Source organism: Mauremys reevesii, linkage group 3 (assembly GCF_016161935.1).
Source record: "Mauremys reevesii isolate NIE-2019 linkage group 3, ASM1616193v1, whole genome shotgun sequence".
In the NCBI taxonomy this organism is placed as follows: Eukaryota; Metazoa; Chordata; order Testudines; family Geoemydidae; genus Mauremys; species Mauremys reevesii.
In genome coordinates this window covers 84,927,568-84,980,483 of record NC_052625.1, presented here as the reverse complement: position 1 = coordinate 84,980,483, position 52,916 = coordinate 84,927,568, and the positions used below count along the sequence as shown (strand labels likewise).

General features: G+C 43.2%; 2 protein-coding genes across 2 annotated transcripts; both read left to right on the top strand.

Annotated features, from left to right (window-relative positions):
• The first annotated feature begins 9,374 nt into the window (after window positions 1-9,374).
• On the top strand, window positions 9,375-22,926 carry LOC120401649 (sulfotransferase 6B1-like). Its single transcript, XM_039531801.1, has 7 exons — window positions 9,375-9,598; window positions 11,738-11,877; window positions 16,773-16,862; window positions 17,550-17,676; window positions 18,606-18,700; window positions 19,231-19,387; window positions 22,461-22,926. Exons 1-7 carry the CDS (start codon window positions 9,397-9,399, stop codon window positions 22,589-22,591), a joined length of 942 nt encoding a protein of 313 aa, XP_039387735.1. The 5' UTR covers window positions 9,375-9,396; the 3' UTR covers window positions 22,592-22,926.
• Window positions 22,927-34,531: 11,605 nt separating this feature from the next.
• LOC120401648 (sulfotransferase 6B1-like) lies at window positions 34,532-52,638 on the top strand. Its single transcript, XM_039531800.1, has 8 exons — window positions 34,532-34,768; window positions 35,424-35,647; window positions 37,780-37,919; window positions 45,527-45,616; window positions 46,286-46,412; window positions 47,349-47,443; window positions 47,974-48,130; window positions 51,175-52,638. The coding sequence occupies exons 2-8, from the start codon at window positions 35,446-35,448 to the stop codon at window positions 51,303-51,305; spliced, it is 942 nt and encodes a 313-aa protein (XP_039387734.1). The 5' UTR covers window positions 34,532-34,768; window positions 35,424-35,445; the 3' UTR covers window positions 51,306-52,638.
• Window positions 52,639-52,916: the final 278 nt, after the last annotated feature.

The following is a 52,916-nucleotide window of genomic DNA, read 5'->3' as shown; positions in this document are numbered from 1 at the left end:
GCATCTGATGAAGTGGGTTTTAGCCCATGGAAGCTTATGCCCAAATACATTTGTTAGTCCTTAAGGTGCCACAAGGATTCCTTATTGTTTTTGTGATACAGACTAACAGGGCTACCGCTCTGAAATCTATCAGACTTGAATTTGACAACAAGCATGTTTAACATACAGCTTACTGTCTTCCTTTAACCAATGAAATTGTAATGACCACATCCAATATAATACTACAAAACTGCTAAAGTGCATTATCTGTAATTAAAAAGCAAGTTTTATCATCTTACACCTTAGGTTTTAATAGTGCCACTAATTCCTGGTGTAGTAGAAAGAGAGAGAGCCTAGAACATGGTGCCTAGTAGAAGGCTAGAGGCCTGAACCAAAATTAGCAAAAATAATGCTATGAGCAAAAGTCAGGCTCTGTTACAAAGCAAATGCCTGCTTACAAGTTCACTGGTCGGTACATGAACATGGCTGGTGTTGCTAAACACAGGCACTCTTAAGAAGTACTCGGCACTAGGTTTTCATGTAAAAACATTCCAGAAGAGTGGTCCAAGAACATCCCGCTACAAAGTTATGGTATAAACACACTCCCTAAAGATGGTACAGGGCCAAAGTGACCCCTCCAAACGATAAGGTCAGGATGACAGGATGATGGATAGAGATGTTTTGATCGAACCAACAGGTACAAGGTGTAAGATGGTCACTAACCATGTCAGAAGGGTAATACGTAACTTGTTTGCATCAGTGCATAAAAGAGGGGTCATAGGAGGAGTGTCTTTGTCTGGCCTAAGGGGCAATGGAAAGTCCCACTGCTGACTGAGCCAAGTCCATTGTAATGGACATACATGTGCTAGTGTCCCTGTAGAGTCTGCCAGGCACTAGAACTGTGCTTCATTAACAATCCCTTTTAGACAATAACCTCTTTGAGGCAGTGAATGTCATTATTAGCTGGATTATAACTCCACAGTCCAGTCCGCGTGAGGGCAGTGCACTGCCCTGGAAGTGGTGAACCCATATCTACAGCACCTAAAATATACACACCTAGGTGGAGAATTACATCTAATTTTACTCTAATTCCCAGCTAAGAAAAGAGAGCACGGAAATAAAACCAGAAGGCTAATACTCCACCATTTGCAATCGGAGAAAGAGCTTAATTGTATGGCTTAAACAATCATTACATAATATGGCTACATGGCTGGATTCCAGGTGTTGTTTAGTTCAACTATTTGATTTGTCTACTGTAAAAAAGGTATTGAGGCTGAATTTTATTTCCTGGCCAAAGGCCTCGGACAGAGGTCATGGTTAAAAAAAAAAGATTAAACTTTTGTCTCACAGTGGATAGTCACTAACCACTGATTCCTGTGGCTACACTTACACTTTACATGAGACCTCTTTGTCTAAGTCAAATTTTTGTATTATTTGAATTATAACGTTTCAGGCAAAGCAAATTAACTTAAAATTCCAAAATATATTTATGGATAATTTGTTGCAGAATTTGCCCAGTGCTCTTTCTGACTTTCCCATTACAACACCTGGGTTACATTCCTGACTTGCTTGAAAATTCCATTACTATCTGGTGGACATTTGTAGATTCTTTTAATACTCCCACTGGTCTGGTCCCCCCATCCAACTCCCGGATGACTGCCAAGTTTAACCTGCCCAGCAAGGGTGGCCGCGGCCCTGGCCCCGATGGCCTGCTGACCACCCCTTGGCCGGGAAAGGGGAGGGAAACCTATGCTGCAGGACCCTCCGGAACCCCCACAGGAGCTCGAGACCCAGATTGCCCCTGCCGACATCAGCCCCTGCTTCACATGTGGCCAATTCAGGCAGCTCCAATGGCAATGCCCAGCCATGGACTGTTCATTTGGCCAGGTGTGTTCGGCGGAAACCCATGCCCGATGACACCCATCCACCAAGCTGACAGTGCCTGTAGACCTGGCCAAGCAATGACTACATGCTCTGGTGGACTCTGGATGTGGATAAATGCTGGTGCAATGATGGCTTGTCCCAGAGGCCAACGAACCCATCGGGCAGATATGCCTCCGGTGCATCCATGAGGATTTAAAAAAAAACCCACAACACCAATGTCACTAACTATTGATGGGGTAACCTGGGTTCTGCCTGCGGACCTGGTCCAGAAGCTGTCATACCCCATCATCTTGGGCCAGGACTGGCCTGAATTCCCCCAGCTGCTGCAAGCTGTGGGTCACCAAGATTCCCCGGTACAGATGGCCCTCGAGGGAGAGCACCTTGATGGCAAGGCCACTGAGCAGGGGGACCCTGACCTAGGTGACCTGCCAGCCCCGCCAGAGGACTAGGTCGCTGCCAAAGTCCGAACCCTGACCTGGCCTGGGAAAGATTACTCCACCTTGAACACAAGACTTGTGTTGAGACCAGAGGGAAGAGCCAACGCTGAGTTGGGCGTACAAGCAATTAGCCTACGTGGACAGGGTGGTGACAGACCCACAGTGGGCCAACCAATGGCTGCGGTTTGAGTTGACACAGGACTGACTGTACCATGTTGACCGCGAGCCCGGGACCCATAAGCCTCCCGCCGCCGGCCATCTAGGACTAGAGAAGACCCAGGCCCGGGTCTTGGCACGCTTCTTCTAGCCAGGGGTGCATCAAGAGGTTAAAGATTAGTGTGCATCCTGCCCGGAGTGCCAGCTGGCGGTGCCTCCCAGCATGCCGAAAGCCCCACTGGTGCCTCTGCCAGTGGTTGGAACACATTTGAAAGGGCCACCATGGACTTAGTGGGATCCATTGCGAGGAGAACTTCAGGGTTCAGATACATCCTGGTGGTGATGGACTATGCCACACGGTTCCCTGAGGCTGTCCCCTTGAGAAGCGCATCCACTTGTACCATCGCGGCGGAACTTATGAAAATCTTTGCCCGGGTGGGGTTACCCCAAGAGATCCTCTCAGACCAAGGAACCAATTTCATGTGCCGACTGCTCCCGGAAGTATGCTGTATCCTGGGAATCAAGAAGCTCCAGATGTCTGTGTACCATCCCCAGACAGACGAGTTGATTGAGTGGTTCAACTGAACCCTGAAGGGAATGCTCCAGAAGTTTCTCCCAGAGAAGCTTTGCCACTGGGACCAATTGACCCCCCCGTGTTACTCCCCAACCGCGAGGTGCCACAGGCCTCAACCAAATTCTCCCCCTTCGGACTGTTATACAGCCACCAGCTTTGAGGGGTACTGGACCTCATGTGAGAGACCTGGGAACAGACCCCATCCCGGACTCAGGGCCTCCTCCAGTACATCTTAGACCTACAAGACTGCCTGGCCCAGGCTGGGACTCTCGCAAGGGAAAACATCCAGGCTGCCCAAGGGACCCAAGCGAGAGCCTTTAACCAGGGAATGCACACCAGGACCTTCAAGCTGGGAGACTGGGTCCTCATGCTGCTACCCTCTGAGGAGTCCAAACTCCTAGACCGATGGCAGGGCCCGTATGAGGTAATCCACCAGGCAGGCCCAGTTACTTATGAAATCTGCCATCCGGATTGTCGAAAGAGGTGACAAGTCTATCATATTAACCTTTTAAAGCCATGGCAAGAGAGGGAAGGCTAATGATCACACCCTACCCCCTTGAACTGGAACTGGGGCCCCAGTTCCCCTTGGCGACTAAATGAACAGAATCCCAGATCAGGGACACCCTCACTGAGGAGCAACTGAGATAGACCAAGCACCTCCTTAAAGCCTTTGCGAGGACTTTGATGGACTTTGAACAGACCACCCTTGTGCAACACATTATCCAGACCAACCCTGGGGAAGTGATTCAAGTGACTGCCCAGCCCTTCCCACGCCACATGTGGGAGGTCATCGAACAGGCAATCCAGGCTATGTTGGACCTGGGGGTGATTGAGCAGTCCGCCAGTGAGTGGCGCAGTCTAATTGTGCTCATCCCCAAGCCGGACGGGGAGCGTAGGTTCTGTATAGACTTCTGAAGAATCAATGTAATCTTAAGTTCGACGCATACCCGATACCCTGAGTGGATCAAATGCTTGATCACCTTGGGGAAGCCAGATATATTACCACCCTTGATCTGGCAAAAGGGTATTGGCAGATCCCACTGGAACCAGCATCAAAGGAAAAGACCGCCTTTGCCACCCCCAGTGGACTCTATCATTTTACCTGGATGCCTTTTGGCCTCCATGGTGCCCCTGCAATCTTCCAGCAGCTGATGGACTGGCTCCTGCAACCCCATGTCGAGTACACCGTGGCATACCTGAATGATGTGGTCATCTACAGTCGCCGCTGGGAAGACCACCCAAACCGAGTGGCTGCCATCTTGAGAACCCTTGGGGAGGCAGACCTCACTGCCAACCCCAAGAAATGCCAAATTGGTTGGCAGTAGACAAACTACCTGGGCTACACCTGGGGACAAGGATATGTTGTAGACCCTAGTCAGGAAGGTCCAAGCTATCCAGGACCACCCAGTCCCCATCACTAAGAAACAGGTCTGATACTTTGTGGGGCTGGTGGGGTACTACCAGCACTTCATCCCCGACTTTGCCACCATTCCTGCCCCCTTGATGGGCCTGCTGACTAAAGATCAGCCACAGCACTTATGGTGGGATCCCGATTGTGAGAAGGCATTCTGAGGGCTGAAGAACCTCCTGTGCTGGGAGCCCATGTTATATAGTCCTGACTTGGGACGCAGTTTTATTGTCCAAACTGATGCCTTGACAGTAGGACCGGGCACTGCCCTCTCTCAGGACATCGACAGGAAGGAACACCCAGTCCTCTGTATTAGCCTAAAGCTGTTCCTGAGGGAGAGGAACTACTTGGTGATTGAAAAGGAGGCACTGGCCATTAAATGAGCAGTAGTGGCCCTTCGCTAGTACCTCCTAGGCAGCTCCTTTGTGGTGGTAATAGACCACACACCCCTCAGATGGCTCCAGCAAATGAAGGACACCAACACATGGTTGATGTGCTGGTATCTGGCCTTACAGCCATTCGCCTTCACTGTACAACATCAGTCGGGTAAGGAGCACACCAACACAGACACGTTGTCAAGACTTGGGGAAGGGGTCCTGACTGGCCCTGGAGAACGGGAGCTGGGCTTGAGGGGGTGTGTGTGTAGCAAAGAGGTGAGGCCTCCGTCAGAGATTGGCAGTGAGGGAGGGCCACAGACGCCCTGGTGGGTGGAACCAGGAAGTCCATGCCCGCCATGCCGGAAGCTGAGAGGTGGGACAGGAACGGGTAGCTCAGTTGAGCAGGAGCTTCTGAGGGAGGCAGATACTTCCAGCCTGCTGCTGTCTCAGGGACCAGGTTTGCCAGACATACCTGATGCTGAGGAGCTGCTGGGATTGCCACTGGCAGTATACCCTAGGGAGATGAAGGATGACCCTAGGATTCAGGTATACCTGAGGCGGAGTATAGGAAGCCGCACAGGGGTACCAGACTACTGTATGGCTGTGAGGCTGCCAGGTCAGTGAGTTGCGTGTGGATTCCCCACTGACCTAGTGGCAGACCACTCTGCCACTGTTAGGTCCCCGAGCTGGGATGTGGTGGAACTGGGCGGGCCCATGTCCCCCCTGCCATGCCCCCCTTGGGGTGGCAATACTCCCCCTCCTTATGCCAAGAGGCCTGCATTTGTCTGTCGCCCACCAGAGCCAAGACAACAGACTGGGGGGCATTCGCCTTTGCCGGCGCCTGAGACTGTTCGCTGGGTGTTTAACCCCTGCTGGTGCCCTAGACCGTTTGCTGGGTGCCTAATCTCTGCTGGCACCCCATAGACTGTGGGTGGTGATTGCCCCTGCTTGAGGGCCAGAGCACTAGGTTGCAGGACACCTCACCCTGTCCAAGGGCCTGGGCCCCTAACTGTCCCTAACTACTGTACCCTGCTTGAGGGCTGGAACTCTAGACTGTTTGGGGCCTCGCCTTGCCTATGTGTTTGGGCCCTGGAATCGTTCACTGTGCTCCACAGACTGAGGGTTGAGACTGCGAGACTGTTAACTTTCCCCCTTTGATATACTGCTACTCCAGGGGAGTGGCAGAAAAGAGGTTTGGCCTCCCTCGGAGATTGGCAGTGAGGGAGGGCCACACCCCCTACATGCCTACACTTCAGAAAGCAAAGTATATTTATTTTAGGACAAAAACATTACAGAAAAAATATACCATAAAGCAAGAAAAGGCCTAACTGCATAGTAAGCTTACCTGAGATCCCTCATCTTTCTTATGGAAATGCTGGCAAATTCCAGTTGTTCAAATCCTTCAGCAGGGTTTGCTGTCTTGGTTAAAAGTTTATGTCAATTTGTTGGATTAAAATGAATCCCTCAATCATCTCAGGCTGACATGTTATACAGTTTTGGGGGCTTTCTTTCCCAGGCCTTCTGAAACAGGAAAAACCAGTCAATGCCCCTTTCCTTAGGTTACAAAGCTTCAAAGGCTGGGTATCTGCATAAGAAGTATAGGGAGTTTGCATTAATCACCCCATAGTGATTCCAGGTCCCACAGAAAACCCACCTAGCAAGCCAGGAATACACACATATATAACATGTATTGATGCAAAGGTCTATGAATAGTCTATGTGCCCATATCGTCTGGTTCATCTCAATACAATAGGTTTCAGAGTAGCAGCCGTGTTAGTCTGTATCCGCAGAAAGACTTTGAAGCTTTCATACTTTCAGTGTCTGGCTAACAAAAATGCAGATCACATTTACAAAGCTGATACAATATCTCAGAGCTCTGCTGGTGTTCATCATCTCCCTCACAGTCAGGTCCATTGACATCAATGGATTTGCACCAGTTTGCACTGAAAAAGAATGTGATTGATATTGTTCAGCTATTTTAGGATGCCACAAATTCTGAAACCATTTTGAGATCTTAACACATCAATTAGTATCCCACCCTCCCCAGCACACCCCTTTTCAGGGCCCAATCTTTCTGTTGCTATTGCTATTGATTGTCCTGTTCTCTCGTGGGCCCCCAGAATCTTGACTTGCAATATACAGGATGAACTCCTGGCCTCAATGAATGGCAAAGCTCCCACTGACTTCAGTTACTCTAGGATTATACCCACAATCTTCATGATTTTAGCTTATGGAAGTTAATCCTTCCCAAATTGGGCCCATTATTAATTATGTATTAATTATTTATTATTATTATTACAATAGTGCCTAGATGGGGTCTTCACTGTGCTAGAATCTGTACAGACACACTGTAAAAGACAATCCCTGTCCCAAAGATCTTACACTTCTAGGGTATGTCTACACAGCAAGAATTGTGGATGGGTTAGTCTACACAAGATAGCTTGAATCAGCTAATATGGGTAATGATAGTAGTGAAGACAGCACACTACGGGCTTCAGAGAAGGCTAGTGGGCTGAACACGTATCCAGGGTCGATGCTGGACTTGTACTGCCTACACTGAAGCCTGCTATTCACTGTCTTCTTTGCTCTTGATACTCAGGCTGGCTGGATTCAAGCTAGCTTGGATAGGCTAGCCCATGAACAGCTTTCTCTGTGTAAATATACCTTTAGTTTAAGACCAGATGCAACAGATGGCTGAAAAAACCAGAGCAGGATTGTGTGGGGAGAAGACAGAACATAGTGACAATCATATGAACTTGTTTTCTTTCTTAGACTAGCTGTGTGCACAATTTGTAGGTATTGAGGGTACGGTTGAGAGGTTAGTTGTTGTTTGTTGTTAAGGGAGCCAAACAGAAGATCAGAAGCAGTAGTCAGCTCACCACTAACCTAGCTATTAACAGCTGCATGTGTTCCGTAGGCATCATGGCTGAAGCCCACTAACTTACCCTGCAAAGCTCTATGTTCAGTAAAGAGCAGTTCAGACACTGCATTGTTATCCTAGACCTTTGGGAGGTGGTGAGCTGGGCAGAATGATGGATTTCATTACACCGAATACTACCAAGTGCTCTAATCTTTTTAATTCTCCACTTTTTGTAAACATCTTCTTAGAAGCTTAAACAAAATTATATTCCTCTGCCAATCTCTCCTTTTCACATTTGGTGCATTCAGACCGCCTTGTGAATTTGCACATTTTATATAATCTGTATAAAGTATCGTGCTCTCTCCCAATCTCTTAGCAAATGTTTAATAGCAGAATGCTGTACTGAGAGCTCATATTACTAAGACTTTATCAAGCCTTTTGCCAAGATACATAATTCTCCTCCAAATCCCTCTTCAAAACTCATTTTTTCTAGCTGGCTTTCCACCACTAATCTCCATTCTGGCATGACCTAATCTTACTGTTGTGCCTGATCATAAAAATCCATCCATAGCAAAGAGTCCACGCACCCCGTCCTGAAGAAATACCTGCAGGAGGGAAATCCCTTAAGATTTCCCACACAGATCCCAAATTATTTCATTGGGGTAGGGTTTGAAAAAAAGTGGGCTGTGATTCTACCACCAAAACCCCACCCTAACCCTAATATGGTCTCAGTTCTCTCTTTGAAGAATTTAGCAAAGTCCTGTGCAGACAGAAGAATTTAAGGAGGGTCCCAAAGTCTTCAGATAAGTGATTGGAATTGTGAAAATGGGATTCAGTGAATGAGGAGAATGGGATTTATTGCTCATGGGAATACAGCATGAGAAAGGCTGAGACCATAGATGCTCCTCAAGGCAGAGATTTTGGCCTCACTGGAGTCAATGGGAGCTTTGCCTTTGAGTTCAATGGAGCCAGGATTTCATCCCTTGAAACAGCCACCAATTGATCTATATTAATATAAACATAATAATCATTAATAAAACATTATGTACTCATATGTACAGCCACCCCTCAACCACTAGATAGTAAAAACTCCATCGTTTCACTCCAAACTTGAGAAAATGTTTGGCTGAAAGGAGGAGCTAGCCATTGTACCCTGAAGGCCACCAAATGGAGCCTGTGGTGACCCACCCTAGCAGGCGACTTCTGCAGCTACAAGCCCTACATGGAGGCCACTCTTCAGGTCTCAGGACTCAAAAAATGATGTGATTGAGTAAAGAAAAATCCCAGTATAATGTTTATGTAAAAGGGCAGGGTTACCATGGGAAACCTACTTTGGGGCATGTACCATCCCAACAGGAGCCTGGCATCAGTGTAATTTTTGGCATGTCACTAATGTATTATGTACACGTGCACTATGTACTCATTCTACAGCAATCTTTTACACGTGATATTTTGAAATTATATAAGAGTTTTGGCTTAAGAAGCAATTTAATTCCCTTGTTTTCCTCTTTTGGTCTTCTCCAACTCCCACTGATGTCAATGACAGGACTGTAAATTACTCCAACGCGAGCTAGATCAGGCTCTTTGTCTGGGGCTGTATCTCTCTCTACAGATGAATAGGGAGGAGTCAAATGTTGTTCACTTGATCCATAAAAGGCCTACTAAAAGATAGTCTGCACCTGTCTCTATCTGCATACAGCTTTACATCAAGAGAGAGGAGAATGGCAAACCATAGGAAGAAATTCATTGATCTGGTGGATAAGGCAATTGCTGTTGGTGACACAATGGACCGTGATGATCTGCTTTTTTCTTACAAGGGGATTCTCTACCCCACAACTGTGTGCAGTCCTGAAATATTCAAGGCTCTTGAGTCCTTTGAAGCCAGGCAGGAGGATGTGATCCTAGCAGGGTATCCTAAATCTGGTGAATATAATTTGTTTGCTATGGAAATATAAGGTGTAATATAATTATAAATAACCAGGCTGTAGTTAAAACTGTGAACAAATTGTTTCAGTTTATGTTAAATAACCTTGGTTAGGAAGATATGGCAATGGGAATTATTCATATGAATGAGAGAAACAAAATGATTTATCTCATATTCCTTGCCAAAGAAATGCCATTGCTATTGTTATTGTCAATGTTATGGTTAAAAATTTAAATGCACAGGTTAGGAAAATCAAAGTAATAGTTTTCACAGCAAACATTACTCGCTTCTGTGGTGCATATACATTGTTTTGTAGTATGGTACATGTTACATTTGCAACATTTATGAATACGTATTTTTGCATAAAATTTAGCATTTGGTTTCTCATGCGCAACATTCTTTAGTTTCTTTTAGTTTCTTCCTATTAAAAACATTGCAGTCTTCTGAAACTTCTTGAAAAATTGAAATGTTAGGATTGTGAAATCATGGAAAGTGAATTAGTGAATAATTCTCCATTAATTCTTGTAATTTTTTCTTTCCATAGATTTCACTCAGTCCTAGTTGGGTGATGAAACTGAAAGTTATTCTGTATGAAACTTTAAAGGCTAGAATTTATTGCCACAGGAAGTCACTGAAGCAAAGAGTTTATGAAGATTCAAAAAGGGACAGGACATTTACATGGAAGACAAGAATATCTAGTTATCTTAATTATGATAAAACTTTTAGAAGAGTTATTAAATTTGATGATTAAGGGCTTAAGCCAATCTCTAACTATTAGAGATGAGAATTAGATTTAGCATGGGAGGCAGATTATCCCACATCTACTCTGCTGGCATTTCTCCCCAGTCTTACAAAAATTCCATGGGCGAGGGGGTAATTGTCATTAATGCAACAATAAAGATTGAGAAATCCAGCACCCAAATGTCAGGAAATGCGAGGCTAAGGGTGAGAACTCACTCTATGCTCTCTTACACTTGATGCATCAAAATATCACTTTCTAGTAGATAGTTTTACAAACTGGAGTTCTATGCACAACTTTCCCTACCAGTATAACAAGTTACTATACAGCACAGTCTTCAGACTTGGCTAGATTTTTAAAGTCCCAGTCAGGTCTTCAGAAAACTTTCACCAGAAAAAAGAAGAGGAAAAGGTCTCTTATAACTAATCTAGAACTACTTAAATAGATATAAAATGGGTCTCTATTCTCCATTCTGTTGGTTTCCAAGCCTAATTAAAATAGATGTCAGTGGTTTTAATAATTCCCATATACTGCTTCTAATGTATAAAATGTAACCAAGAACAGAAGTTAATGGAGCAAATTCAATCCTGATGTAGCATCACTGACTTGGAGTCACATTAGGGATGCATTTGGCTTAACAGGAGTTTTGACAAAGTAACAACAGGATCAGTTAGAGATTACAATTCACTGCGGAACCAGAATATTTCTTGTTGGTTTTGATTAATATTCCTGTATTATCTAACTGAACTTCATGTATGGTAAGTGTCACGCTGCTGAGGCTGTGTGCATCTCTGTCTCCTGTCTAGTCTCTCTCAGTGCACCTGTTGTTCAGGTGCTGGGCTTCGTGCCCTTACCTGTCTCAGGTGTTGAATTTCACAACTTCCCCACCCTTAGATGGGGATCAGGATTCAACACTACATCTATGCCAACCACTTATTACCATGCAGGTCCAACTGGAAACCTGAATTTCTTCCCTTTGGGAGCCTGAGACCAGTGATATAGTGACCAACTGCCTTTTAAAAATCAGTATGTTTATTTGCAGTAGAATAAGCATTAGGAAAAAATATTTCAAAACAAACAATTTATATGCAAATTTAGCCTCATGTTATTTTTCATGTCACTACAAGCTAAGTTAGATAGGCTTCTCTTCCATTACAGGAAAAGAGCAGACCTGAATTATGCTCTTTTAGGAAGCCCTGGAGCTCTTGCTATCAAGTCTGGGCCCAGTTTGTCTTCTAGGCCCAGACATAATTTATTTAACTCCTTGAAGCGCATTGATTTTTCATGTCCATTAGTTAATACACTGTGTACAAAGCTTTCCAATTGCTGTATATACATTGAAATCTGAGAAATTATTTTTTCCCCAAAGGTTTTTAAACCAATTCTGTATATTTTTAAGGTACCAATTGGGTTGGCCAGATCTTAACTGACTTGGTAACAACATCTGCAGAGAATAATGAAGATGAAACAAATAGCCTGAATGATGAGGAACTGGAAGAATTTCCCTACCTTGAAGTTGGAGATGCTGAGAAATATCAGGTGGGAACTGAGGACCAGATCCTCAAAGGTATTTAGGCACCTAACTCCCATGGAAATAAATGGGAGTTAGGTGCCAAAATTCCTTTGAGGATCTGGGCCTGAACACTTACTGAAACTGCTGAGACATACTGTTTCACATATAATTGATGACAACAAGGTGTGTGAAATACCCCTTGCAAAGAAAGGTCTCTGTCCAACTACAGCAATTGCTGTGACTAGAATAAATCCTGCATGTGCCACCCAATTCAGGGGGAAATGCTGGTAAATGGGCAGTCAGAAAGAGTTGAGGAGAACGCAAATTAATAGCAATTACATGAGACACTTACAAAAACTCAATAATATATTATTCCAAATAGGGTATAAGGAGCAGTTCCATACAAAGTAAAATACAAAAACCATGGAATAGAATGGAAAAGCAAGAGCTGGGGCCAGACCCACAAAGGTTCTTAGGTGCTGAAGTCCCAATTTTAGGCTCCACTGTGATCCACAAAACTCCTGATTGGTTTCCATCTAACCCTGTAGGTGCCCAAACTCACATGCCACTTAAGTTTTTGCAGTAAAACTTCTCAAGGAACCTATGTTTCTGCCTCTGGGCATGTGCACAGCGACCTCCCTAGGCATCCAGATGTCTAGCTTCCCCACTAATTCCTGTGCAATCCACACACTGGAGAAAATAGGTGTTCCTCTGCCTAACTGGTGTGCTGAGTCCAATCCAGTAGGCATGCTCAAGAGGCCACCTAGCTCTACCTGAAATGGGCAGTGGAGGAGTGAACCACTTCCCTTATACTCTTTAGCCCAGCAGAATGCAAGAGACCACTGGTTCAAGTCCACCCTGTACCCGATGAGTAGAAAGGATCTGAACAGAGATCTGCCACCTCTCAGGTGAGTGCCTTGACTACTGGACTATGGGATCTTCTGGTGTGGACCTCCTTCAGTCTCTCTTACAGAAGTTGTTCCACTTTACTTGACTAATTGAATATTAATTAGGTGAGAAAAAGAGTGTCACTCCATAGTCCATTGATTAAAGCACTCACATGACTGGTGAGAGTTTCTTGTTCAAATCCATTCACCTCATCAGGCACAAGGGGGAGTTGAACCGGGGTGGGGGGGGATCTCGCATGTTCTCAGTGAGTACCCTCACCACAGGACTAAAGATTAAAAGGGAGGTGTTCCTTCTCCTCGTTTCCATCCTGCACCCCTACCCCAGTTGTTTTATGTACATCTGGGTTCTCAGGACAATTTTTTTAGTGGCCTCAGGGTGCGGCCACCAACTCTTGCTAGTGGCCGCTCTCACACTTTTTCCTAAAATACTTAATTAGCTTTAGGAAAAAACAAATAAATTGCACATATACACACCCTAATCATTGTCATTTATTTATTGCTAGCTAGGAAGTCCATTGTGAAAAGTGATATTAACAAACATACAAGTATCAGTTTTCACAGCAGACTTACTCAGCCCTGCCAAGCCTGGGGACAAGTTAAGCCCCGGATGGGAGTCCAGGGGAGGCAGTGGGGGGATGGAGCCTGAAGCCCCACAGTGGGAGCCTGGGGCCTGTTGCTGCGCAGCTGGAGCCCGAAGCTCTGGGGCCAGAGCCTGCCACCATGCCACCCCAAAGCTAAAGCCCAAAGCCTGAACCTCACTGCCCCCAGGAAGGTGGGGAACTCACTGGGTGCCTGCTCCTCCAATATTGTGCCCCAGGTGTCTCCAGAGGGGGACAGGGCCCAACCCCTGTTGGTGGCCCAAGCAACCAACACCAAGGCGGGGCATCCAGGAGCAACAGGGAAGGGGATGGGCTGCTACTTTCCCACATCTCCCCCAGCCCAGGAGGCTGTGGCTGCAAGAAAAGCCCCTGGTGGCCGCCTGCTGCCATGGTGGCCACATTTGAGAAATGCTGACTCTGAGCACACCTACCAGATCAAGCTCACCATACTGTCAAGCTATCTGGAGTGTCTCAAGAGCATGAGTCCCACCCTCAGGGCACACTGTTAAGATTCAGGACACAAACCCAAAGCTCGTTGTGAACTCTATACTTAGATTTCACCAACCAGGTATCAAGTGTGAACTTCTCAAGCACTATAACAGCCTTAATATGGTGCCACACACAGTCCCCGTGGGCACTCCAGTCTATCTGGTCACGTAGGCAAGCTTGCTTTTGTGATACACAGCCCCTTACACCAAAAATCACAACAATATTCAGATTACTCCCAGTCCCAAAGGACCAGTCATTTACCCCAGGTCAGTTGCACCTTAGATCTCACACCAAAGAGAACTCTTGTAGCTAATCCTATAATAAACTATCTAAAGATTTATTAACTAAGAAAAAGAGATGAGAGAGTTATTTACAAGGTTAAAGCAGGTAAATGAATTACAGACTTAGGTTCCAAAAGGTGTAGACGCTTCTATAATAAGCAAGCTCTATATGTCCTTTGGGTCTAACCCAGGCCAAAAACTGGGGATCTTTTGCTTATGTTTAGTAATCCTTGCCCCTCAGAGTCCAAGCAGCATAAAGATACAGTGTCTTCTTGTCAGGGATGTTTATTCCCTTCCATCAGGCCTGGTCTACACTAAGAAGGGGGGGGTCGAACTAGGGTACGCAAATTCAGCTACGTGAATAGCGTAGCTGAATTCGAAGTACCCTAGTTCGACCTACTCACCCATCCAGACGCGGCGGGGTTGAACTCCGCGGCTCCCCCGTCGACTCTGCCACCGCCGTTTGCAGTGGTGGAGTACCGGAGTCGACCGCAGCGCTTCCGGAGTTCGAACTATCGCGTCTAGATCAGACGCGATAGTTCGAACTCCGAGAAGTCAAACTCACCGCGTCAACCCGGAAGGTAAGTGTAAACCTACCCTCAGAGTTCAAGCTAATGGGAAAAGTTCACATGCACATTTCCTGTTCATGGATGTAGGAGGGAGCGAGCAATCAACAAAGTCTTTGTCCTCTGATGTGCCACAATTGTTTGTCTGGTGTCTATGGGCCTTCTTTTGCTGTGCAGGACATAATGCCTCTTGTGGCAAACTAGTATTTCACACTCGTAATATTTCTCTCCTGACTGTGGGGGTTTACAGTTTCAGAGCAAACACTTTTACCATTATCGAACAAACAAATATTACCGTATAACGTGGGATACAGATATTATAAGTAAGATTAATATGGGCAGCAACTTACAAGCATTTCATAATGTCTAAACACTAAACTCTTTTATAAACCTAATATCAATTTTAACAACACGAACACACAGGTAATCCAGACTGGTTTCCAGCTGTGCATTTGTCAGTGTTCAGGTGAGGCATAGGGGCCTTGGCATGAGCTTGCACCTGGTCTGCCAGCATCATATGTGACTTAGGCAGAGGAGTGCCTAAGTTTGTGGATCACTAGCAGAGATAGGCACCTCCCTGTAGCCCAGACTTAAGCACTATATCTGAGGGCTTAGCATACACCTTCTTACCTGTGTCTCCCATTGGCTAATTTAGGTGGCTCCTTCCCAGCATGCTGGCTTTGCAGATCGTATTCTAAGGCACCTGTCTCTCCCCATCCATTGTATAGGGAGCCTCAGTTGTCTAATTCAGGCTTTGTGGATCACAGTGTGGTTCCTGTGGTTTTCTAGGGACCTAAAAACCAGGTGAGGGAATACTGAGCATTGCAATGACTAAGTCCCTTTGTGGATTAGGCCTGGGTGCTTAATCCTAGATGAAATACCTCTTGCACCAGTACCACGCTGATTCAATCCATCACTGCTCTGCTGCTCACTGCCTCCAGTCTGTGTATTTGTTAACATTTTCATTCGTGTACTTAGTATTTTTTCTGATGTGAGCTTAGTGCTTGGGAAAGATTAAGTTAATTTATCCAGAAAAGATATATAGCTTCTGCAGAGTTAGTGAGAGGCTCCCTGTGCTGTCTTGCCAACATGTCTTAGTGGCGACCTAGACGAGCTAACTCTAGAGGTGACAGAGTAGCTCCATCCCCAGTGCCTATGCAGTCCTTGGCCTTTTTGCTGAGACTGCAAACAGGGATGCTAGTTACTGATGGGGACTCTTCGAAAGATACAGCCAAGAGGAGTCAGAGCTCAGATGCTTGTCCTGAACTTTCTGGGCTATCCCTTTTTCCTAGGTGCCTCTCTTCTCCTTGTCCCATCTTTCTCTCCCCCTCTCAACCCAACTAGACCGCTTTCCTTCTTCTGGTTTCCAACTCCCTCTCTCATAGGCCTGGTCTACACTAAGAAGGCGGGTCGAACTAGGGTACGCAAATTCAGCTACGTGAATAGCGTAGCTGAATTCGAAGTACCCTAGTTCGACCTACTCACCCGTCCAGACGCGGCGGGGTCGAACTCCGCGGCTCCCCCGTCGACTCCGCCACCGCCGTTTGCAGTGGTGGAGTACCGGAGTCGACAACAGCGCTTCCGGAGTGCGAACTATCGCGTCTAGATCAGACGCGATAGTTCGAACTCCGGGAAGTCGAACTCACCGCGTCGACCCGGAAGGTAAGTGTAAATCTACCCTTAGTCCCAACTGATCCCCCCCCGCATCTTTGTAACTCCCCCTTTTGACCCCAAACAAGGTCTTTCAGTGCTCATCTCCCTTTTCCCTCATTCTCCAGTTAGATTCTGTTCCTTATTTTTAGATGTGTTCCATCATGTAGGGGGAAGTGTGAAATCATATTTCACTTTACCTGTTGGGTACTAGCCAGGTCTACACTCAGGGGTGTCTATAGATTAGAGACACTGGTCCCAGAAAAATCACAGAACTCCTAAGACATGAAAACTGCTATCAGCTCAGCAGAGCTTTCTAAAGCCGTTGATATACCAGCAATGGGGTATTTTGGCATAGGGTTACATAAAATGTAATGTTACATTAATTGATTTGTCTGCTTTTCCTCTTCTTTCAATTTGTATTAAAGCGGATGGAGAAATTACCTTCTAGAAGAGTTATATTCACTCATCTCCTGCCACACAATCTACCTGAGTCCATCTTCAAGAATAAAGCCAAGGTGAGTGCTCATTTAAATGTCAGTAGAATTTTCAGGCCCCTTTAGACTTCCACTGTCATTTAAAAAGTCTACATCATAGGTACCAAGTGCTCAGTATGGCCACTTTTAGGGCCTAGTCCTCTGGTACAGCATAGCTACTTCACATCACATTACAATGAAGTCCGAGAGTGTATCCAGCCCCATAAGGATCACTCAGTAGAAGAGGGATCCTCCAGTGATAGAGGAATTGCTACACAGTCTACTGTGGGTGGTCTCTCATTTTGGTGTCACTAGTGGAGGGGCTTTGGTGTGGGTGGAGCTTGAGTACCACCATTTATTTTTTCCAATGTGACCTCTGAATTTGCCCTTGTAACTTTTAATCCAGTTTATTTTAAGAACATTCACTAACCCAAAGGGGCGAAGGAGTCTTGTTTCACACAAAGCACATGCAGATAGTGTATAATTAATTTGGGGAGATCAGGACAAGCACATTTAAATGAATGTAGCCAATAATCTTTGAAATCTAATGAGGAATAATGAAAAAATTGCATCCTCTGCCTATAGGATTAAATTATTATTTCTGTGCCTAATATATGAGGTCCAAGAAATTAGCAATATTATAATTACATATTATTTTTCTGATACTGCCATTTTGCTATGTCTCACTCCAGAAATATATATATATATATATATGTATTAATTTTCTAGGTACTGGTGCTTGTTCGAAATCCCAAAGACGTAGCTACATCTTTTTACCATTTTACCAATGGCATGTCTCCACTTCCCTCTTATGAGACCTGGGATGAGTTCTTCACAGCTTTCATGACTGGAAAAAGTACTGTTCCTTTTTCTACCTATCCCAATTATTCAATGCATAGACTACATTTGAAAATATGGACTTTGTAACCCAGATTCATTACGCTTTTTCATTTTATTTTATCACAAAAATGACTAGGTTAATAGAAGGATCTTTAAAAATTCAGACAATCTTCTGTTAAAAGGGGCTAGTTGTAGGAACATGTATCATTTTTATAAAAATCATTGAGGATAAGGAGGAAACAGTCTCATGGGAGCAATCTAGAGTTTATAAGGAAGCCGAAGTTGCTGACCCAGGCTTTTGGGCCCAAGGCTAAAGTTCTATGAACAGAATGAACTGGAACTCCCCTCTCCCTTCACTGGTAGGTAAGGATTTTGAGGCAGATCTCTCCAAAGAATGTCGGGGGATACATTTTTATTGCTGTGGAAGGGGGCAATAGGGAACTCTTCAGCTAGGGAACCCTTTCTCCTTTGTTTGCAAAGTCCACAGATGTAACTTTTGTTTTAATCTGGCCTGCCACAAATCAGTTTATTAAAAGGTGGCTTTCTATTGTTGGCAAATGAATAAATAGCAAATATATTTTTAAAAATATCACAGTAAATAACCAAAACCATTCAAACCAGGCAAAACAATCTAGCTGCATCTCTTGACTTATTTTTATAGTTAAGGGATGACAATTAATTTCCAATACAGAGTGTTTGAGGAATAAAAGGAACCTAGATGTTTCTAAGTAAAACTCCTAAAATTCTGGTACCCAGAACTGGACTAAATCCTATTATGTCTTTAGTGGGCTAAGTAAACATCAAGTGCCATGAGACTGTGCTGCCTGGAAGAGGGGTCAGTCTGAAGTTCTAACTATCAGTCTAGGTTTTAAGAAATATACTCAGTCTTCAGCCATTATTTATGTTAATAATTATTAATTTATATGATTCTTTGGTGTCCTCCAGTGCCTTGGGGCTCCTATTTTGACTATATTTGTGAATGGAGCAAGCATGTTGACGATGAAAATGTTATGACCATAACCTATGAAGAACTGAAAGAGGTGAGGTTACTGAAGTGTTCAGGTAACAATTATACAGATTGTCTTTTGAGTGAACTCCAAAGCACCAGTGGTTTACCATATGAAATAGAGCTAGCCAAAATGTTCACCTATTTGATTTCTGATAATATTTTTTTTGCTGAAATTTCAATGAGAAAAAAAAAATGGAACCACTTTTTCATGATTTCCCCCTGCTTTCTGATCAGCTCTAGTATGAGCCAAAATCTTTTAAAAGCCTAATTCCCAAATAACTGATATGCATATCCCTATCTGAATAGGCATTCAATTGTATAGGTGTGTATAGCCAGTATATTGTGACCTCAGCTATGTAGAGACTAAGTCTAACAGCTTTCCTAACACTGGGTGCAATTCACCTCTATACAGAGGGCCAGCATAAGATCTATGCACCACTTCAGTCACACTGAAGCCCTCTAAACACACTACAGGAAAGTATCGAGCCAGCTACTGTAAGTGGAATTGCCACAGAACTAAAACAATGCATTTTATTTGAAAAACATCTGTCCTCTCTCCAGAACAGGGCTTTGGCAGTGAAAAAGATAGCTGAATTCTTCGTGTTGCCCTTGACTGAGGAACAGCTTCAAGCGGTTGCAGATAGGAGCAGCTTCCAGGCTATGAAAGAGAATGCCCACAAAACTCATGGTGCATTTGGCAACGTTCTTTTCCGCAAAGGTGAATTCCTAAAAAGTTCCAAAGATGCAACAACCAGTCTCCCAGCAGCTTTGGCAAATCATCTCCTACTTCTTTTTTGCAGACATAACACTAGCATTTATTAACAGCAAATGCATTTTATTTTCATTTGATAAAAATATTTGAAGACCCGTGTTGCATACAAATTAACATTTCATCAGAAATTCCTTTTTAAAGGAGAATGTCAGAAAAAATCCTTTAGCTAACTTTGGACACCTGCCTTTGGACATTTGTATTCCTTACCATCTACACCTTTTGCCCCTGCCAAAGCTGACCCTCTTGAGTTTGGGGTGAGGAGAGACACAGAGTGTGGGAATTTAGCAATAAGTTGTTTCCTCCCCTACAGTCAAACGGATATAGGGCCAGCTGCAGAGCTTGGATGGTACTGGGGACCCAAAGTGGGTATTTTTTTATTTTGGTCTTAAAGCTAATCCAGTTTGCATCAGGGTGTGTCTACACTGCAATCAGAGGTCTGACTGCAGCTCAGGTAGGCCTACTCATGCTCACTTTAATTTAGCTAGCATGGGTAAAAATAGTAGTGAAAATGCAGTGGCATGAATCTGGGCATGGGCTAGCAATAAGAGTATACACAGCATTGCAGCTTTGTATTTCCACAAATACATTAGCAGCAAGAGGAACACTAAGAACAGGGTAGGCCTGTTACTCAATGAGGGGGAAAAACAATAACCAAAAAATGTGGAAATGGTAGAAGTACTAACAACTTTTTTGTTTCAGTTTTCACCAAAAAGTTTAGTAGCAATTGGATGTCTAACATAGTGAATGCCAAGGAAAATGAGGTAAGATCTGAGGCTAAAATAGGGAAAGAACAAGTTAGAAATTACTTAGATAAGGTGGATGTCCTCAAGTCTCCAGGGCCTGATGAAATACACCGTAGAATACTCAAGGAGCTAACAGAGGAGATATCTGAGCCATTAGCAATTATCTTCAAAACATCATGGAAGATGGGAGAGATTCCAGAGGACTGGAAAAGGGCAAATATAGAGACAATCTATAAAAAGGGGACTAAGCACAACCCGGGGAATTATGGACCATTCAGCTTAACTTCAGTACCCGGAAAGATAATGGAGAAAATAATTAAGAAAACAATTTGCAAGCACCTAGAAGATAAGATGATAAGTAAAAAACAGCATGGATTTGTCAAAAACAAATAGGGTAACAAGCCTGGTGAGTGGCGGGAAGCAGTAGATGTAGTATATCTTTGACTTTAGTAAGACATTTGATACTGTCTCACATGATCTTCTCATAAACAAACTAGGGAAATACAACCTAGATGAAGCTACTATAAGGTAGGGTGACCAGACATCCCGATAAATTCAGGACCATCCCGATATTTAGGTGTTTATCCCACGTCCTGACTGATCTTTGGTCGGGACGCAATTTGTCCCGATATTTCGTTCTGCTGGCAGCACTCGCCTTTTTTATTTATTTATTTATTTATTTATTTTTGCTGCTCCGCTGGCAGCACCCGCCCCCCCGCTCCACCCATATGTCCCGATATTTTCTCCCACTCATCTGGTCACCTTACTATAAGGTGGGTACATAACTGGTTTGAAAAGCATTCCCAGAGAGTAGTTATCAGTGGTCCATAGTCAAGCTGGAAGAGCATATCAAGTGGGGTCCCCCAGGGATTGGTCCTGGTTCTGTTCAATATCTTCATCAATGATTTAGATAATGGCATAGAGAGTACACTTTTAACATTTGTGGATAACAACAAGCTGGGAAGGGTTGCAAGTGCTTTGGAGGACAGGATTAAAATTCAGAATGATATGGACGAACTGGAGAAAAGGTCCGAAGAAAACAGGATGAAATTAAATATGGACAAATGCAAAGTACTCTACTTAGGAAGGAACAATCAGTTGCACACATACAAAATGGGAAATGACTGCCTAGGAAACTGTACTGTGGAAAGGGATCAGGGGGTCATAATGGATCACAAGCTAACTATGAGTCAACAGTGTAATGCTGTTGCAGAAAAAGCAAAGATCATTCTGGGATGTAATAGCAGGAATGTTGTAAACAAGATACAAGAAGTAATTCTTCCACTCTACACTGAGCTGATACATCCTCAACTGGAGTTTTATGTCCCGTTCTGGGCATCACATTTCAGGAAGGATGTGGACACATTTCAGAAAATCCAGAGGAAAATAACAAAAATGATTAAAAGTCTAGAAAACATGATCTACGAGGGAAGATTGAAAAAACTGGGTTTGTTTAGTCTGGAGAAGGGAGGACATGATAGCAGTTTTCAAGTACATAAAAGGCTGTTAAAAGGAGGAGGGAGAAAAATTGTTCTCATTAACCTCTGAGGCTAGTACAAAAAGAAATGGGCTTAAATTGCAGCAATGGAGGTTTAGACATTAAACATTTTGATAAACTCCTTTCAGGTTGTTAAGCACTAGAATAAATAGCCTAGGGAGGTTGTGGAATCACTATCATTGGAGGTTTTTAAGAGCAGGTTAGACAAACACCTGTCAGGGATTGTCTAGATAATAGTTAGTCTTGCCATGAGTGCAGGGGACTGGACTAGATGACCTCTCGAGGTCCCTTCCAGTCCTATGGTTCTATGATTCCTGTCCCTTCTCTTGGGAGGCCATAGTACATTACTGCTGCTGCTGTGAATACCAGTCTCACAGTCATCTGTTAAGGGGAATTCAGACAAGTAATTCCTCTTTATTTGCTCAATGCTGCCTCACAAAACTGTACTGCGTAAAGTCCTAGTAATTACTTTATTTCCTTAAATGAGATTCATATTCCTTTTTATGTCTATACTGTATTAGTCAATGAAGCTTAATGAGATGGACTCTATTCTAGCAGTTTTACACTGGAGTAATTCTACTGACATCAGTAGTATTACACTGAAGTAACACTGAATCAGGCCTTGTGTTTAAAAATCATAGCAACACACTCCAGTTAGCTAAAGTGATCAAAATGACTGATCTTTAGAAAAAAACAGGAATGCTAAATTCCTCATTTTCAAAGTTTTTGTACATGTGTTATACATACTAATACATACATAAATGTTGCTTCTTTGTAGGTAGTGTTAGCGACTGGAAGAACCTTTTTAATGAAGATCAGAACCAAGAAATGGACAAAATGTTTGAAGAACGCCTAGCAAGAACTAAGCTGGGAGGAAAGATGAAGTATGAGGTGTACTGCAAAGCCTGAGGACTAAGAAAACATTGTTAAAGCAACAGTTCCCCACAATTCTATCAGATCAGTTGCATTACATGCACTAAAAAAATAGATCAAGTGATTCAAACTTCTCTGAATGTTTGTAAATGATCACAACACTCCAGCTCTCTTTACAGTGACAGCAGATTCTCAGCATGCTTAGACTGCATACCTTTATTCAATGCTATTGTAATCAGTCAGACCCAGACCAATACTACACCACTGCTCCAGTACATATCACCTGGAAGAACCTCTCTCCCTCACTACCCTCTTTCCCCCTTACAGTTGTCTCATCTCACCCAATTCCATCAGTAAAATATTTAATAGCATTTGGTATGTGGAGATATTTTCAAAAAATGTTTTAACTGAGGCATGTTCCTCACAAAGGGATTTCTACCAAACACAGGGCCTGGTTCAACCCCAGCTCAAGTCAGTACAAATCTTTCCATAAGAAGACCCATAATAAGCATAATTGCTGAAATGGAAGGAGAGAGAGAGAATTTATTAAAATAAAGGGAGCATAATATTTTCTTAAGGCTTTTCATCTTTCTGAAAATAGAGTCTTGTCTGGCTCTGAACGGATTTGGGAAATTTGTCTGCAGATTTATGGCCCAGTTCCCTGCTGGTGTAAATGGGGGAAACTCTATTGGAGTCAGATGCATTGTGCCCATTTATTCCCACAGAGTATTTCGCTGTTAGTATCCGAAAATTGTTTTATGGGTGTCAATCAGCAGCAGCTCCGTTGAAATCAGTGAAGTTACACCTGTACAAAATTGGTGTCAGGGAGAGCAGAGTCAGGCTCTGAACAAATTTTCTTTATGTGTCATTCTTAACTCTTGCTTTTGTTATTGCTGTAGCTATAATACAATTAAAACTATAGTCTAGCAATGGCTTATATGCTCTTTCACAGATTCTGTTGGTCTCTGAGGCATAGAATTTGGCTTGAGGTTTTGAGGTAGCCCATCGTGATGCTTAGGGTCACTAGTGGGATAGTGGCTTTCAGAAAAAGGTGTTTGAAGTGTGCCTAATATATAATACACTAACTGGATGTGGTAATAATTGCAATAATTGAGTGAACAGGGAAACTGAAATACCCGGCACCCTCAGCTTTCCATGCAGTAGGCAGGGAAAAGCTGATTGGCAGGGGAGGGTAAGGACACTGGTGCTTCCATGGCCCATGTGATACTTATTATATGGATAAAGAGAAGACTCTAATCTCCACGGCTGTAAATTCAGCATCTTTCCTAAGCACTAAAATTCAACAGAAAATTCGATAAGAATAATAATATTCCAGGCATGCTGACCTGATGTCAAGATAAGGCAGTCGTTCAAATACTGGAGCCAAGAACACCAACAAGTGCAAAGAGATGATACAGAAGGTCAGAGAGAAATGATAAAAATGGCCAGAGTATAGCGAAATAGCAATAAGTTGAATAAATGCCTATTGTTTCCCTAGGAAAAAATAATCTCAAACACATATATTCAGTGGGAGTATATAGGAAGCAGCAATGCTGAAAGGGATGAAAGTGGACAGCAAACTACATTTCAGTTTGTCATACTATATGGCTGCTATGAAATGGTCAGTACAAGTTTAGGGTGCAAAGGGAAAATCCTAATGAGACAAAGAGGTGATATTTCCTCTCTATGTGGCTCTACTTGACTGTGCCTGAAATATTGTGTTCAGTTCTGAGAACTTCACTGCCAGAAAGATATTGACAAACTAGGTGCAGTTCAGATAAGATCAACAAAGATTATCAGCAGGGTGGAGGGATTGATTTATAAAGCAGATTCATCGAGTGAGCCAGATTTTGCTCTCAGTTACACCAGTTTAAGTCAGGACTGATTTTGCCAAAATCTATGGAATTTCTGTGGATTTTCAATGGTGTAACCCAGTGGAGAACTTCACCCAGTATGTATAGATTGGCTAAACGGCAGTGTGGTCCTATCGGAAAACCAGGGAGGTGGGCGGGCGCAAGCCCACTCACTTCTAAAAGCCCCTCCCCCAGCCTAGTCACACCATTTGGTGTCTGGGTGGGACGCGAAGGTGAGGAAATGCAGTGTGTGGAGCATGAGTGTGTACAGTTGGTATCTAGGCGCGATTTGGAGCCAGAGGACGCTTCCCAGTGGAACTCTGCCCAGATGCGTGAAACTAGGGAGGAACGGAAATAGGCCCCACAGTTGCAGAGCAGCCCCTTGTCCAGCATCCTTCTCCTGGTAGTGTAGATGGAGAGTTTGGCCAGGGCCAGGAGGAGGTTGACAAGGAGGTCTCGCGACTTCATGGGGCCATGGATGGGGTGTGCAAAAAGGAACAGGTGCAGGGAAAAGTGCAGCCAGAACCTCAACAAGAGGTTCTGGAGGAGCTGGTATAGGGGCTGCAACCTGGCGCATTCGAGATAAGCGTGCGCCAGGTTCTCCCTCCTGCTGCAAAAGGGGCAGGCCTCGGGGACGGGTGTGAACTGCGCCAGGTACACGCCCATGCTCACGGCTCTGTGAAGGAGCTGCCAACTGATGTCCCTGGCAGGCCGTGGGACCAAGGTGGAATAAAGGCTGGACCACTGGGGCTCCTCACCCTCTTGAGGTGGAAGATAGTTCCACCATTTGGTGTCGGAGGACGCGAGGGTGAGGAAATGCACGAGTGTGTACAGTTGGTCTCTAGGCACGGTTTGGGACCGGACTGGCTGCAAGGTATGCAGCCGGCTTGGGGTGCGGGAACGGTGAGGCCGGGGGGCGGGGCTTGCGGAACAGGGGCCGAATAAATGGCAGTGTGGTGGGGCACGTGCCCCACCTCCCTGTTAGACTGGGCTAAGACAGGCCAGAGAGGCTGTGCAAAGTGGCAGCCAATCAGGAAGGGCAAAGGGTGAGGCAGCGAATAATCAAACCTAATGTATTTTGTTCAGTTCAGCAAAGCTAACGTGTGCCCTTTATCTCTGGGCAGTAATTTTTTAAATACTGAACTATGAATACAATTATTTCTGTAGCCAGAAACTCATTGTTAACGAAAAGCTAGCTATTGCTTCAGGTCTATTGGCTAAGATGTTAACCTGGGAGTCAGTTGACCTGTGTCTACTGCCAGCTCATCCACTGGCCTACTTTGTGAATTTTGGCAAGTTACTTCTCTCCAAGCCTCTGCTTTATCATCCATCCTTTGTTTGTTTTGTCCAGGGGTCTCAAACATGCGGCCCGCGAGGTAATTTTCTGTGGCCCATGAGCTCCTCGTGGCTCCCCCGCCCTCCCCCAGCATTTACCTTGAGCAGCTCCAGCCCGATGTGCACCGGGGGCAGGGCAGACTCCCTGCCCACCTGCCCTGCACCCGCGTCGCTCTGGGAAGCGGACAGAACCTGGGGGAAGAGAGGCACAGGGGTATCTGTTGATGTTGGCTCAGGCACCGCCCCCAGCAGCTCCCATTGGCTGCGGTTCCCCATTCCCGGCCAATGGGAGCTGCTGGGGGCGGTGCCTGAAGCAACAGCAACACACACCCCCCTGTGCCCCTGCTCCCGCACATTCCAGCCGCTTGCCGGAGTGGCACGGGGGCAGGGCAGGCAGGCAGGGAGCCTGCCCTGCCCCCGGGGCGTTGTGCCAGAGCCCGCCCCCGATTCCCTCCTGCAGTCGAACCCACTGCCCTGAGCCCCCTGCCACACCCCGACCCCCTGCCATACCCTGACCCCCTGCCCTGAGCCCCCTGCTGCACCCTGAACCCCAACCCACTGCCTTGAGCCCCTGCTGTACCCTCACCCATCCTGCACCCCAACCCACTGCCACATCTCTCACCCCTCCTGCCCTCCACACCTCGACCCCCTGCCCTGACCCCCTGCCACACACCTCATCCCTCCTGCACCCCACACCCCAACTCCCTGCCCTGAGCCCCCTGCCGCATCCCTCCTGCACCCTGACTCCCTGCCCTGAGCCCCTGCCACACCCCACACCCCTCCTGCACCCCCTGGGGGCAAAAAGGGGGTGGAGTTGGGGTGGGGATTTCAGGGAAGGGGTTGGAATGGAGGCAAGGAAGGGGTGGGAAGAGGTGGGGTGGGGCCTCATGGAAGGGGTGGAGTGGGGGCGTGGCCGAGGGTATTGCAGGGGAGGTGTCAGTAATGCAGCCCTCAAGCCAATGTACTAGTCCTCATGTGGCCCTCATGGTCATTTGAGTTTGAGACCCCTGGTCTTGTCTATTTACATTGTAAGCTCTTCAGGGCAGGAACTGAACTGTCTCTTCCTTTGTTTATACAGCACCTAGTAATACAGGGACTTGATTTTGGTTGGGGCCTACAGGCACTGGTATAATATAAATAATATTAATACTATTAGGGAAATGTAGTTCTTCCTTTATTTTTAAACAATATACATGATTTTATTCAAAGACAGGCTTTCATTTATTATTCACAGACAAAACCAAACAAACTTTGTTACCTTGAAATTAGGGTTGCACAGTGGAACAGAACTCACCCAAACTGCAGTATAACAACACTGCAGTTTAAAATTTCCAAGATTTTTTGAAAATAGGAGTCTAAAGTTAGGTTCTTAAGTCCATATTTAGGCACTGGAAATTAGGCCTGATATTCAAAATTGCTGAGTACCAAGATGCTCTTCCCTTGACTTTAATCAGAAATGCTTGGTGTTGAGGGTGACAGATTGGGATATGGCTATATCAGATTGTGAAGTGTGTTTTGGGCCGGTGTTGAAATACTGGCACTATAGTGACATTAGTTCAAACTTGCCTGTTTGCTGCATTTCAAACAGCTACCCTTACACCGGCATAAAACTGGTGTGAGATCAACCTCAAGGACTATACGCATTTATGTGTCATCTTTAACTATTGATTTTGCAACTGCTACAGCTATAATACAATCAAACTTTAGTTAAGAAACAGTCTTTACTCTATTTCACAGACTCTCACTGTTTTTTCACACAACCCCAGCAACCCAGCACCTGTGAGGGGACAAATCCTACTTGCCTTATTCAGATGAGTAGTACCACTGTCTTCAGGGCATGAGTGAGGTAAGTAAGAACTGAATCTCCAGCAATTATCACTTACTTAGATCATTAATTTTATCCCCTAGTGGTTTTTATAAAATCACTAGGTTTTTATAAAATCACTAGGTGTCGGACTATACTTGTACTAACAATTGCTGTGCCCTGCTGTTTCAAACCAAGATATAGATCCTGGTGTGAGATTTTGGGGTACACTGCAAGTGAAGATGTGGTTGTAGCACAGGTAGGCACCTGCATGCTAGCTTTAATTTAGCTAGCCCAGGTAATGGTAACAGCGTAAATGTGACTGCACAGGCTTTGGCATGGGCTAACAATCAGAGTACATATCCAGGATTCCTAGTGGGTTTGTAGGCTGGTTGCTAACCTGTGCTGAAGCCTGTGACATCACATCTACACCTCTGTTTCCAGCACTAGCTAGATTAAAGCTACCATGAGTATACCTACCTGTGCTACAATCACACCTTCACTTGCAGTGTAGACATACATGAGAGTGGACAGCAAATTGCACCTCACTTTCTATTGCAAAATGTCTCATGCAAAAAGCCAATGCCATTTTAGACTGCACAGGGAAAAGACTTACTTCATGAAGTAAATTCCTCTCCAAAGGAAGGCATTCTGGCCTTGCACCAAAGATGTTGCTGATATATGTAAAAGAATATACTCAGCATAAGAAAACTGTAGTGTAACTACAATATACTGAGCAAGGTTTTGTGTTTCTAAATCCATATTATAGCTACTTAAATAAATGGTGTGATTTTCAAAATTGTTGAGTATTTGAAATCTTCCCTTGACTCAGGTGGGGACTGCTGAATGCAAAGTGCAGTGCGTGTTTCCCTGGGATGCTTATAGTTCCAGATATCTAGAAAGTTCAGTACACAAGGCCACAGCCCCTTTCAATCTCAAACACTCCAAGTTAATCAGTAACATTTACCTTCATGCCCGAGGGAGTGTCATTCACCATGAAATTACACCATGTATCATTACCACAATTATTTCGCTGTGTTTCAGTCTCTCTGAATAGAGTTTCACAAACATGGATAAGAGCAAGAAGAGAGTAGTTGAATATCTGGATAAAATATTGGCTGATAGTGAAAAGGCAGCCCCTGAAGACCTGCTATTTTCCTATAAGGGAATTTTGTACCCTGCTGCTATATGCAGCCCTGAAACTTTCCAAGTTTTTGATTCTTTTGAAGCCAGGAGTGATGATGTGATCCTAGCGGGATACCCTAAAAATGGTGACTATTGCTAGCTTGTTACAAAAACTAAATGTGAAATGTTATACAGTAGTTATGAATGATTAGGCACGATTTAATGCAATGATCATACATGACTGACACTGTATTACGGATTGTTCAGATGAATGAAGTGAGAAGAATAATTTCGGCCATTAATGACTGTCAATTACTTTCTTCTCTCTTTGAATATTTACATTTTAAGTAACTATATGTCCAGAGTTTATCAGTTTAGAGAAAATGTTCCTGTGATTCATTGTAGATCTGATTCAATGCAGATGACAAACCGTTACTAATATTTTGCATTGTGATGATGAATGAGCTGAGAAGAAGACAGCTTGACTGTCAATTTGACTTAGTTTGAAGGGCTGGTGGTTTGAAAAACAATTCCATCACTTATTAATTGAGCAAGTCTCACATGGAAAAATTGGATCAAATTCTGCTGTCAGTTTCACTGCTGTACATGGCAAACCCTCAATTGAAGCCAGTGGAATGATTCCAAATTTACACAGCTGAAATGTGAGAAAAAAAACAATGTGATTCAGAGATATGAGGGTAATCTAGATTTCACATAACTGTGATCACAAATATTTCTGTCCATTTTACCCAAATTGATTTCTTCTTTTTAGAAGCCATTATTGTATATTTTGCTTTTGGTCAAGCTAGTACTAATGGCTTACCTTGGATTGGCAAGTAGGAGCCTAGTCAGTGACAGTGGTGATGGCTACATTTATCTGTGACATGAATTCATCCAGAGAACATAGTTTTTAATTTAGTGATTTATAACTAAATTGTTAGTCGCAAAGAAGTATGTACTTCAAAACAGGACTGTTCCTGTTTGTTGACAAATTATTTAGCTCAGTCATATGATACTTGTGTTCACTCATAGCTTGTGTCATAAACAACAGGAAAATATCCCTGTATCAAAGTAAGATTTCAGTTTAGTTAGATACTATCCTTGAATGTTAATGTTTTTTCTTCCACAGTAATTGATATCATACACAGGTATTTGCAACTAAATACATTCAACACTTGTTGTGACAGTTTTCACTTCCGTAGTCTTTAAACCAGTTTCTATGTTGTTTCAGGTACTAACTGGCTTGATCAAGTCCTAAATGATTTGGAAATTACAGCTGCAAAATACACAGAGGAGGAAATTAATGAGAGAATGAATATTACAAATGAATTATTCGTAATGCCACGTCTAGAGTTAGGGGATCCAGAGAAATTTAAGGTCAGCACGGGATGATATTAGAAATGTTAATATGAACTGTAAGAATTGATAAACTGTAATGGTTGAATTTTACAGGCTATGGAGGACTCTTACCTCCCACAAGGTGTGATCAGGTCAGCACAATCAGGGTGCAGTGAATTTGCTTAGCCAGTCCATGACTGGAAACCATGGAGGTTCCAACAAGGGGTGGATAATTCATGCAAATGACCTCCCCACCACTGGGTTTCCTTAGATTGTGATCTGTCGCTCTCTCCTTTGCACTACTACTGTCTCCATAGAGCTGACTATGTGGAGAGGAGGGATTTAAGAGCCTCCACCAGAAAAGAGGCAATTAGCAATGGATATATATATCTTTAAAGATTAACCATAGGGATAATTATTCCAGCCAGGACAGTTAAGCCATTTTAGAACTAACTACTCCAAAGAATTAAATTTAAGTGTAAGAGAAATAAAAGTTATGAAATGCATAGACCAGTCAAATTCAAACACCACATTTCTTTTAAAGTGATCAAGAACTAACAACACCACCAATACAAGTATGTGTTGGGAGGTGAGTGAAAGACAGAGTGTGTGTGTGTGTGTGTGTGTGTGTGTGTGTATGAGACAGAGAGACACACAGTATGGGTGTGGGAGACAGACATCAGCAGCCACCAGCAAGTTCTCTCTGTCCCACTTCTGAGCCCTGCCGTGCCCCCGCTGCTCTGTGGATATGGAGTACTGGGGTGGGAAGGGGAGGTGGATACCCTGACATCAGTGCCTCCCACACACTCTGCACAGCAAGCAGGAGGCTCCTGGGAGCAGCTGGCCAGGGGCTCCAAGGCAGAGGATAGGAGCAGTGCAGCAGTGGGAGAAGGGACACCTGAAGTGTACAGCACTTGGTAGACTGCTGAACGGCCGCGTAGATTAGAGGGAACTTATGTTAGGGCCATAGAATTGCAGCAAATTACTCCAAAAACAAGAGCAGACTGAGGGGGTAAACACAGCAAGGTGCTAACCCTGGGCCCATGCACAGCTCTCCCACAGAACCCAGCAGTAGTAATCTTCCCAAGAGTGAGAGCGGAGAGGAGTATGAAGGGAACACTGATACTTTCAGAGACACATATGGTGAAACTGAGGGACAATATCAACTATCTGATTGGACCTGCCTCTGGGACCCTTTCCTGGCTCTGCGTACCTACTGCTGGCAGCATGACCACTCCATAAATCTGGTCGGAAGCCAGAACTGCAGCAGAGATATTTGGATCTATGCTTCCTCTTGGTCTGTGGCTTTTCTGAGGTGTCAATGGGCAAAAATGCCCAAACATTAGGGACAAACGTGCAGATCAATGAATAAATAAAAACAGATAGTGGGAGTATGAATGAACAACAATTACTGGACAAATATTACTTCCCATCATAAGGGGCAGTTTCATTCATTGTCAAATACAGAGACCAACAGGAGCAAAAATTCAAGAGATATGTGATTAATCCTAGATGAACAACCTCTAACACTAGTACAAAGCTCACGGAATCTGCAGCTGCTGAACAGCTGATTTATATGCCATATACGCTCCCTGTAGACAGAACTTGTGTGTGCTTTTATTTTATCATTTTTGTAAGTAACTGATTTTATTGCCTGAGACTTCAGAGGGCCCTCTGTTAGCCAAAAAGCTCTCATAACACAAACAATGCAAACCGCTTCATGCTGTCCTGTCAATGGATCTCAAAGCCTGACCTAGAAGGTTCTGCTGTAGTAGCAGAGAGATCATCCTGTCTCCTGGTCCATTAGATGCTCATTCAGAATAATCTGAATTGTTTTGAAAAATCCACTTCTTTCCCCCTTCGATTTTTCCCATTTCCCATATTTCATCCTTCTCTACCTTTCCTTCTCTCATCCATCCAAGACACTCCCACCATCAGCTCACTAGCCTTGAAGTAATGCTCCTCCTCCCACTGCCACATTGTCTCTCCTTGATCGCAAAGGGCTAGCATGGGAAATCTGTGACGGAGCCAGAAAGGGAAGAACCCAGGACTCCTGACTCTCAGTATCATCTGTTAGCCACCCCTTGCATTTCATTTTATCAAACTGAAAAAAAAAGGGGGAGGAGGGAGGCTTGGCTCAAGATTTAGGTTGGCTTTTATTCTGTTTGAACTGGATTTCCCATCTCTAAGGACAATAAGACAGAGCTATGATGCTGATTTTTATGACACAGTGACCTGTCCTTTTGGAATTGTAGAAAGATATTCATTAGTCACACATAATAATACCATGCTCCTATATAGCTTTTTTAATCAGCAGATCTCAAAGCACTTTACAGAGGAGGTAAGTATCATTATCCCCATTTTACAGAAGGTGAAACTGAGGCACAGAACGGAGAAATGACTTGTGCGCAAACACTCAGAGCACTAGACTGGTACTCAGGAGACCATTCCATCTGCTTGGCCACAAAGCCACCCCTGAGATGTCAGTAAATGCACCCTTACTGGGAGTAACTAGAGGCAGGGCCGGCTTTACGCCAATTCCCCTGATTTCCCGGAATCAGGCCTCGTGCTTAAGAGGGCCCCGCGCCTAAGCGGGCCCCTCTCCGAGTGTCTTCGGCTGCATTTTGGCGGTGGGGGGGTACGCTCCAGGGTCTTCGGCAGCATTTTGGCAGCAGGGGATCCTTCGGTGCCACAGAAGACCCGAAGCAGACCCCCCACCACCGAAGCCCCGAACCTCTGCCGGGTATTGGAATGAGGCCCAGTGGGTCATAAAGCCGGCCCTGACTAGAGGGTGCTATTGCAGAGGGGTTTTCTAGTTCTGTTTATCTGAATGTGTAAGAGTTAGGTTTTGGAGAACAGGAGAAGTGCTTATTGTCAGCCGTTAGATAATGAGCGTATCACTCGTTCTGCCTAAGCTCAACTGGACATCTCAAAAGAACAGGCCCCCCTATTTTTAGTCAGGCAGGAAATACTGTTAGAACAGGGTCTTGCACAGTATACATGGGACCACATTCACTAGGGGGCATTAGAGGAACATTAATAATTGGGAGCAAGGTAGTTAAAGTTTGAAAGAAATGAGAGATTCAAGAAGAACTTGGAAAAATTAATGCTAATTTGCCTTAGATTCTGCCGTATGTTAATGGTAGTGAAATAGTCACCCTCTGGATTGGCAGGAAAGAAATATTATTTCCTGCTAAGTCTAATTTTTTAAAATAAATAATTCTTAAAAAGATAACATTCTATTAAAGAGGCTATTTCATTCTGTCTTTCTTTCCAATTTTATTTAAAGAGGATGAAGGAATTACCTTTCAGAAGAATCATAGTAACACATCTCTCTCCTGAAATCCTGCCCAAATCTATTTTCAAAAGCAAGGCGAAGGTGAGTCCTCATTTACAGTATCGTAGAAAATACCTACTGTAATGGCACTTTCAGACCCGTTTGGATTTCCTCTATGTTATATACAGGGCCTTGTGTTTTCTATGATTCCATCTAGGTTTTATGGTTGTGAAGATAAGATTTCTGCATGTGAATTGATACAGTGTTGTGTACTAGGACAGCGGACAACTGAAAGAATAGCTTTAGGGTGGGAGTAAACTGGCCTCATTCGTCTACATGGTGCATGAACACTGAAATCTAATGCTGACAATTTAAATGTTGACTGTTTCTCTGCTATCATTTCAGGAGAAAATATCCTGCTAATGAGCTTAGCCATTCCTTATTTTTCAAATAAGGTAAAATTAATTAAACTGATTCTACTGATGCTGTGATTGTAAAACAAATATAAACTTTTTCTTACTTAATTATTAATTATTTATATTACCATAGTGCCAAGAGCCCTAGTCATAGACCAGGATCTTATTGTGCTAGGAAAAGTACAAACTTTTTTGTATTGACTTTCAAGCTTTAAACAAACAGTTCGTTTACTTATATTTTTTAGATACTGCTGCTGGTTCGAAATCCAAAAGACACCGCTGTATCTTACTTCCATTTTTACAACAATATGCCTACACTTCCCTCCTTCAGCTCATGGGATGAGTATTTTACAGCTTTTATGCATGGAAAATGTACACTCTGTTTTTCAGCTATTCTGATTAATTAGTACATTGGCAAAACTGGGCACTGGGATTCAGGAAGACGCGGGGCAGATTCTGATCTTAGTTGTAATGTTATAATTCAGGAAGAACTTCATGGTCTTAGAGTTATTCTAGATTTATAAATGATGTAATTGAAATCAGCCTGTGACCTCTGAAATCAAGAGATAATTCATTCGCTGACACTGACTCCCTCTGTGATCTTGAGTAAGTCATGTAAGCTCTTACGGCCTGACTACCATTACCCTGAACTTTATACAGTCTGAAACACAGATTTAGGAAATTAAATATGAGTTATATTAGTGACTATGCTAATACGGTACTTATTAAAATAGTGTCAGGCGGTAAGGCCAGATGGCTATAGGAAAGTAATGAGAAACAGGTATGTTAGCCCCAGGCTAAACAAATCCCTGTTACCATGGTAACCAAATGGCAGTTGCTCCAGGTTAATCAAGACACCTGAGGCCAATTAAGATCTTTCCAGAAGGCAGGGAGGACACTAGGTTGATTGGGATACCTGAAGCCAATCAGGGGCTGGCTGAAACTAGTTAAAAGCCTCCCAGTTAGTCCAGTGGGTGTGCATGTCAGGAGCTGCAGGAGGAAGTTGGGTTGTTGGAGAGGCTGAGCAGTACACACCATATCAGGCACAAGGAAGGAAGCCCTGAGGTAAGGGTGAAGTGGATCTTGAGGAAGTGGGGGGCTGCTGTGGAGAAGTAGCCCAGGGAATTGTACATGTTCTGTTTCTAAAAAGTCAGTTACCATAGCTGATACTATTAGAGTCCCTGGGCTGGAGCCCGGATTAGAGGGTGGGTCTAGGCTCCCTCCTTTGCCCCCATAATTAATCACTGAGAGTGGGAGACAACTGAGACTGTGCATCTCTCGCTGTGATTGAGTAAAGAAAAATCCCAGTATAATGTTTATGTAAAAGGGCAGGGTTACTATGGGAAACCTACTTTGGGGCATGTACCATCCCAACAGGAGCCTGGCATCAGTGTAATTTTTGGCATGTCACTAACGTATTATGTACACGTGCACTATGTACTCATTCTACAGCAATCTTTTACATGTGATATTTTGAAATTATATGAGAGTTTTGGCTTAAGAAGCAATTTAATTCCCTTGTTTTCCTCTTTTGGTCTTCTCCAACTCCCACTGATGTCAATGACAGGACTGTAAATTACTCCAATGCGAGCTAGATCAGGCTCTTTTTCTGGGGCTGTATCTCTCTCTACAGATGAATAGGGAGGAGTCAAATGTTGTTCACTTGATCCATAAAAGGCCTACTAAAAGATAGTCTGCACCTGTCTCTATCTGCATACAGCTTTGCATCAAGAAAGAGGAGAATGGCAAACCATAGGAAGAAATTCATTGATCTCTTGGATAAGGCAATTGCTGTTGGTGACACAATGGATCGTGATGATCTGCTTTTTTCTTACAAGGGGATTCTCTACCCCACAACTGTGTGCAGTCCTGAAATATTCAAGGCTCTTGAGTCCTTTGAAGCCAGGCAGGAGGATGTGATCCTAGCAGGGTATCCTAAATCTGGTGAATATAATTTGTTTGCTATGGAAATATAAGGTGTAATATAATTATAAATAACCAGGCTGTAGTTAAAACTGTGAACGAATTGTTTCAGTTATGTTAAATAACCTTGGTTAGGAAGATATGGCAATGGGAATTATTCATATGAATGAGAGAAACAAAATGATTTATCTCATATTCCTTGCCAAAGAAATGCCATTGCTATTGTTATTGTCAATGTTATGGTTAAAAATTTAAATGCACAGGTTAGGAAAATCAAAGTAATAGTTTTCACAGCAAACATTACTCGCTTCTGTGGTGCATATACATTGTTTTGTGGTATGGTACATGTTACATTTGCAACATTTATGAATACATATTTTTGCATAAAATTTAGTATTTGGTTTCTCATGCGCAACATTCTTTAGTTTCTTTTAGTTTCTTCCTATTAAAAACATTGCAGTCTTCTGAAACTTCTTGAAAAATTGAAATGTTAGGATTGTGAAATCATGGAAAGTGAATTAGTGAATAATTCTCCATTAATTCTTGTAATTTTTTCTTTCCATAGATTTCACTCAGTCCTAGTTGGGTGATGAAACTGAAAGTTATTCTGTATGAAACTTTAAAGGCTAGAATTTATTGCCACAGGAAGTCACTGAAGCAAAGAGTTTATGAAGATTCAAAAAGGGACAGGACATTTACATGGAAGACAAGAATATCTAGTTATCTTAATTATGATAACTCTTTTAGAAGAGTTATTAAATTTGATGATTAAGGGCTTAAGCCAATCTCTAACTATTAGAGATGAGAATTAGATTTAGCATGGGAGGCAGATTATCCCACAGCTACTCTGCTGGCATTTCTCCCCAGTCTTACAAAAATTCCATGGGCGTGGGGGTAATTGTCATTAATGCAACAATAAAGATTGAGAAATCCAGCACCCAAATGTCAGGAAATGCGAGGCTAAGGGTGAGAACTCACTCTATGCTCTCTTACACTTGATGCATCAAAATATCACTTTCTAGTAGATAGTTTTACAAACTGGAGTTCTATGCACAACTTTCCCTACCAGTATAACAAGTTACTATACAGCACAGTCTTCAGACTTGGCTAGATTTTTAAAGTCCCAGTCAGGTCTTCAGAAAACTTTCACCAGAAAAAAGAAGAGGAAAAGGTCTCTTATAACTAATCTAGAACTACTTAAATAGATATAAAATGGGTCTCTATTCTCCATTCTGTTGGTTTCCAAGCCTAATTAAAATAGATGTCAGTGGTTTTAATAATTCCCATATACTGCTTCTAATGTATAAAATGTAACCAAGAACAGAAGTTAATGGAGCAAATTCAATCCTGATGTAGCATCACTGACTTGGAGTCACATTAGGGATGCATTTGGCTTAACAGGAGTTTTGACAAAGTAACAACAGGATCAGTTAGATTACAATTCACTGCAGAACCAGAATATTTCTTGTTGATTTTGATTAATATTCCTGTATTATCTAACTGAACTTCATGTATGGTAAGTGTCACGCTGCTGAGGCTGTGTGCATCTCTGTCTCCTGTCTAGTCTCTCTCAGTGCACCTGTTGTTCAGGTGCTGGGCTTCGTGCCCTTACCTGTCTCAGGTGTTGAATTTCACAACTTCCCCACCCTTAGATGGGGATCAGGATTCAACACTACATCTATGCCAACCACTTATTACCATGCAGGTCCAACTGGAAACCTGAATTTCTTCCCTTTGGCAGCCTGAGACCAGTGATATAGTGACCAACTGCCTTTTTAAAATCAGTATGTTTATTTGCAGTAGAATAAGCATTAGAAAAAAATATTTCAAAACAACAAACAATTTATATGCAAATTTAGCCTCATGTTATTTTTCATGTCACTACAAGCTAAGATAGGCTTCTCTTCCATTACAGGAAAAGAGCAGACCTGAATTATGCTCTTTTAGGAAGCCCTGGAGCTCTTGCTATCAAGTCTGGGCCCAGTTTGTCTTCTAGGCCCAGACATAATTTATTTAACTTCTTGAAGCGCATTGATTTTTCATGTCCATTAGTTAATACACTGTGTACAAATCTTTCCAATTGCTGTATATACATTGAAATCTGAAATTATTTTTTCCCCAAAGGTTTTTAAACCAATCTGTATATTTTTAAGGTACCAATTGGGTTGGCCAGATCTTAACAGACTTGGTAACAACATCTGCAGAGAATAATGAAGATGAAACAAATAGCCTGAATGATGAGGAACTGGAAGAATTTCCCTACCTTGAAGTTGGAGATGCTGAGAAATATCAGGTGGGAACTGAGGACCAGATCCTCAAAGGTATTTAGGCACCTAACTCCCATGGAAATAAATGGGAGTTAAGTGCCAAAATTCCTTTGAGGATCTGGGCCTGAACACTTACTGAAACTGCTGAGACATACTGTTTCACATATAATTGATGACAACAAGGTGTGTGAAATACCCCTTGCAAAGAAAGGTCTCTGTCCAACTACAGCAATTGCTGTGACTAGAATAAATCCTGCATGTGCCACCCAATTCAGGGGGAAATGCTGGTAAATGGCAGTCAGAAAGAGTTGAGGAGAACGCAAATTAATAACAATTACATGAGACACTTACAAAAACTCAATAATATATTATTCCAAATAGGGTATAAGGAGCAGTTCCATACAAAGTAAAACACAAAAGCCATGGAATAGAATGGAAAGGCAAGAGCTGGGGCCAGACCCACAAAGGTTCTTAGGTGCTGAAGTCCCAATTTTAGGCTCCACTGTGATCCACAAAACCCCTGATTGGTTTCCATCTAACCCTGTAGGTGCCCAAACTCACATGCCACTTAAGTTTTTGCAGTAAAACTTCTCAAGGAACCTATGTTTCTGCCTCTGGGCATGTGCACAGCAACCTCCCTACGCCTCCAGATGTCTAGCTTCCCCACTAATTCCTGTGCAATCCACACACTGGGGAAAATAGGTGTTCCTCTACCTAACTGGTGTGCTGAGTCCAATCCAGTAGGCGTGCTCAAGAGGCCACCTAGCTCTACCTGAAATGGGCAGTGGAGGAGTGAACCCCTTCCCTTATACTCTTTAGCCCAGCAGAATGCAAGAGACCACTGGTTCAAGTCAACCCTGTACCCGATGAGTAGAAAGGATTTGAACAGAGATCTGCCACCTCTCATGTGAGTGCCTTGACTACTGGACTATGGGATCTTCTGGTGTGGACCGCCTTCAATCTCTTACAGAAGTTGTTCCACTTTACTTGACTAATTGAATATTAACTAGGTGAGAAAAAGAGTGTCACTCCATAGTCCATTGATTAAAGCACTCACATGACTGGTGAGAGTTTCTTGTTCAAATCCATTCACCTCATCAGGCACAAGGGGGAGTTGAACCGGGGTGGGGGGGATCTCGCATGTTCTCAGTGAGTACCCTCACCACAGGACTAAAGATTAAAAGGGAGGTGTTCCTTCTCCTCGTTTCCATCCTGCACCCCTACCCCAGTTGTTTTATGTACATCTGGGTTCTCAGGACAATTTTTTTTAGTGGCCTCAGGGTGCGGCCACCAACTCTTGCTAGTGGCCGCTCTCACACTTTTTCCTAAAATACTTAATTAGCTTTAGGAAAAAACAAATAAATTGCACATATACACGCCCTAACCATTGTCATTTATTTATTGCTAGCTAGGAAGTCCATTGTGAAAAGTGATATTAACAAACATACAAGTATCAGTTTTCACAGCAGACTTACTCAGCCCTGCCAAGCCTGGGGACAAATTAAGCCCTGGATGGGAGTCCAGGGGAGGCAGTGGGGGGATGGAGCCTGAAGCCCCACAGTGGGAGCCTGGGGCCTGTTGCTGCGCAGCTGGAGCCCGAAGCTCTGGGGCCAGAGCCTGCCACCGTGCCACCCCAGAGCTAAAGCCCAAAGCCTGAACCTCACTGCCCCCAGGAAGGTGGGGAACTCACTGGGTGCCTGCTCCTCCAACGTTGTGCCCCAGGTGTCTCCAGAGGGGGACAGGGCCCAACCCCTGTTGGTGGCCCCAGCAACTAACACCAAGGCGGGGCATCCAGGAGCAACAGGGAAGGGGATGGGCTGCTACTTTCCCACATCTCCCCCAGCCCAGGAGGCTGTGGCTGCAAGAAAAGCCCCTGGTGGCCGCATGCTGCCATGGTGGCCACATTTGAGAAATGCTGACTCTGAGCACACCTACCAGATCAAGCCCACCATACTGTCAAGCTATCTGGAGTGTCTCAAGAGCATGAGTCCCACCCTCAGGGCACACTGTTAAGATTCAGGGCACAAACCCAAAGCTCGTTGTGAACTCTATACTTAGATTTCACCAACCAGGTATCAAGTGTGAACTTCTCAAGCACTATAACAGCCTTAATATGGTGCCACACACAGTCCCCGTGGGCACTCCAGTCTATCTGGTCACGTAGGCAAGCTTGCCTTTGTGATACACAGCCCCTTACACCAAAAATCACAACAATATTCAGATTACTCCCAGTCCCAAAGGACCAGTCATTTACCCCAGGTCAGTTGCACCTTAGATCTCACACCAAAGAGAACTCTTGTAGCTAATCCTATAATAAACTATCTAAAGATTTATTAACTAAGAAAAAGAGATGAGAGTTATTTACAAGGTTAAAGCAGGTAAATGAATTACAGACTTAGGTTCCAAAAGGTGTAGACGCTTCTATAATAAGCAAGCTCTATATGTCCTTTGGGTCTAACCCAGGCCAAAAACTGGGGATCTTTTGCTTATGTTTAGTAATCCTTGCCCCTCAGAGTCCAAGCAGCATAAAGATACAGTGTCTTCTTGTCAGGGATGTTTATTCCCTTCCATCAGGCCTGGTCTACACTAAGAAGGGGGGGTCGAACTAGGGTACGCAAATTCAGCTACGTGAATAGCGTAGCTGAATTCGAAGTACCCTAGTTTGACCTACTCACCCGTCCAGACATGGCGGGGTTGAACTCCGCGGCTCCCCCGTCGACCCGTTTGCAGTGGTGGAGTACCGGAGTCGACCGCAGCGCTTCCGGAGTTCGAACTATCGTGTCTAGATCAGACGCGATAGTTCGAACTCCGAGAAGTCAAACTCACCGCGTCAACCCGGAAGGTAAGTGTAAACCTACCCTCAGAGTTCAAGCTAATGGGAAAAGTTCACATGGACATTTCCTGTTCATGGATGTAGGAGGGAGCGAGCAATCAACAAAGTCTTTGTCCTCTGATGTGCCACAATTGTTTGTCTGGTGTCTATGGGCCTTCTTTTGCTGTGCAGGACATAATGCCTCTTGTGGCAAACTAGTATTTCACACTCGCAATATTTCTCTCCTGACTGTGGGGGTTTACAGTTTCAGAGCAAACACTTTTACCATTATCGAACAAACAAATATTACCGTATAACATGGGATACAGATATTATAAGTAAGATTAATATGGGCAGCAACTTACAAGCATTTCATAATGTCTAAACACTAAACTCTTTTATAAACCTAATATCAATTTTAACAACACGAACACACAGGTAATCCAGACTGGTTTCCAGCTGTGCATTTGTCAGTGTTCAGGTGAGGCATAGGGGCCTTGGCATGAGCTTGCACCTGGTCTGCCAGCATCATATGTGACTTAGGCAGAGGAGTGCCTAAGTTTGTGGATCACTAGCAGAGATAGGCACCTCCCTGTAGCCCAGACTTAAGCACTATCTATGGATAGAAATTTCATGCTCTAGTAAAAATATAACAGTAGGGATCTATTATCAACCACCTGACCAGGACAGTAATAGTGATGATGAAATGCTAAGGGAAATTAGAGAGGCTATCAAAATTAAGAACCCAATAATAGTGGGGGATTTCAATTATCCCCATATTGACTGGGAACATTTCACTTCAGGATGAAATGCAGAGATAAAATTTCTCGATACTTTAAATGACTGCTTCCTGGAGCAGCTGGTACTGGAATCCACAAAGGGAGAGGCGACTCTAGATTTAATCCTGAGTAGAGCGCAGGAGCTGGTCCAAGAGGTAACTATAGCAGGACCGCTTGGAAATAGTGACCATAATACAATAGAATTCAACATCCCTGTGGTGGGAAGAACATCTCAACTGCCCAACACTGTGGCCTTTAATTTCAAAAGGGGGAACTATACAAAAATGAGGGGGTTAGTTAGACAAAAGTTAAAAGGTACAGTGACTAAAGTGAAATCCCTGCAAGTTGCGTGGGCCCTTTTTAAAGACACCATAATAGAGGCCCAACTTCAATGTATACCCCAAATTAAGAAAAACAGTAAAAGAACCAAAAAAAGAGCCACCGTGGCTTAACAACCATGTAAAAGAAGCAGTGAGAGATAAAAAGACTTCCTTTAAAAAGTGGAAGTCAAATCCCAGTGAGGCAAATAGAAAGGAGCACAAACACTGCCAACTTAAATGCAAGAGTGTAATAAGAAAAGCCAAAGAGGAGTTTGAAGAATGGCTAGCCAAAAACTCCAAAGGTAATAACAAAATGTTTAAGTACATCAGAAGCAGGAAGCCTGCTAAGCAACCAGTGGGGCCCCTTGACGATGAAAATACAAAAGGAGCGCTTAAAGATGATAAAGTCATTGCGGAGAAACTAAATGGATTCTTTGCTTCAGTCTTCACGGCTGAGGATGTTAGGGAGATTCCCAAACCTGAGCTGGCTTTTGTAGGTGACAAATCTGAGGAACTGTCACAGATTGAAGTGTCACTAGAGGAGGTTTTGGAATTAATTGATAAACTCAACATTAACAAGTCACCGGGACCAGATGGCATTCACCCAAGAGTTCTGAAAGAACTCAAATGTGAAGTTGCGGAACTATTAACCAAGGTTTGTAACCTGTCCTTTAAATCGGCTTCGGTACCCAATGACTGGAAGTTAGCTAATGTAATGCCAATATTTAAAAAGGGCTCTAGGGGTGATCCTGGCAATTACAGACCAGTAAATCTAACGTCGGTACCGGGCAAATTAGTTGAAACAATAGTAAAGAATAAAATTGTCAGACACATAGAAAAACATAAACTCTTGAGCAATAGTCAACATGGTTTCTGTAAAGGGAAATCGTGTCTTACTAATCTATTAGAGTTCTTTGAAGGGGTCAACAAACATGTGGACAAGGGGGATCCGGTGGACATAGTGTACTTAGATTTCCAGAAAGCCTTTGACAAGGTCCCTCACCAAAGGCTCTTACGTAAATTAAGCTGTCATGGGATAAAAGGAAAGGTCCTTTCATGGATTGAGAACTGGTTAAAGGACGGGGAACAAAGGGTAGGAATTAATGGTAAATTCTCAGAATGGAGAGGGGTAACTAGTGGTGTTCCCCAAGGGTCAGTCCTCGGACCAATCCTATTCAATTTATTCATAAATGATCTGGAGAAAGGGGTAAACAGTGAGGTGGCCAAGTTTGCAGATGATACTAAACTACTCAAGATAGTTAAGACCAAAGCAGATTGTGAAGAACTTCAAAAAGATCTCACAAAACTAAGTGATTGGGCAACAAAATGGCAAGTGAAATTTAATGTGGATAAATGTAAAGTAATGCACATTGGAAAAAATAACCCCAACTATACATACAACATGATGGGGGCTAATTTAGCTACAACGAGTCAGGAAAAAGATCTTGGAGTTATCGTGGATAGTTCTCTGAAGATGTCCACGCAGTGTGCAGAGGCGGTCAAAAAAGCAAACAGGATGTTAGGAATCATTAAAAAGGGGATAGAGAACAAGACTGAGAATATATTATTGCCCTTATATAAATCCATGGTACGCCCACATCTCGAATACTGTGTACAGATGTGGTCTCCTCACCTCAAAAAAGATATTCTAGCACTAGAAAAGGTTCAGAAAAGAGCAACTAAAAAGATTAGGGGTTTAGAGAGGGTCCCATATGAGGAAAGATTAAAGAGGCTAGGACTCTTCAGTTTGGAAAAGAGAAGACTAAGGGGGGACATGATAGAGGTATATAAAATCATGAGTGATGTTGAGAAAGTGGATAAGGAAAAGTTATTTACTTATTCCCATAATACAAGAACTAGGGGTCACCAAATGAAATTAATAGGCAGCAGGTTTAAAACAAATAAAAGGAAGTTCTTCTTCACGCAGCGCACAGTCAACTTGTGGAACTCCTTACCTGAGCAGGTTGTGAAGGCTAGGACTATAACAATGTTTAAAAGGGGACTGGATAAATTCATGGTGGCTAAGTCCATAAATGGCTATTAGCCAGGATGGGTAAGAATGGTGTCCCTAGCCTCTGTTCGTCAGAGGATGGAGATGGATGGCAGGAGAGAGATCACTTGATCATTGCCTGTTAGGTTCACTCCCTCAGGGGCACCTGGCATTGGCCACTGTCGGTAGACAGATACTGGGCTAGATGGACCTTTGGTCTGACCCGGTACGGCCTTTCTTATGTTCTTACTATATCTGAGGGCTTAGCATACACCTTCTTACCTGTGTCTCCCATTGGCTAATTTAGGTGGCTCCTTCCCAGCATGCTGGCTTTGCAGATCGTATTCTAAGGCACCTGTCTCTCCCCATCCATTGTATAGGGAGCCTCAGTTGTCTAATTCAGGCTTTGTGGATCACAGTGTGGTTCCTGTGGTTTTCTAGGGACCTAAAAATCAGGTGAGGGAATACTGAGCATTGCAATGACTAAGTCCTTTTGTGGATTCAGGCCTGGGTGCTTAATCCTAGATGAAATACCTCCTGCACCAGTACCAGGCTGATTCAATCCATCAGTGCTCTGCTGCTCACTGCCTCCAGTCTGTGTATTTGTTAACATTTTCATTCGTGTACTTAGTATTTTTTCTGATGTGAGCTTAGTGCTTGGGAAAGATTAAGTTAATTTATCCAGAAAAGATATATAGCTTCTGCAGAGTTAGTGAGAGGCTCCCTGTGCTGTCTTGCCAACATGTCTTAGTCGCGACCTAGACGAGCTAACTCTAGAGGTGACAGAGTAGCTCCATCCCCAGTGCCTATGCAGTCCTTGGCCTTTTTGCTGAGACTGCAAACAAGGATGCTAGTTACTGATGGGGACTCTTCGAAAGATACAGCCAAGAGGAGTCAGAGCTCAGATGCTTGTCCTGAACTTTCTGGGCTATCCCTTTTTCCTAGGTGCCTCTCTTCTCCTTGTCCCATCTTTCTTTCCCCCTCTCAACCCAACTAGACCGCTTTCCTTCTTCTGGTTTCCAACTCCCTCTCTCATAGGCCTGGTCTACACTAAGAAGGGGGGTTGAACTAGGGTACGCAAATTCAGCTACGTGAATAGCTTAGCTGAATTCGAAGTACCCTAGTTCGACCTACTCACCCGTCCAGACGTGGCGGGGTCGAACTCCGCGGCTCCCCCGTCGACTCCGCCACCGCCGTTTGTAGTGGTGGAGTACCGGAGTCGACCGCAGCACTTCTGGAGTTCGAACTATCGTGTCTAGATCAGACGCGATAGTTCGAACTCCGGGAAGTCGAACTCACCGCGTCGACCCGGAAGGTAAGTGTAAATCTACCCTTAGTCCCAACTGATCCCCCCCCCGCATCTTTGTAACTCCCCCTTTTGACCCCAAACAAGGTCTTTCAGTGCTCATCTCCCTTTTCCCTCATTCTCCAGTTAGATTCTGTTCCTTATTTTTAGATGTGTTCCATCATGTAGGGGGAAGTGTGAAATCATATTTCACTTTACCTGTTGGGTACTAGCCAGGTCTACACTCAGGGGTGTCTATAGATTAGAGACACTGGTCCCAGAAAAATCACAGAACTCCTAAGACATGAAAACTGCTATCAGCTCAGCAGAGCTTTCTAAAGCCGTTGATATACCAGCAATGGGGTATTTTGGCATAGGGTTACATAAAATGTAATGTTACATTAATTGATTTGTCTGCTTTTCCTCTTCTTTCAATTTGTATTAAAGCGGATGGAGAAATTACCTTCTAGAAGAGTTATATTCACTCATCTCCTGCCACACAATCTACCTGAGTCCATCTTCAAGAATAAAGCCAAGGTGAGTGCTCATTTAAATGTCAGTAGAATTTTCAGGCCCCTTTAGACTTCCACTGTCATTTAAAAAGTCTACATCATAGGTACCAAGTGCTCAGTATGGCCACTTTTAGGGCCTAGTCCTCTGGTACAGCATAGCTACTTCACATCACATTACAATGAAGTCCGAGAGTGTATCCAGCCCCATAAGGATCACTCAGTAGAAGAGGGATCCTCCAGTGATAGAGGAATTGCTACACAGTCTACTGTGGGTGGTCTCTCATTTTGGTGTCACTAGTGGAGGGGCTTTGGTGTGGGTGGAGCTTGAGTACCACCATTTATTTTTCCCAATGTGACCTCTGAATTTGCCCTTGTAACTTTTAATCCAGTTTATTTTAAGAACATTCACTAACCCAAAGGGGCGAAGGAGTCTTGTTTCACACAAAGCACATGCAGATAGTGTATAATTAATTTGGGGAGATCAGGACAAGCACATTTAAATGAATGTAGCCAATAATCTTTGAAATCTAATGAGGAATAATGAAAAAATTGCATCCTCTGCCTATAGGATTAAATTATTATTTCTGTGCCTAATATATGAGGTCCAAGAAATTAGCAATATTATAATTACATATTATTTTTCTGATACTGCCATTTTGCTATGTCTCACTCCAGAAATATATTAATTTTCTAGGTACTGGTGCTTGTTCGAAATCCCAAAGACGTAGCTACATCTTTTTACCATTTTACCAATGGCATGTCTCTATTTCCCTCTTATGAGACCTGGGATGAGTTCTTCACAGCTTTCATGACTGGAAAAAGTACTGTTCCTTTTTCTACCTATCCCAATTATTCAATGCATAGACTACATTTGAAAATATGGACTTTGTAACCCAGATTCATTACGCTTTTTCATTTTATTTTATCACAAAAATGACTAGGTTAATAGAAGGATCTTTAAAAATTCAGACAATCTTCTGTTAAAAGGGGCTCGTTGTAGGAACATGTATCATTTTTATAAAAATCATTGAGGATAAGGAGGAAACAGTCTCATGGGAGCAATCTAGAGTTTATAAGAAAGCCAAAGTTGCTGACCCAGGCTTTTGGGCCCAAGGCTAAAGTTCTATGAACAGAATGAACTGGAACTCCCCTCTCCCTTCACTGGTAGGTAAGGATTTTGAGGCAGATCTCTCCAAAGAATGTCGGGGGATACATTTTTATTGCTGTGGAAGGGGGCAATAGGGAACCCTTCAGCTAGGGAACCCTTTCCCCTTTGTTTGCAAAGTCCACAGATGTAACTTTTGTTTTAATCTGGCCTGCCACAAATCAGTTTATTAAAAGGTGGCTTTCTATTGTTGGCAAATGAATAAATAGCAAATACATTTTTAAAAATATCACAGTAAATAACCAAAACCATTCAAACCAGGCAAAACAATCTAGCTGCATCTCTTGACTTATTTTTATAGTTAAGGGATGACAATTAATTTCCAATACAAAGTGTTTGAGGAATAAAAGGAATCTAGATGTTTCTAAGTAAAACTCCTAAAATTCTGGTACCCAGAACTGGACTAAATCCTATTATGTCTTTAGTGGGCTAAGTAAACATCAAGTGCCATGAGACTGTGCTGCCTGGAAGAGGGGTCAGTCTGAAGTTCTAACTATCAGTCTAGGTTTTAAGAAATATTAATGACTATCAGTCTTCAGCCATTATTTATGTTAATAATTATTAATTTATATGATTCTTTGGTGTCCTCCAGTGCCTTGGGGCTCCTATTTTGACTATATTTGTGAATGGAGCAAGCATGTTGACGATGAAAATGTTATGACCATAACCTATGAAGAACTGAAAGAGGTGAGGTTACTGAAGTGTTCAGGTAACAATTATACAGATTGTCTTTTGAGTGAACTCCAAAGCACCAGTGGTTTACCATATGAAATAGAGCTAGCCAAAATGTTCACCTATTTGATTTCTGATAATATTTTTTTTGCTGAAATTTCAATGAGAAAAAAAAAATGGAACCACTTTTTCATGATTTCCCCCTGCTTTCTGATCAGCTCTAGTATGAGCCAAAATCTTTTAAAAGCCTAATTCCCAAATAACTGATATGCATATCCCTATCTGAATAGGCATTCAATTGTATAGGTGTGTATAGCCAGTATATTGTGACCTCAGATATGTAGAGACTAAGTCTAACAGCTTTCCTCACACTGGGTGCAATTCACCTCTATATAGAGGGCCAGCATAAGATCTATGCACCACTTCAGTCACACTGAAGCCCTCTAAACACACTACAGGAAAGTATCGAGCCAGCTACTGTAAGTGGAATTGCCACAGAACTAAAACAATGCATTTTATTTGAAAAACATCTGTCCTCTCTCCAGAACAGGGCTTTGGCAGTGAAAAAGATAGCTGAATTCTTCGTGTTGCCCTTGACTGAGGAACAGCTTCAAGCGGTTGCAGATAGGAGCAGCTTCCAGGCTATGAAAGAGAATGCCCACAAAACTCATGGTGCATTTGGCAACGCTCTTTTCCGCAAAGGTGAATTCCTAAAAAGTTCCAAAGATGCAACAACCAGTCTCCCAGCAGCTTTGGCAAATCCTCTCCTACTTCTTTTTTGTAGACATAACACTAGCATTTATTAACAGCAAATGCATTTTATTTTCATTTGATAAAAATATTTGAAGACCCGTGTTGCATACAAATTAACATTTCATCAGAAATTCCTTTTTAAAGGAGAATGTCAGAAAAAATCCTTTAGCTAACTTTGGACACCTGCCTTTGGACATTTGTATTCCTTACCATCTACACCTTTTGCCCCTGCCAAAGCTGACCCTCTTGAGTTTTGGGTGAGGAGAGACACAGAGTGTGGGAATTTAGCAATAAGTTGTTTCCTCCCCTACAGTCAAACGGATATAGGGCCAGCTGCAGAGCTTGGATGGTACTGGGGACCCAAAGTGGGTATTTTTTATTTTTTTTTGGTCTTAAAGCTAATCCAGTTTGCATCAGGGTGTGTCTACACTGCAATCAGAGGTCTGACTGCAGCTCAGGTAGGCCTATTCATGCTCACTTTAATTTAGCTAGCATGGGTAAAAATAGTAGTGAAAATGCAGTGGCATGAATCCGGGCATGGGCTAGCAATAAGAGAATGCACAGCATTGCAGCTTTGTATTTCCGCAAATACATTAGCAGCAAGAGGAACACTAAGAAAAGGGTAGGCCTGTTACTCAATGAGGGGGAAAAACAATAACCAAAAAATGTGGAAATGGCAGAAGTACTAACAACTTTTTTGTTTGTTTTCACCAAAAAGTTTAGTAGCAATTGGATGTCTAACATAGTGAATGCCAAGGAAAATGAGGTAAGATCTGAGGCTAAAATAGGGAAAGAACAAGTTAGAAATTACTTAGATAAGGTGGATGTCCTCAAGTCTCCAGGGCCTGATGAAATACACCGTAGAATACTCAAGGAGCTAACAGAGGAGATATCTGAGCCATTAGCAATTATCTTCAAAACATCATGGAAGATGGGAGAGATTCCAGAGGACTGGAAAAGGGCAAATATAGAGACAATCTATAAAAAGGGGACTAAGCACAACCCGGGGAATTATGGACCATTCAGCTTAACTTCAGTACCCGGAAAGATAATGGAGAAAATAATTAAGAAAACAATTTGCAAGCACCTAGAAGATAAGATAAGTAAAAAACAGCATGGATTTGTCAAAAACAAATAGGGTAACAAGCCTGATGAGTGGCGGGAAGCAGTAGATGTAGTATATCTTTGACTTTAGTAAGACATTTGATACTGTCTCACATGATCTTCTCATAAACAAACTAGGGAAATACAACCTAGATGAAGCTACTATAAGGTAGGGTGACCAGACATCCCGATAAATTCAGGACCATCCCGATATTTAGGTGTTTATCCCACGTCCTGACTGATCTTTGGTCGGGACGCAATTTGTCCCGATATTTCGTTCTGCTGGCAGCACTCGCCTTTTTTATTTATTTATTTATTTATTTTTGCTGCTCCGCTGGCAGCACCCGCCCCCCCGCTCCACCCATATGTCCCGATATTTTCTCCCACTCATCTGGTCACCTTACTATAAGGTGGGTACATAACTGGTTGGAAAAGCATTCCCAGAGAGTAGTTATCAGTGGTCCACAGTCAAGCTGGAAGAGCATATAAAGTGGGGTCCCCCAGGGATTGGTCCTGGTTCTGTTCAATATCTTCATCAATGATTTAGATAATGGCATAGAGAGTACACTTTTAACGTTTGTGGATAACAACAAGCTGGGAAGGGTTGCAAGTGCTTTGGAGGACAGGATTAAAATTCAGAATGATATGGACGAACTGGAGAAAAGGTCCGAAGAAAACAGGATGAAATTAAATATGGACAAATGCAAAGTACTCTACTTAGGAAGGAACAATCAGTTGCACACATACAAAATGGGAAATGACTGCCTAGGAAACTGTACTGTGGAAAGGGATCAGGGGGTCATAATGGATCACAAGCTAACTATGAGTCAACAGTGTAATGCTGTTGCAGAAAAAGCAAAGATCATTCTGGGATGTAATAGCAGGAATGTTGTAAACAAGATAAAAGAAGTAATTCTTCCACTCTACACTGAGCTGATACATCCTCAACTGGAGTTTTATGTCCCGTTCTGGGCGTCACGTTTCAGGAGGGATGTGGACACATTTCAGAAAATCCAGAGGAAAATAACAAAAATGATTAAGTCTAGAAAACATGATCTACGAGGGAAGATTGAAAAAACTGGGTTTGTTTAGTCTGGAGAAGGGAGGACATGATAGCAGTTTTCAAGTACATAAAAGGCTGTTAAAAGGAGGAGGGAGAAAAATTGTTCTCATTAACCTCTGAGGCTAGTACAAAAAGAAATGGGCTTAAATTGCAGCAATGGAGGTTTAGACATTAAACATTTTGATAAACTCCTTTCAGGTTGTTAAGCACTAGAATAAATAGCCTAGGGAGGTTGTGGAATCACTATCATTGGAGGTTTTTAAGAGCAGGTTAGACAAACACCTGTCAGGGATGGTCTAGATAATAGTTAGTCTTGCCATGAGTGCAGGGGACTGGACTAGATGACCTCTCGAGGTCCCTTCCAGTCCTATGATTCTATGATTCCTGTCCCTTCTCTTGGGAGGCCATAGTACATTACTGCTGCTGCTGTGAATACCAGTCTCACAGTCATCTGTTAAGGGGAATTCAGACAAGTAATTCCTCTTTATTTGCTCAATGCTGCCTCACAAAACTGTACTGCGTAAAGTCCTAGTAATTACTTTATTTCCTTAAATGAGATTCATATTCCTTTTTATGTGCTATACTGTATTAGTCAATGAAGCTTAATGAGATGGACTCTATTCTAGCAGTTTTACACTGGAGTAATTCTACTGACATCAGTAGTAACACTGAATCAGGCCTTGTGTTTAAAAATCATAGCAACACACTCCAGTTAGCTAAAGTGATCAAAATGACTGATCTTTAGAAAAAAACAGGAATGCTAAATTCCTCATTTTCAAAGTTTTTGTACATGTGTTATACATACATAAATGTTGCTTCTTTGTAGGTAGTGTTAGCGACTGGAAGAACCTTTTTAATGAAGATCAGAACCAAGAAATGGACAAAATGTTTGAAGAACGCCTAGCAAGAACTAAGCTGGGAGGAAAGATGAAGTATGAGGTGTACTGCAAAGCCTGAGGACTAAGAAAACATTGTTAAAGCAACACAATTCTATCAGATCAGTTGCATTACATGCACTAAAAAAATAGATCAAGTGATTCAAACTTCTCTGAATGTTTGTAAATGATCACAACACTCCAGCTCTCTTTACAGTGACAGCAGATTCTCAGCATGCTTAGACTGCATACCTTTATTCAATGCTATTGTAATCAGTCAGACCCAGACCAATACTACACCACTGCTCCAGTACATATCACCTGGAAGAACCTCTCTCCCTCACTACCCTCTTTCCCCCTTACAGTTGTCTCATCTCACCCAATTCCATCAGTAAAATATTTAATAGCATTTGGTATGTGGAGATATTTTCAAAAAATGTTTTAACTGAGGCATGTTCCTCACAAAGGGATTTCTACCAAACACAGGGCCTGATTCAGCCCATCGTGATGCTTAGGGTCACTAGTGGGATAGTGGCTTTCAGAAAAAGGTGTTTGAAGTGTGCCTAATATATAATACACTAACTGGATGTGGTAATAATTGCAATAATTGAGTGAACAGGGAAACTGAAATACCCGGCACCCTCAGCTTTCCATGCAGTAGGCAGGGAAAAGCTGATTGGCAGGGGAGGGTAAGGACACTGGTGCTCCCATGGCCCATGTGATACTTATTATATGGATAAAGAGAAGACTCTAATCTCCACGGCTGTAAATTCAGCATCTTTCCTAAGCACTAAAATTCAACAGAAAATTCGATAAGAATAATAATATTCCAGGCATGCTGACCTGATGTCAAGATAAGGCAGTCGTTCAAATACTGGAGCCAAGAACACCAACAAGTGCAAAGAGATGATACAGAAGGTCAGAGAGAAATGATAAAAATGGCCAGAGTATAGCGAAATAGCAATAAGTTGAATAAATGCCTATTGTTTCCCTAGGAAAAAATAATCTCAAACACATATATTCAGTGGGAGTATATAGGAAGCAGCAATGCTGAAAGGGATGAAAGTGGACAGCAAACTACATTTCAGTTTGTCATACTATATGGCTGCTATGAAATGGTCAGTACAAGTTTAGGGTGCAAAGGGAAAATCCTAATGAGACAAAGAGGTGATATTTGTGGCTCTACTTGACTGTGCCTGAAATATTGTGTTCAGTTCTGAGAACTTCACTGCTAGAAAGATATTGACAAACTAGGTGCAGTTCAGATAAGATCAACAAAGATTATCAGCAGGGTGGAGGGATTGATTTATAAAGAAGATTCATCGAGTGAGCCAGATTTTGCTCTCAGTTACACCAGTTTAAGTCAGGACTGATTTTGCCAAAATCTATGGAATTTCTGTGGATTTTCAATGGTGTAACCCAGTGGAGAACTTCACCCAGTATGTATAGATTGGCTAAACGGCAGTGTGGTCCTATTGGAAAACCAGGGAGGTGGGCGGGCGCAAGCCCACTCACTTCTAAAAGCCCCTCCCCCAGCCTAGTCCCACCATTTGGTGTCCGGGTGGGACGCGAGGGTGAGGAAATGCAGTGTGTGGAGCATGAGTGTGTACAGTTGGTATCTAGGTGCGATTTGGAGCCAGAGGATGCTTCCCAGTGGAACTCTGCCCAGGTGCGTGAAACTAGGGAGGAACGG

Excerpts from the sequence above, each read along its gene's own strand:
- LOC120401649 (XM_039531801.1), top strand. The coding sequence starts at position 9,397 with ATGGCAAACCATAGGAAGAAATTCATTGATCTGGTGGATAAGGCAATT. Across the intron at positions 16,863-17,549 it reads TCTTCAAGAATAAAGCCAAG|GTACTGGTGCTTGTTCGAAA; the intron begins GTGAGTGCTCAT and ends TTAATTTTCTAG. Across the intron at positions 18,701-19,230 it reads CCTATGAAGAACTGAAAGAG|AACAGGGCTTTGGCAGTGAA; the intron begins GTGAGGTTACTG and ends TCCTCTCTCCAG.
- LOC120401648 (XM_039531800.1), top strand. The coding sequence starts at position 35,446 with ATGGCAAACCATAGGAAGAAATTCATTGATCTCTTGGATAAGGCAATT. Across the intron at positions 37,920-45,526 it reads GAGATGCTGAGAAATATCAG|CGGATGGAGAAATTACCTTC; the intron begins GTGGGAACTGAG and ends TTTGTATTAAAG. Across the intron at positions 46,413-47,348 it reads AGCTTTCATGACTGGAAAAA|TGCCTTGGGGCTCCTATTTT; the intron begins GTACTGTTCCTT and ends GGTGTCCTCCAG.